This window comes from Oryza sativa, chromosome 11, assembly GCF_034140825.1.
Source record: "Oryza sativa Japonica Group chromosome 11, ASM3414082v1".
In the NCBI taxonomy this organism is placed as follows: Eukaryota; Viridiplantae; Streptophyta; class Magnoliopsida; order Poales; family Poaceae; genus Oryza; species Oryza sativa.
This window is the reverse complement of record NC_089045.1, coordinates 29,140,221-29,195,280: the sequence shown is the minus strand read 5'-3', so window position 1 is coordinate 29,195,280 and position 55,060 is coordinate 29,140,221. Positions and strand designations below refer to the sequence as shown.

The window sequence follows — 55,060 nt, the reverse complement described above, 5'->3', positions numbered from 1 at the left end:
ATCAAGTGCCAGCAAAGGGGAGAAAGAAAAAAGTAGCTGGTCACCTGTTCACTGCAGTTTGGCATAAAACAGGTAGCAGAAACAAAGCAACAATTGGAGTGTAAGAATTAGCAGCAGAACATATTCCATGAGACTGAAGGTGGTGGAGACGCTGGCCTGAGTACAGCGAGCATCGCTACCTTTGTTGCAGTTGCTTCTGCTGGTAAGCCCGCCATGGATGGATCAGGGCAAAGCTAGCACTGAGACCAGTGGTAAATTGAGGGAAGCCGGTGGAGAACTTACGGAAACAAAAATTACACAACACTGAGAAGTAAAGTAGCAATACCAGACAAAGGGAGCAACTTATTATACCTTGTATGAAGCCATGAATTGAGCTTGCAGCAGCGATGCTCCTTCTCTATTCAAATTGGCAGCTCGCCGGTTTGTTCAAAAAAAAAAAAAAGCTTGCAGCAGCGATGAGTTTCTGCTGCTACTATAGTACTATGTGCCTCGATCCTCTTGTTTCTTTTCTAGCATAAGAATATAAGTATGCTTATGTTACTTTCTGGTTGTGACGAGACAATGGCTTATTGTCCTCACACGATAGCTGCAGATATAAAAAATTAATGTAGACTCGTATACGTCACTATTGCATCCTTGTCCCTAGACTGATTATTGGAATCTTGTGTGCTGCTTCAGAAGATGGCCGTTCACTAACATCGGCCAGAAACCACATGACGATTTCCTTTCTATGATTTCAGTTAAAGTTTGACTTTTCCTAAAAAACGAGTTACAGGTCGACTATAGAACATTTTGAAAACTGAATCATCTATCTATTATATTATTAAGACACCTCGAAAAGGAGGCACCACATTCGCTGTGGAGGCTAGAAATTCCCACATTAATCGGAGAAAAAGAAAAAAAAGAAAAGAAAAGTCCAAGTAGGCATACAATCTAAAAATAGCTGAAATTCGGAATTAAAAATAAGCAATATTAAAAAAAGTTTCCATATAAGAACCCAATACGAGATTAATCGAAATTCGAAATAAAAATAAAATAAAATCCAAAATTAGAAAAGGAAAGGAGAGTCCAAATAGGAATACAATCTAAAATTAGCTAAAATTCGGAATTAAAAATAAGCAATATTGAAAGAAGTTTCCATATAAGAACCCAATACGAGATTAATCAAAATTCGAAATAAAAATAAAATAAAATCCAAAATTAGAAAAGGAAACAAGAGTCCAAGTAGGAATATAATCTAAAAATAGCTGAAATTCGGAATTAAAAATAAGCAATATTGAAAGAAGTTTCCATATAAGAACCCAATATGAGAATAATCAAAATTCGAAATAAAAATAAAATAAAATACAAAATTAGAAAAGGAAACGAGAGTCTAAGTAAGAATATGAAGAGTTCATATAAGAACCCAATATGAGATTAATTAAAATTCAGAATAAAAATAAAAATAAATCTGAAATTAGAAAAATAAAATAAAAGAAGAGTTCAAGTAGGAATACAATTTAAAATTAGCTGAAATTCGGAATTAAAAATAAGCAATATTGAAAGAAGAATCCATATAAGAACCCAATACAAATTAATTAAAATTTCGAATAAAAAATAAAATAATATCAAAATTAGAAAAATTAAAAGAGAGTTCAAGTAGGAATACAATTTTGAAACAACTGAAATTGAAAATAAAAAAATAAAAACATTAAAAGAACACAATACGGTATTAACTAATTTTTTAAAAAAAATAAATTCTGAAATTAGAAAAAGAAAAATAAGATTTCAATTAGGAATACAATTTATAAATAACTAAAGTTTGTGATAAAAATAAAGGCTATTGAAAGAAAAGACCATCTAAAACACATGACGAGATAAATTAAGTAACATACCTATAAAGGAGTAGAGTGGTGGCGGTTGATATGACATATAAAAATTGTTAATAAAACACAAAATAGAATTCTAATGACGATTAAAAGGAGGGACGCTAGGCAGGCCGTGAAGCAAACAAGTAAAGCAGATGCTGGGACTTCTAGAAAGTAAAAAAAAACCCTATTGATAATCATATTCGATTTTTAAAATCTCAATGACAATAAAAAGGAGAAGCAGCGGGCGGGGTGTATAAGAGTATAGTTGCAGAACCGCTGACGATTGACGGGACTTCTAGAAAATAAAAAATGAATTCCAACAATAGTTATGTTCGATTTTTAGAATTATAATGACAATAAAGAGTAGGCGATGGACGAACTGTAGAGAGGCATAGTGGCATCGTTTGATGGAACTTCTAAAAATTATAAAAAAAATAAAATTACAAGTCCAATTTTTAAAGGTTTGGAACTTCCAAAAAGTAAAAAAACCCAATGATAATTAGGTTCGATTTTAAAATCTCAATGACAATAAAGAAGGGAGGCAGCGGACAAGCCGTAGAGGAGTACAATGGCAAAGCCGCTGATGATTTGGTAGGACTTCTAGAAAGTAAAAATGAACCCAAACGATAATTATGTTCAACTTTTAAAATCTCAATGACAATAAAGAGAAGAAACACTGGACGGGCCATAGAGGAGTATAATGGCAACATTTGATGGGACATCTAGAAATTATAAAAACGAAACCCAACGTGACAATAAACTCTAAAACTATAAAATCCAATTTATAAAGGTTCCAAGAAGAATGAATAAAAATAGTGGTAAATCGAGCAAGCAAATAAAGAAGGAGATGACATAAAGGGTAGCAACTGGTGTGACTTTTAAAAACTATATAATCAGAAACACGAGGATAGTAAGGTTTGGTCTTTTAAAGTCTTAAAACAATGAGATAGCTATTTAATAAATTTTAAGTAAAAACATACTAAAAAATATATGATTTTGTTTGGATGCTAGCCGTGCAATTGCGCGGGCCACCCAGCTAGTTTTTAAACTGAATATAACCTTATATACCCGTTCTGAAAAGGTCAAATCAAGTTTAGAGCTACAAACTTTACATGGGGCGGCACCGCTGCTCCTCATGTTCTGGCTGTCCAGATGTACCACCAAATTTATAAATTTTATAATTTTTTTTATAAATTTTTCAAATAAGACGGATGTTCAAACGTTGTACATGGAAATCCGCAACTGCACTTAAAATGGGACGGAGCGAGTATAAAACTGAATTCTGTCATCTGAATAAATAAGTTGTGTGCAGAACAGCATAGCTTACAGAACATCGGCAAGCGTCTGACATGGGATCGTCAAGTTCAGTAAAGCATATTTTTAGAGTGCTTCTCAATCCCCAAATAGTGCTAGCCCAATCCATTGCAAAGGAGAACTAATCTGAATTTTAGTACATTTGTATATTTTAAGTCAAGGTCAGGACATAATCTGAATTTTTGAATTCTACAGACAAACAAACAAGAACAAACTGAACATTTAACAACTCAATCTTCTTGGAAACCTTTCTTCCAGTTTGGACTTTACAATCCCTCTGCAAATTTCTCAGGTTTGCACCAGGTACTGTGGTACCTTGATGATATTATCTGATCTGAATCTGTGAATGCTACAGACAAACAAATTGGAACAGACTGACGAACTCATCCTCTATCGATTGGGATGCCTCTGCAAATTCGCACTTGGTACCCGCTGAACTTGTTCGATCTGAAAGAGGAGATGGAAAGACCCTAAGCCTGCAGAAGACTCGAAGAACCTACCCCAAGTCGTCGCCGTTCCTTTCCCTTCTCGTCGCTCAGGTTAGATGAAACGCCAAACACCGTTGATTGTTTTGTGCGTCACTCATGCATGGGAAGAATAATTTGTACCCGAAAATCGAAATGGTTGAGATGAAACTAGAGCACTGAACTAGTGAACTGAAATACTGAATAAGTGAAGAGTACAAGAATGAACACTAAGCTAGATTCTAATTTAATAGTCCATGAGAGGTTGAAGATTTGGGGAGTGAACTTTTAAGCGTCAGAATTGAACGTCTATGAACATACTGTAGTGATCAAATGCCATCAGGTGAAACGTTGATAAGAGATAAGTGTGTGAAACTGGAAGTGCAATTAGAGTACTTCTGACAAGCCACACTGCTCTTCAGATACAATACAAGAGCCATATTACACCTCCATCAGCTACTCTCAACTGCTATTAATCTCTGATGGCCCTTATAATTTTACCTAGAATTATGTGTACACTGTACAGAAATCAGTTTGAGACAACAACTCGAGCTATGAATCAGGGAAGGGAAGGCATTGCTAGTAGAACAGAATACAGTGTGAAAAATTAGGAAGGTTCAAGTATCGAAGAAGAGCACTGGTTAACATCCCCTGCAGACCATATGAAGGCATCAAAATTACGGTTAATTTGAAGAATTTAGTGGGACAGCTATGAGGAAAGCTAAGGCACTGGTCATCACATCTGTCCTGAACCAATTCTGATGACTCACAAGTTGTTCTGTTCAGTGTTTAAATGTAGAATGATGAATTCAATAAAAAAACAAAGGTGGATAACGGAGGGAAAGATTTTGTTTTCTGTTTCTGAAGATATACATGCATTTCGCAGCATGGTGGGGGAGAAAGAGCCTTGCAGACAATCATTACAGATGCAAAATTCAGTCAAGATGTGCTGTATACAATCAGAGAGACTCAATATAGTCCATGACTCAATTTGCCTAACAGATACACTGTCAGTCTGGTACTCCTATCATCCCTCCATTCATTCCTGCTCCCATTACTTCACCAACTGTTTGAGCATATACAGTATCCTGTTCTACATGCAGTCAGTACCACATGTTGTGCAGTGTAGCCTCAGCTTCAAACCTACATCTACAACTGCTGAATTCCATGAGCTGAAGCCATCCAGTTTGGTTCCACTTGAGTGGTGCATGCTTGCAAGTGGCCTTTTTGTGCTTATGGCCATGGACAGAAGTAATGCAGAACGGTGGATTCATACATGATGACATGAGGCAACACACTGCTACTAGGAACCTTCGGAAGTGGACTTGTGGAATCATCTCCATGTTTTCTGCAGTTTGGGTGCAAAATTTACAGTATTGAAGCATAAAAAAAAAAATTTCACCGGGAAGGCTGAAGGAGGCCAACCGGGTATATTAAGAAGGAGTAAAAGTTACAAGAAAAAACATCAAAATACACCAAGGTGCATTGCCATACACCACGCGCTACCACCCAAGCACAAACCGCTAGGGTGAAGCCTAGCACCAAACGACCCCCGCTAAGCGTGGCCGAACGCCGCTAGGCCTACGGCAACACCACACAGACGAGGCTTTGAAAACGATGCCACCACGGTGCTCACGACATCCAAGGATACCGCCATCGCCCATCTAAAAAAGATGTGGTTTTCACTCAGAGAAGCTCGTCGAGCAAAGGAGAGGGTAACCCTCGACAACGCCCCAAGGAGGTTACAACGCCCGAAGACATAGCCGCTGCCAGCCCGGTGAACCACCGGACTAGGCTTTCGCTTGATACCCTACACCCTTGACTGCGGATCGCCGTCCACCAACTCAGAACCCCCACACAGACAGATGGCAGCACGCAGCATCCACCACACCGCACCGACGCCCCTCCGTCGGCCGACTTCATCGAACCACCACCCCTGAGAGCTGGCCTAGGACGCCTCCGTTCCACTACCCACCGGCCGCCTCGCTAGTTTTGGCCGAAGGAGAACCCAGGACTAGGTGGCATTGCTTCGGCAGCCTGAGCTTCCCCCGCTTACGAGCTGCCGCCTCAATCCAACCTAGAAACTCCCCGCAAAGAAGGGGAGGAGCTCCAGGAAGGGCGAGGGTGCCGACCGGCAACGAGGAAGATGACCCACCGCCGCCAGCTCCCTTTACACAGCCATCTGGGCTTGCACCGACGACGGTGACGCTACTGCTACTCCGGCTCTGGCGCAACCCGTCGACGCCTCCGTTGTCCAACTACCGCGCCCTGCCGCCCACCTGGTCGTGAAGGGCACCGTGGCGGCACCCCGGAAGCGAGGACTTGCAGGGCCGCCATGCGGGCATGCGGCCGCCCTGGGCTGTCGCGCTGCCGTTGCACGGGCTGCCGTGCCGAGCTGCGGGCTGCCGTGCCGCCGCCGCTCCCAGCCACCGCGCGCCGCCGTGCTAGATCCGTGCGCGGGGTGGCCAGATCCAGCCTTGGCGGCCGTCTCCCCACACCATCCCACCGTCACACCTCTGGCCGCGGTGAGGGTCTTCGTCGGCTGCGCCCCGTCCACGTCGCGCCGGGGTGGGATACGCCAAGAAGAGGGAGAGCCTCGCCGCCGCCTTCCGTGCTTGCTGCCGGCTTGCCGCCGGCAAGCTCCGACTCCGGCGAGGCAACGGAGAGGAAGTGGAGGCGCTGGCGGCTAGGGTTTTTTCGCCCCCCGAGCCGCCCGCACGAGAGCGACGCGGGGGAATCGGTCTTAAGCATAAAATTATTAACTTGCATTGACATAGGACAACACTACCCAAGTACCTACCTTGCGTCTTTCGCTGTTGCAGACAAATAGTTGTTCAGCATTTTCAGTAGGGAAGTTCATATACTGATTTACAGAAGTGGCACCCTAGTAGTTTTCTTGCTTTGACATTACAACACTGCTCCATAAATACATAGTACCACTAGTAGTTTTCTTGGAGCTAACTTCTGTCCTTACTAGTGGATGGTGCCATAGTGGCATAGGAGAAGGGACCATTTACAGGAACCAAGAATTGAAGTGAAACGGTACATGTAACATGTCCCAATAGCATCTGGGCTATGCTTTTGAAAGCCACTAAGTGAAAAGTGAAAGTAGAAGGAATTGGTTCACCATCAGTTGGTCACACATCATGAAAGTGAAAAAATAAAGAACAAGGAGTACTAATAGACATATCATCTTTCTGCCTGTGATTGTAATGAGGTTGCACAGTGCAGTAGATATCACTAATGAAAATATCTCAGTAGCTCAATTCTCAACTCTCAAACAGGGGACTGGGAGGAGAATGAATTGGTGCATGTGTTCAATTGCTTTTACTTGAAAACTGGATTGTAATGAGGTTGAGCTAAAATAGTTTAGAATCAAATTTGTCCAATAGAGCAGGCGAGCAGCAGAGTGGATGTGCCTCTAATAATTGAATATACAAATAACTTGACAAGAATGCAGCAAATTTCAAGAAAATTTTCAATGATCCACCTAGCAGCACAGCATCATTTCACTAGACAAGTATATATACAAGATTATCCCCTCCTCCTTTTCCGGGCTTGGGACCGGCTATGTCATTAAAATCACACCTCAAGTGACATAGGCGGAGTTACCTACACAGCTACAAGAAGAAGAAGAAGAAGAAGAAGAAGAAGAAGAAGAAGAAGAAGAAACACACACAAATCATAAAAAAAAATGAAATACATTTCATGAGGTAAAGCAAATGCCCCTGTTTTTTTTCTTTTTTTTTGCTAAGTTTTACCTTTTTTTGGATTTTTCTTTTTCTTTCTTTTTTTTTGGATTTCTTAAATCTTCCATAGATCGGTAACTAGGTAAAGATAACAAATAAATAAGAAAGTGCCTGCACTGCCCAAATCTTCGAGATTAGCAACCTACAAAATAAACAAGCACACACAAATTAAGCATCGCTATATATAAGCAATTTGGTACTTCAATAACTTAGTTAAGGAAAATAAAATACAAGTGTGATCAGTTTTTGCAACAATCATGTTTTCTGGAGTTAAACCTACTAGACATCAAGAAAAAAAATAGTCTAAGAAAAAGCCACATACGAACTACACATAAGCATGTAGGCAGGGCAATGTACCCTGCTTATTTTATTTGTTAGGGATATAACTAAAATATTAATCAATTGGAACAAATACAAAGGCATTTAGGCAGCTTTTTATTTTCCAAACAAACCTTAGTGGCCTAGGAGCAGATGTTGGGCGCTGCCCCTTTTGTGTTCAATGTCCTGCTGCCAACAGGCTGCAGGCCGAAAATCTGTAGAATTGGGCGTTGTATCGCTTGCAAGTCTAAATTGACCGTTGTATATGCCTAATATATTACACAGTTGAAATATTTCATGAAAAATTGACGTCTCTACTTGTTTTTACAAGATAATATGTGCTCCCTTCAATGTCTCCTATGTACATGCATAATCTCGATACAAAACACACTTGGGTCATTGAGGGCTAAATGCAAGTAAACTGTTCTGCATCTGAACTAAATGATATTTATTTCTTGGCCCATATGTCTCCTTTACTTATGCAGTTTGTGTACCAAAAGTGAAAAAATGATTCTTCCTAACTACCTCAAGTCCTTCGATTGATATCCACCATTTTATGAAAATCTTGACCACAATGAAATGGTTACATGTAGCACAAATGAAAATAAAACTAAATCATATAAATCATTAAACAATCAGTCAATGCACACAACATGAACAACTAAGGAGACTATCAAATGCTAAAATAGCTGCATATATACAAGTGAAGAGCAGAGGAGCAGCATGAATGTACAACCCAATGATTAGTTTATTCCAGTGAAAAATCCCAAGCAATTAGTGTACATACCTTGCACCATCTAAATTAATTGGGTCTCAGAGCCACTCGGTGACCTCCAGCTCATGCTCATCTCCATGGAGCTGGCGGTGTTGCTCCTGAAGCCTTGGGACCCACAGTGAAGAGATCTCCTGCATACCTTCATCCAGCCATAGCTGCTCCAAACCACCCAACTCCTCGACATGCCTCAAATTCGGGCATTCATTTACAAACAGCTCTCTCACTTGGGGAAGGTTGGAGACCCTCTCCAGTCCTTCACATCCTTCAACTTGAAGGCCACCAGAGAGGAACGGGAGGTCCTCCACCGTCTTCAAGTATCTTGTGTCTCTTATAAAGAGTTTCTTCAAGTTGGTGGCCTGCTGTCCAAGCTGTGGTGGGAGAGCCCTCAGCTTGGGGCAGCCCACGAGATCCAACTTCGTCAAACAAGGCAGCAGCCACGACGACCTTGGAGTTGGAGACGGGGCTTCCTCCCCCTTTTGCTTCGAAGCAGCAATTCCATCCTCTCCCCCTTCCTTGGCTGCTGCAGCTGCTTCCTCCTGCACTTCTTCTTCTTCAACAAAGGACCACTCCTCCCATTTGGGCATATCCTTGATGACCAACCATTCGAGCTTGGGGAAAGCAACTGCCTCTGTGGATCTGAGATTACCCTCCCAGCAGCCAACAAATTCGGGTCCAATCTTGGTGATTGCACTTGCTCCATTAATTTTTAGGTATTTCAAGTTTGGTAGCTGTCCGATTGGGGGAAGATGCACACAAGATTTGCAATCTATGAGGAGCACGTATTTCACTGAAGACAAATGGGTACTACCAAGCCAGGTGGGGAACCTTCGCCCAAAGAAATCCCCGATAACAAGATCTTCTAAGTTGTGTGGAGGTTCTAGCTTCTCAAAGATCTTCTCAACATTGCTAATGCCTTCCTCTGAATATGCTTCATCTGTCTGTTCAGTGCAGTGTAGATTCAGAACTTTGAGATGCTTTTTCTCTGATAGTAGAAATGGGTCTGTACTGCTGCAAGGAGTAGCTCTCTCCAATTTTATCATATCAAGACACCTCAACTGTGAAAGATGACCCAACTCTTCCAAATTCCATCCATCTTGTATTTTGGTATTGTCATTTCCACCACCGATAGGAAATCCTTCTAAATCATTGAGAAATTTCAGTCTTCCTATCCCTTTTGGAACCTGGTTTATTGGAGTACCAGCAAGACCAAGCCGCCTCAAATTGCATAGTTGAGTTGTTGCCAAAGGAAGTCTGCGCAAAGATTCACACCCCTGCAAATTCAATATTTGAAGGCTTTGAAGGGAGCCAATGGCCTCTGGGAGAGAACATATATTTGTCCTGTCAAGATCGAGCAACCGCAGATAAATCAAATTTCCAATCGCACCTGGGATGTCATGTACAAGTGAGTCAGACAAATCCAAAATGCGAAGACATACAAGTCTCTTGAAAAGTGAATTATCAATTCTTGCTGACTTCCCAGAGAAGTTTGTAAAACACCTCACTTTATATTGATCCTTGTCCATGCTAGGTAACACCACTATGTCCTTCTCAGTGACAACTGAAATACGCCGTACTTTGCACATAGTATTAGTCCCTAGTGACTCTGGGTCTCCAACAAAACATTCTTCTCTTGACAAATAAGAAGCAAGTTGCCTTAAGAGATCATGCATCTTGCACCTGCTGTGGTCAAAATATAAACCATCTGGTTGGAGCAAGTTCCGATGGATCAACTCATGATAATACCTCTCTGCTGTGTCTTCTAATAATTGGCCTTCTTGCTCATCTATAAAGCCTTCAGCCACCCACATCCTAGTAAGATCACCACAGAAAATGGTTGCATCTTCAGGGAAAAGTGCACAATAAAGAAAACATTGCTTCAGCTGGTGCGGCAGCACTTCATAACTCAGATATAAAGCACCATTTAATTCATCAGGAAGTTTGCTCATGGACCAGGCATTTTTCCCCAATATCTGTCTCCACTCATTCTCTGTTTGATCTTGCAGGCTTGCTAAGACTTTGGCAATAGCCCTGATTGCAAGAGGTAGGCCACCACATTTGCGGACAATCTCGATACCTGTGTCCCGTAGATTTTTCACTTGTTTCTCTTCTTTGATGTTCATGCTCCTCCAAAGTAACTCCCATCCTATATCGGCTGACATCAAATCAACTCTATGAGTGCGGTCCACCCCAATTACACGAGCAATAGTTTCATCTCGAGTAGTTACTAGAATTATTCCTGTGGCTGCCGCATTTAGTGGAGTTCTTAGTAAATCTTCCCATGCTTTATAGTGCCATACATCATCCAACACAAGGAAAAAACTCTTGTCTGCAATGCCTGCTTTGAGTTTGCTTTGAAGGTTCCCAACTGATTCATTTTTTTCATAATGAATTTTCATATTACTAAGAACTTGTGCCAAAAGGGAAACCATAGAATACTCCTTGGAGACACAAACCCAGGCACGATGGTCAAATCTCCCTTCTAATTTTTTATCATTGAATATTTTCTGAGCTAGTGTTGTCTTGCCAACTCCCCCTGTTCCAACAATAGCAAGCTTGTAAACATTCTTTGCCTTGTGTGCAAGCACCAAATCCACCACTTCTCTGCAAGCATGTACGACCTCCTTGCCCACAAGGTTAGGTTCAACTAGGCTGGAGCTTTCTATAGGTGTCCATGCTGAACCACTTCCATTATGTTGTGTGAGGCTGAGTTTTAAAAATACATCATCCTTTGAAATGTTATCTATCTTTTTGTTCAGGCTTCTAATTTTTACAGCAACTTCATGACGTATACGAATATTAGAAAAGCAGGATGAAAGTGAAAGGCCACTGCAAGCAGTAGATTTCCTTGACGATGACATAGGATAGTTAGGTAGTAGGACACTTCCTTTAAATCTAGCCAAATCAATAATATCATCAACATCATACATAACATCTCTTAGCTGGTCAAGCCATTTTTGAACTGCAGAATCTTTCATCCTCCTTGCCTCAGCATCCTGAAGAGAATATCTTATGAGATCTGTTCTTCGCTGCAGTTCTTCAAGCTCATCTTTTACCCCTAAAATGAGTATTGCCTTGTCTGTAATGATCGCTTGCAACTTATTGATGCATGATCCAACCAAAGTATCCACTATTGTTGCCATCCAGCAAACTGTTTTAGGGAATTCAACAAAAAATACCAGAAGAAAGTTAAAAATTAATGCAGTCCAGAAATGATTCCAAAAGCTGGCGTAACATTAAGATATCTATCTTATTTTATTCTATAACTACTTCGCACATGCTAGCCTAGGAGTTGTGTTAGCGCATTTAACTGTAGTAACTAACATTATGGACCCCCCCCCCCCCTCCCTTCTCCTCCTGAAAAAAAAACAATAAAATGATCACAGCTAGAAGAACAAGAGATTTGAAGTACATCCTTACATGCAAGTCTACCTTATAAAGTAGTCATCTGGCGTGAAAAGAATGGATGGTACTTTATAATTTTCAATATTACAGTAGAAATCATCTTGGAAATTCTCATTTGTATATGTTCTTGAGTTTTTCTTCTGTCTTTGAGAGTTATGCATATAACGTATAAAGTGATGATGGGAGGTGATGCAAGAAAATTTCCAAGTTATTAACAATAATAACATGGTCTGAAGATGATCAGAAGTTTACTCAGTTTCATCTTTATGTAACGCAGGAGCACGATCTCTAGCTAACAAGCTATTTTGCAATGTCTTTGGAGCAAGTAATTTAGTATACTGAAGCTGAAGAATTGGAAGAATTAATGGGGTTACCTTTCGATAGCTTCTTTGGTCAATGGGCAATGAAAAGACGAAGTAACCAGCACAGATGAGGTGTTCTCTTCATGTATACAAGGTGAACTAGCTGGACATGAAAGGCGAGGCCGAATGGAGCTGGATTGATGGGAATGGCAGCAGTGCACGCCAAGATGACGACCACTGAGCAATCCGATGTTTCAATCAGCTCATACCGCAAGGAACCAGAGCTTGTGGGCAAGCAGAGGGTTGGTGCGTGAGGAAGAAAGACTCGCCTCAGAGTGAGGCCTTAATTGGTGCGTGCAGCCGCTGACGAGGGAGATGATGATCAAGAACGTTTCCCCTGTAATCTGACGAGGGAGCTAGAGGATCGATATGAGATTGTTGCTGCTTGGAGCTTTCAGTTACTACCAGTACTACTAGTAGGAAGTAGGCAATAACTTACAGCTTGCCATGTGATGTTTTTCAGTTTGAACACTGACAACTCAGACTTTATGAGTGTGCATTTGATGGCATGTATGGACCATCATAGTCCTGTCCTCTTAGAGCAAGTTTAATCACAAAATTTGACAATTTGACCCTTTGCAAAAACTATTTTTACAAATGAACCACTGCCAAAACTTATTTTAAATCTGACCCTTTTGCTCAACGCCAAATCGTGTGGCGCTGAATTTAGACACCTCAGCGCTAAATAGCATGGCGCTGAATGTACGTTGGCACGCTGACTTAGTCTCCCATCCGCCGTGGCACGGCATTCAGCGCCAGCTGACGTGGCGCTGAGGTGTTTAATTTCAGCGCCACATGATTTGGCGTTGAGCACAAGGGTCAGATTTGAAATAAGTTTTGGCAGCGGTTCATTTGTAAAAATAGTTTTTGCAAAGGGTCAAATTGTCAAAAATTGTGAAGTTTAATAGTATAGCCAACTATTAGCTCCAATTCATCTATAGCCAATCTAATAGCCCATTCATACAATAGTTGCATACTACACTATTAATATATGGTCCCACCTGTCGTACACACACCGCGTCTTGGAGTCCGTGCTACATCTGGCTACAAATCTGTAGCCCGCTGCTTTTTCTCTCTCCTTATTTATCTTCTTAAAATATGTTTGCAGCTGGCTTATAGCCTGCTATTGTACCTGCTCTTATGAGGCCCTGTTTAGGGGCTGTTTAGTTCCCAAACAAAATTTTTCACGCTGTAACATTGAATGTCTAGACACATGCATGGAGTATTAAATATAGACAAAAAAAACAAAAAAAATAATTACACAGTTCACCAGGAAATTGCGAGACGAATCTTTTAAGCCTAATTGCGCCATGATTTGACAATGTGGTGCTACAATAAATTAAACATTCGTTAATGACGGATTAATTAGGCTTAATAAATTCGTCTCACAGTTTCCTGGCAGAATATGTAATTTGTTTTGTTAATAAATTCTTCTTTTACATGTAAAATTTGTATTGCCTCCTCAGTAATGAGCCGTTGCAACTTGTTTACGCATGATCCAATTAAAGAATCTAGTATGGTTGCCATAGAGAAACTCGTTAATGGTGATGCACCAAAATTTCCAAGTAAATCAAATGATTAGCTAGCGCCTAGTGATGTGATTATAATTAGTTTAAGTATAAAGATTATATTCCATGATGTTAAAGCAGGAGCGCACTTTGATTAAAAAAGAAAAAAGAAAGAGCCAAAGAGGTGCATACTACTTTATATGCTAGTAGTAGAGACGAACAATGATCATAGACACTCCCTTCACACGAAGAAGAAACGTCATGCTTTCTTCACCCCTCACTGTGGCCTCTCTGCAATGACGAAAGCTTTTGGGCTTTCAGATTCCAGTAGTTTCTATATGCCAAAGAGTATGAAGTCTGAACAAAAACTCGCTTTGGTTGTGATCGACAATCCTGGCCTGGAAAATAACATCTTTACCGTGGGCGCAGATGGCACACCGACGGTTTGGTTGTTTGGTTGCCCGCCTCCGCGCGGCACGCCACACCTGCGGCAGCCATGGAGAGCTTGGCCGGTGTTTGGTTCCTGCCAACATGCGCCACGCCAGATCGAGAGTGCGGCTGGTGTTTGGTTCCCGTGAAAGCTGTGGCTGCCACTACTGCTCCCAGTACAAAAACACGCCACACCTGTGGCGCTGAAAATCATCGCCTCATCTGCGGCGCTGTTGTTGTGGCAAGCACATTCAGACACAAAAAGCTTAGGCAACTGTGGCAAGCCAAGCATGGTGAGCCACAGCTACTGAGGCAAACTACGGCGGCAACCAAACAGCCATGTCTTGAGTGACATTTTAGTTTTTTTTTTATTTGAAAAAGTATCCACCTCAATAGCATATTGTAGAAAAAGTTGACAAAGTTGATGACATATTATAGAGGAAGACAATCGATGGCAAATCCTTGAATTGGAGTAAACTTAGGGAGATAGAATATATTCTCTCATTAAACAATGTAATGGGATAACAAGGAGAAAAGTTAGGGCACTCTCGTAGCTTTTTCCTGAACCAATCCTGATGACAGCGGACAGACCGTTGTTTTCAGTGTTTAAATGGATAAGATGAATTCAATGTAATAAACAAAGCTGGATTTACTTTTCTCTTCCTCAAGATATACATGGGTTCCATCCCACCTAAGCAGTGGCTGATGGGTGGAGAATGAGTCTTGGACACAATCGTTGCCCATGCCAACCATTAACATAAGTATTGATTGTCACTACAAGGAGTTACTCCCTCCATTTTAGGTTACATGACGTTTTAACTTTGGTTAAAATCAAACTACTCCTAGTTTAACTAATTTTATAGAAAAGAAAGTATTAGTATTTTTAACCCGAGACAAATATATTATGAAATTTATTCAATTATAGATTTAATGAATCTATGTTAGTGTTGTAAATATTATTACTTTTTTTATAGAATTAGTTAAATTTAAAGTAGTTTGACTTTTACTAAAGTCAAAACGTTTTATAACCTAAAATGGAGAGAGTAACAGTTAAAATTAATATGTCCTGCTAAACCGGATGATCCTGTTTTGGTATCCGAAAAGAGAGTATGTGTTCTTAACGAATTTGTCATGAATTCGACTTGTACAAGAGCTAAGCTCTGTCCACCCACCCTATAAATATGAAAGGGTCACAGCCGATTGAGGGGAACTCAGATTTACCTTGTCGAGCTACCTGATCTGAATCTTGAATGATACTGACAAACAGACAACATATACCTGACAAACTTCATTATCCTTTATCTATCGAGGATTCCTGCTTCTAGTTGATATCCCTCTGCAAATTTGAATTCCGTACCCGCTCAACTTGTCTGATCTGAAATATGAAACTGAAAGACCGGAAGCTCGCCGAAGAGTCGAAGAAACGACGGGATCCAAGTCGTCGCCGGAGTGGAGCGCCATGGCCCATGGCTGGTCGGGATGCGCCGGTGAGCTGCTGCCGGCGTGAGGCCCATATTGTATGGGCCCATCAAGCTGTTGGGATTAATTTGTGGGCCACCACATGCCAGGAGCAAATTGTGGCCCATAATGTATGGGCCGTGAGGGATGATTTGGGCCTCAATTAATGGGCCTAGGCTGTACTGCGGCGAGTTCTAGCCAACATAGGCCGGAGGCAACGTGCGGCCCCATATTCACGACGAGATTGTGGGCCTTGTCGATGGGCCTCTATCTCTGCTGACCGTCCGATCGAACACTAGCGGTCGATATTAACGTTGGCCAGTTGTTGGAGGTGATTTTTTGAACGAGTCCTTTAGCTATCAGAATTTCCATTTTTGAATCCAAAAAAGGTACATGTGCATCTTTACACCCGTTTGATCTAACACAGCCGGCTGAGATTAAAGCCACGTAAGCATCTGATGATTATTTTCGAGTAAGCCCTCAAACTATCTCGTATTATCGTTGAAAAGGGCGCGTGGGTCGCCGACGGCGGCGGCGCTCCGGCGAGTGGCGACGGTGGCGCTGGCGGCGAGGTTGATGGCGAGCGCTCCGATGAGTCAGTCAGCCAGTGAGGTAAATCCTCGAGCACGGAGCACCTGGTCCGGCCATCGAGCGAGCCCCCACCTCGGCGATGGCGCTGAAGACCGGTGGCGGAGCGCGGAGGGCAAGGTCGAGCGCTCCATTTCCCTTCTCGTCGCTCCGGTTAGATGAAATTCGCCAAACACCGTTGATTGTTTTGTGCGTCATTCATGCATGGGAAGAATAATTTGTACCCGAAAATCGAAATGGTTGAGATGAAACTAAGAACACTGAACTGAAATACTGAATAAGTGAAGAGTACAGGAATGAACACTAAGCTCGATTCCAATTTAATTGTCCATGAGAGGATGAAAATAAATCGAAAACGGACGGAAATTAGCTTTATCATATTTGTTTTCATAAATTTTTTTCGGAATTGGAATCGGAATCGAAAAGTCGGATACGGAAATGAAATCAAATATTATCGAATACAAATACGGAGCGAATACGAGACGGAACGAATACGGTAGTGAATATTTACCGGTATATAAAAGGCCCCTCAAATTGAGTTTCTTGATCGAGGAAGAGATATCACTTATTATTTTAGTTCAACATCTCCAATATTTATATCGTCAATTTTATAGACGGTCTCACAACCGTATGTGAAAATCGATTTTTATGGTTGTTCCTCTAAGAGATTCATATGCAAATATGATTATCAGTTTCTATTCTCAAGACCTTCTACTAGATGTATAACTTACTTGCCATTGTATAAATTGGAGATGTTGTTTATTTTACTTCGCATCTTCGAAACTTGCAATATTTATTTTATGCTTTAAATGCTTTCAAATACAAATGTTATAAACTACAAAGTGGTAGATCCAGTTGAGCTCTACAACTTTGATATGTAACACATCTCCATCAGATGTCGTTTGGATGGTAGATATGAGATTTTGTAAAAATTAATATGGTATATTATAATGAATATTTAGACCCTTAAATGACCTCAAATAATAAAATAGTCAATAAGAAAGTTGTAGATCTCACCGAGCTTTACAATGTTGATATAAAGTTTGTCTTCATATGATTTCGTATGAAAAAGTTATGCATATATACGTGTTTTTTTCTAAAATTTACTCAATGTCTGCGGATATCTGAAAAAAATTCCGGATAGTTTCCGACTTATTTCCGATTCCAACGGATAGTACCCTTACTGTATTCGTTTTCGTTTCTGAGAAAAAAAATCCGAATTCGTTTCCGAATCCGAGAATTTCCGGATAGTTCCGACCGAAACTATCCGAATTCGAAAAATGGTCCGGACGGACGGAAACTATCCGAACCAGTTTCATCCCTTGAGACAACAACTCGAGCTATGAATCAGGGAAGGCATTGCTAGTATAACATAATACAGTGTGAAAAATGAGTATTTTTCCTATCTTTGAGGAGGTACCAACTCAATCCATCCGTCCGTTCACAAAGGATACGATCGGAATAGCACGTCTGCGCGTGTGGTATCGTCTCTTCTCCGTCTTCTTCTTCGTCCTCTTCCCCTCCGCTCCGCATCCTTTGTTTTCACTTGCTTTGGCACCGGCGCACGTCCCTAGATGGCGCGGCCTCTCCTTTCCTCCAGGATGCCGTTGGCCACCCATCTATAGCGCCGCCTCCACCCATCTATCTCGCCGCCGACCATCGATCCACGACGTCGCTGCTTCATAAAGCCAGCCTCCCCGCTTCTTCTGCTAGCGTCTCTATCCTCCCCGCGGCAGGGTGCCCCTGCTCCCTCCCATGGCCGTCTCCGATTCTTTGTCCTTTCTGCTGCAGCCACAGGGCGCCGTTGCCTTCATCTGTCGGCTATCTCCCCCCTTGCTCTTGATCATCGTGCCCTGCCCAACTCCACACAGCACCAGAGCTCCACACTTTGACAGTCATGTCGTGTCCATAGCATGCATAGTGGTTTGTCTTGTGCTAGTATATATGCCGTGCTTCAAAGCTCGCATGAAGTATGAGTGTTCAGTATTGTGGAAGTGCCAAGTTCAGTTCCTGGAACTCTGAACCTTCTGAAACTCAAATGAAGTGGAAGTGTGGAACTCTGAACCTTCTTTGGTGTGGTACGCAGTGGTTATTTAGATCTTGTTTGTGGAATATAGGATTTGTTAGGAATTTATGTCAGACATGTATTCAGAACTTTCTGATGATGACTGTTCTTCAAGCTCCTTGTTCCTTTTTAGTTGGAGTATTGTTCTTGAAAAGGCTCTTTTGTAAACCTTTCTGTAATTAGTTGTGGTTCAGCGCATAATGATGCAATTGGCTTGCAAACAAATGCCTGGTTTGCAGGACTTCTAACTCCTTGGCACGAGGCCTCTGAAATTCGTGGATTTATATTGGCTTCTCTAGATGAGCTTCTCGAGTGAAAAGCTTTGTCTGCTTCAAGTTTCCTGGTGGCCTCGCCGTAGCCCGTAGCAGCCAATCGCCCTGGCGCGATTTGACCTTGCAGCTGCCGGCGCCCTTGCGAATTGCGATGCCCGTCCTCGCTCTGGTGGAATGGGTAGGAGGGACTAGAATGCGGCGCCGTCAGGATCGAACCGGGAGGAGGGAGGAAGCGGGAGCACTGACGGGAGGGAACCACGAAGTCGCCGGTGTTCCCTATCGGCCCACCTCCCCCGAGGTCACTGCCGCCCGGAAGACCACCGCATCGGTTGTCTCAGGCTCGTCGCCGTGTGCCCGTGTTCGCCTATACGGTTTCTGTTCGATTTGAGGAGTCGATGAGTAGACGACTGCATCGGACAGATGGTGCTCCGCTCCAACTTGATTCCTGCAAGCGAAAGTACAAAATTGCCCTCCCACCATCAACAACATTCGGTACCTGCTTTTGCGGGAGATCCTAGGCCATTAGATTGAGTGGAATGGACGGCTAGGATATGGTGCCTCCTTCACTCAAAGACTGTAAAAAGCCTCGTGAAAAATTAGGAAGGTTCAAGTATCGAAGAAGAGCACTGGTTAACATCCCCTGCAGAGCATATGAAGGCATCAAGATCACGGGTGATTTGAAGAATTTAATGGGACAGCAATGAGGAAAGCTAAGGCACTGGTCATTACATCTGTCTTGAACCAATCCTGATGACTCACAAGCTGTTCTGTTCAGTGTTTAATTGTAGAATGATGAATTCAATAAAAAAAACAAGGGTGGATAATGGAGGGAAAGATTTTCTTTTCTGTTCCTGAAGATATACATGCATTTCGCAGCATCTGGTGGGGGAGAAAGAGCCTTGCACACAATCATTGCTGATGCAAAATTCAGTCAAGATGTGCTGCATCCAATCAGAGAGACTCAATAGAGCCCATGACTCTCAATTTGCCCAACAGATACACTGCAGTCTGGTACTCCTATCATCCATCCATTCACTCATTCCTGCTCCCATTACTTCTTCAACTGTATGAGTATATGCAGTATCCTGTCCTACATGCAGTCAGTACCACATGTTCTGCAGCATAGCCTCACTGCCTCAGCACCAACCCCTACATCAACAGCTGCTGAATTCCATGAGCTGAAGCCATCCAGTTCGGTTCCAGTTGGGTGATGCATGCTTGCAAGTTGACCTTTGTGCGTATGTCCATGAACAGAAGTGATGCAGAATTGTGGATGCACATGAGGCAACAACGCCACTAAAAGCCTTGGGAAGTGGAAATGTGGAATCATCTCCATATTTTCTGCAGAGATTTGGGGAGCTACATATGCAGAATTTACATGACTAAACCCATAAAAATATCTATTCACAGTGAGTCTAATTACCTAGCTTTTCTACTGTTGCAGACAAATAGTTGCTCAGCATTTTCAGGAGGAAGATCATATACAGATATACTTACTGAAGTGGGTACCCTGGTAGTTTTCTTGCTTTGACATCACAACACTACTCCATAAATACATTGTACCACTAACTCTTGGAGCTAACTTCTGTCCTTACTAGTGGATGGTGGTGCCATAGTGGCATTGGCATAAGGGATAATGGATAGTAGAAGGGACCATTTACAGGAGCCAATACTTGAAGTGAAATGGTACATGTCCCATTAGCATCTGGACATCACACTTTCTCCCTTCTCCTAGTTGTGTCAGAGTGATGTATAACATGCTATGCTTTTGAAAGCCACTAACAGTTCACCATCAATTGGTCACACATCATGAAAGTGAAAAGGAAAAGAATAAGGACTAATAAGCATGTTGTCTTTCTGCCTGTCATTAGAATATATAGTAGTACTTTTGCCATCAGAAATAGGTTGCACAGTGTAGTGGAGAAATCACTAGGGATTAGGGAAAATAGAGTGATGCTTCTTCTTTGGAAGCATTTAGTTGCGAATAAGAATAAGTGTTTGCTCGACCTTTCATTCATCAACATTCAAGAATTCACAAAAAGAAAAGAAGCTTTAAACAGAGTGAAAAGGGATAAGCACAAGCAGACCTGCAAGAGACGTCAAGTTTTGTGCACAGATGATCTATTAACACTCAAACTTTGGTTACTCTTTTTGGTGCTATCTGAATTCTGAAATCGTATTTATCCTCTTGCTTTTAACCTTTGCAGCTGAACTACTCATCTAATCCGATTTGACAGTGACACACTCATTTCGCTCTCATTTATCAATCCATGTCAGCAAAGTTGCCAAACAATACCTCCGTACAAGGAAACCATTTTGATGAAGCTTTTCGTATCCTTTGCATTGGTCTAAACGGTAAGTAATTCTGACACGTCATTAGTTCTTCCAGCAAAGCTTGTTAAATCAACCTACTAGTCCGATTTCTTCAAGCGAAGTTATTCTCAGTTCTAATCCTCTTCTTGCTGGCGATCAAATCAGGTGCATGATAGGCGCCGCCATTAAATATATTAATTAATGACAGAATGAACTTCTTCAACATTTTGTACAACCTGATGAAATTGCATTTAAAAACATTTGTAATTCACTGGACTGTGGTTTGTATAAAGGTGTTAGGTGAAATCATGACATTTTGATCTGTACGTTGAAGTACTGAACAACTGCTTGCCGGCGAAATACGTAGTACGCCGTTCCAAGTTGGTTGCTCACTAAAACTGACCATAAAAAAGATTGGATTACCAACTGCTCAACAAGATTAACGGTGAGTGCAAGAGTCAATATATATTGTGTGAAATGAAACTTGGCAAAGTACATCGTTAAGATGCTTTCAGTAACATTTTGGGCTTGTTTGAAACGCATTCTTTGATTGATGTAGGATTTGAGCTTGTGCTTCTGCTTATGAAACATGTAGCTTTGTGCTAATGAGGCCACGTTGTTTTTATGGAAGAGTTGTTGCATGAGTACTGTGAACAGATTAGTCTGATGACATATGTGTGGAGAAATATCCTTCCATTCTGCAAGGTGGTCCTTCCAAGGCATGAATGCATCTTTACACAAATGTGATGCTAAAGGCAAGCAGGCCCTCTCTCTTTTGCTCTCATAAATCCAAAACAGAACCAAACAGAGGCTAAAAAGCAGATTATGATTAAAAGCATGCTCTCATTTACAAATAAAAGATCAAGATGACATGGTGATCACTGAGAGATATTTATAGGCCTTAATTGGAACTTATAGATTCTTGTTTGTTGTCTAGTGTGGTAATGAACTAAATCTTCTGTTTCAACATTGTTTCTATTCTAGAATAAAATCATAGACTCTTTGATTGGACGGTCCAAGATAAACCAACAAAAAAAATTCAGGTTAAAAGGGATAGAGGAAGAAAGGAGATAGGGAAAGTTGTTAGGTGCTTTTCATATGGGAAAGTTCCTCTATTTTCATCTCTACTAGATTTGAAGGTACTTGTTTTGGGAGTTAAAGCTAATGGATATGTTCAGATGTTAATCATAGCAGTAATTACCTTTGTAAATTCTAAAAGCAGTCTTTACACCAGTACAGTACAGAGCCTAGTACGTCAATACCTGCTCCAAAGTAGCCGTGCCCTGTCCTTGAAACCGCTTTACTTCTTTATCTGACTTTTGAAGCACAAATCACAAATATCCATCACCACCAACTTTCATTCAGTACAAACACCATTACTAAAAAGAAAGGGAAAAAATGATTTATTACTTCTCTCATTGTACAAACACACAGTTACATGCTCACATGCACAAGAGAATGAAAACACCACCAGCACGCAGCACACAAACTGGCAGCCACCGATTTTTTTTTAAGTTTTCTCTAGGACTAGCCAGCAGCAGTGACTGCAATTTACTACTTCTTCCATCCCAAAATAAATGCAGCCATAAATTTTCCGTGCCAACTTTGATCATCCGTTTTATTTAAAATTTTTTTACTACTAGTGTTTTTATTGTTATTAGATTATAAAACATGAATATAGTTTATACATGACTTATGTTTTTTATTTTTTTTAAAACAATTAAATAAAACAGACGATCAAAATTGAAGAAAGAAACTCATGGCACCCGAGACATTGATTGAATTTTAATTAATCTTTTCTCTGCAAACCAAATAATTTATGGAATACTGAAAACGTGCTGTAAATTTTTAATTGAAAAGCATATACTTTTCTTTGCAAACAAAAAGTATAAAAAAAAGAGAGAAAGAAATTAGCCATTTTCTTGCTCCTCTCCTCTGGGGGTTGGTTGCAACTTGCAGAGCCCCTGAGATTGTGCGGTTGGGTTTATATAAGCACGCTGCCTTCGCCATCTCCATTTCCACAAACACCTTGCAGTTGCAGAGGAGGAGTTCACTTCCACAATGCGGCGCCTCCTGCTCCTCCCGCTCCTGGTGCTCGCCGGGGCGGCGGTCGGCGGGGGCGTCGTCCCCGTCGCGGCGCGGTCGGCGTTCGCGTGCGCGGCGGGCGGGCCGGCGGCGACGCTGCCGTTCTGCAGGCGGTCGCTGCCGGCGCGGGCGCGGGCGCGCGACCTGGTGGCGCGGCTGACGCGCGCCGAGAAGGTGCGGCTGCTGGTGAACAACGCCGCCGGCGTGCCGCGGCTGGGCGTCGCCGGGTACGAGTGGTGGTCGGAGGCGCTCCACGGCGTGTCCGACACGGGGCCCGGGGTGAGGTTCGGCGGCGCGTTCCCCGGCGCCACCGCGTTCCCGCAGGTCATCGGCACCGCCGCGTCGTTCAACGCCACCCTCTGGGAGCTCATCGGGCAGGTACGTTCCACACTTAACACTGTGTCGCCGGCATTGTCGCCGTCGCCGGCGCCGTGGCGCGCGCGCGGCGCGGACACGGGACGCCGCGGCGCGCGTGCGGCGTGCGCGGCGCTTTTGCTTTTGTCGCGGTTTTGTTGTTGTGCGTGCATGTGATGCCTCTCTTCGTCATGTCTGTGCGCGCCATGGCGTCCTTGTCTGTGTCACTCGCTACTGTGCGTCGCGCTTGTCTCAGGTTCTGTCCTTCTCTATTTTTTTTCTATGGTTTATACTCTCTCTCTCTCTTCTAAAATATAAATCTTCCACGCAATCTTTAAAATACTACTTTAACCAATAAAATATTTTAAATGAAAAGTTACATATTATGATAGTTTATTTAATAGTAAATCTAATAACATCAATTTTAGATGAATGATCTTTTTGATTTTTTGCTATTAATAGTTAAAATTAAAAATATTTGACTTATCACTATTCTAGAAATGTTTTTATTTTGGAATAGAATGAGTAGTTTTTTACTTGGTAGTGCCAATGATTTTGGGTACGAATCTTAAAGCACATATCTCACGGTCCATAATACTTGGATAGAGCACTAGCATCCTTGCCACCACTTTGCTTAATAATGATGCGTGTCCACAAAATTTTCAATCTTTATAACAGAAAATGTTATTTTTTGGTGAACAAGTGTAAGATGTAGTGAACAAAACCTTTTTGTATGCATGGCAGTTCTCAAACTTCAAGCACATAATGTTTGCAAGATAAAAGTTTGTGGAAATTTTACATGAACAAGTTTTTATTCAGTTATGAGTTGGCCTAAATATCTGCATGAGCAAAGAGGGTCACTGTGACACTGGCCCAGCAATAGCATCTGCTGGATCATGGTTGGTGGAATGGATAGAGCACTGGAGTTGTATTATTATTTTTGTGTGGAGCCTACAACATGTGTGATTACAAAGAAGAAAAGGCTAATGATCCATATGCCCTTTTGGCCTTTTTGCAAGTGACTGCTTTTAACCTTTCAAGGGTACTTTGTTTCTGGTTTGTTTGATTTTACTGGCGTTTTTGGTACTAGTGGTGAACTGATTTGCTCTGCATGCATTTACTAGCTATTTTTTTTGTTAATTTAGCTTCACACAAATGGTATATGTGTGTAGTACTTATCTTTTTGTAGATAAGACATTAGAGCTTGCGTCTAGACATAATGTTAGGCACTAATTGTGAGTTAAGGCACCGTGTTTGTACATGGTCTGTCTTAGCAAAATGACAAGCAAGCAATGCACATGCTATGCTCTGCTCTACACTGAAGAATATATCTAGATCTCATGCATGTATTAGGCTAACTGTGATGTGACATTCTACCTTAATCATTGTGTTATTTTACCATTGTTAGCCCTGTAAAAGCATGCATGCATCATGCACCTTTCATAACCAAAAACTGGTGGTGAGAAATAGACTATGTCCTAATATTTGATCAAAACAATAACATGCACTTAAATTTAGTTTAGAAGTTCATTATCATCAATGGACAAAACTTTAGGACCCAAGAGTGATGCACACCTTGCTAGTGTGTCCAAGTCCAAAAAGGAAGGACATAATGGAATTCCTAGTGTCCTATATAGTGTGCTGGCCAATGGTGTGCAAGATACAGGGGTGCAGCCATGTGCAAGCCAGCCTAGCCAAATCTAAAACTTTTGAGCCCCATTCTGATATCTTATCTTAGCTAATTAAGAAAATATTTTTCAATGTGTAAATGTGTAAAGTTGGTACACCTTAATTAAAGGTGATGCCCATTCTGAAAGGTGGCCATGCAAGATGCAACCAACGGCCAAGGTGAAGTGTAGGAGGCAGCTAGCAACTATTTACATCAGAAGAGTCCATAAGGATAGAGTTATGATATGTTGCTCTTGTTATTGTAGTCATAGCATATTGCCCACCTTTATTCTCTCATTTTAGCATGTCCTTCTCTCTTCATCACTAAAATTCTGGCAAAGTTGTTTGCACTGAATTTTGTTTACCATAATCAGTGCTAAGCTTTAACTTTAGCTTTAGATCAAACCTTTTTGGCCTTTTGCCTTTTTGTTATTACATATATATTGAATTCCATTCATATCATGGCAGTGGCGAAGCTAGAAAAACTTTTTTTTAGCTCAAACAAACTTCATTATAACTATCATTTGCTATAGAAATTCTATCATCAATTTAATTATTCAACAATATTAAAAATTTAATGGAGTTTTCGTCGGCGAGCCGAGCGGCGGGCTAGCCCTCCCCGTGTCATGGTGAATTCATATAATGGCCATTTTACTCCTAATTACCCATTGGTAGGTATGGCAGTTCAACAATTCAGTGAAACCATTTGTCGATCTAGGATCTATGATCAATTGATCAGTAGTGCTCCAGTACAATGTGATCCATAGGTTGTTGACTTGTTTGTAGAGCTGCAGTTGGTAGTATACTTGCAGAACAAGATCTTCAGATGCCTCATTTATGGCTCTCTCAAGATTAGCAAGACAAGAGTACTGTATTAGGAGTAGTTGAGGCCTTCAAGGCCCAAACAGTGGTCACAAATTGGACCTTCAGGGCAAGTTGCTGGACCTGTGTCTGATCTGATCTCTGCATGTCTTGTTTCCAAAGAGATAGAGAACCTGCAGACATTTTTTTAAAAAAAAAAATCTTCTGAAATTTGCAGAGGAATTCGATCACGAGCGTGAATGTGAGCACAAGCACACGGTTGAGAATTCACGTGCGAATGCAGTGTTGCATAGTAACTTGGTTGAGTACACGATAGGGTACACGGCCATGTGATTGCAGGAGAGTCAATTATATATTTGATCCTGCCTCGTGATTCGTGCTCCACTGTGATCAAAACCATGACTCGTTGTCATCCTGCCCATGATGAACAATCCATAGAAAGATTCTTCTTTTTATATTTTAGGAGTATTTTTTTACTAGTCAGGACTATCTGGTTTTCAGGTTTCTCATCATTCTCATCCCCTCTACTATTAATTATTCAAAATAATTCAGTCAAAAAAAATATTCATAACAAAGTATTTTTTTAATAGAACTATACAATTATTTAAGCTTAAACAAAAATTAAGTAAAACTATATAATGCAACCCAGTCTTCGAAAATGCTCGTAGAGATAGGGTTTACGTAAATAGTTTATGTGCGTGCGTTCATAGGGATGGGTGTGCGTGCGTTGTAATATGTAATTCGAAAAAAAAAATTACAGGCAAAATGAAATACAACGGCACATGTTAGTACATTGCAATTTTAAGCTAACCAAATACCAAAATGTTTACTTCAGGTGACAAGAAAAAATAGTATAAATTCTTAGATGTCTGAAATCTAGCAAATTCCTTTTGTTATTAATCCATGTATGTATTTATGTGTGTGTTTTATATTAGAGTTATTAATTCATGTATTTCTTCAGCTGTATACGTATATCTGTATTCATGTACGTGTACGTATGCGCACAGGCGGTGTCCGACGAGGGTCGCGCGATGTACAACGGCGGTCAGGCGGGGCTGACGTTCTGGAGCCCCAACGTGAACATCTTCCGCGACCCGCGGTGGGGCCGCGGCCAGGAGACCCCCGGCGAGGACCCCGCCGTCGCCGCCCGCTACGCCGCCGCCTACGTCCGCGGCCTCCAGCAGCAGCAACCCTCCTCCGGCCGCCTCAAGCTCGCCGCCTGCTGCAAGCACTTCACCGCCTACGACCTCGACAACTGGTCCGGCACCGACCGCTTCCACTTCAACGCCGTCGTGACGCGCCAGGACCTCGAGGACACCTTCAATGTCCCCTTCCGCTCCTGCGTCGTCGACGGCCGCGCCGCCAGCGTCATGTGCTCCTACAACCAGGTCAACGGCGTGCCCACCTGCGCCGACGCGGCGTTCCTCCGGGGAACCATCCGCCGCCGGTGGGGGCTCGCAGGCTACATCGTCTCCGACTGCGATTCGGTTGATGTGTTCTACAGCGACCAGCACTACACGCGGACCAGGGAGGACGCCGTCGCGGCGACGCTCCGGGCGGGGCTCGACCTCGACTGCGGCCCGTTCTTGGCGCAGTACACCGAGGGCGCCGTCGCGCAGGGGAAGGTCGGCGATGGCGACATTGATGCCGCGGTGACGAACACCGTCACGGTGCAGATGCGGCTCGGGATGTTCGACGGCGACCCGGCGGCGCAGCCGTTCGGGCACCTGGGCCCGCAGCACGTGTGCACGGCGGCGCACCAGGAGCTCGCGGTGGAGGCGGCGCGGCAGGGGATCGTCCTCCTCAAGAACGACGGGCGGGCGCTGCCGCTGTCGCCGGCGACGGCGCGCCGCGCCGTCGCCGTCGTGGGCCCGCACGCCGAGGCAACGGTGGCGATGATCGGGAACTACGCCGGGAAGCCGTGCAGGTACACAACGCCGCTGCAGGGCGTCGCCCGGTACGCCGCGCGGGCCGCGCACCAGCCGGGATGCACCGACGTGGCGTGCGCGGGAAGCGGCCAGCCGATCGCGGCGGCCGTCGACGCCGCTCGCCGCGCCGACGCGACCATCGTCGTCGCCGGCCTCGACCAGAAGATCGAGGCCGAGGGGCTGGACCGCGCGAGCCTCCTCCTCCCTGGCCGGCAAGCGGAGCTCATCTCGTCGGTGGCGAAGGCGTCGAAAGGGCCGGTGATCCTGGTGCTCATGTCCGGTGGCCCCATCGACATTGGGTTCGCGCAGAACGACCCGAAGATCGCCGGAATCCTGTGGGCTGGGTACCCCGGCCAGGCCGGCGGGCAGGCCATTGCTGACGTCATCTTCGGCCACCACAACCCAGGTAGTACATAATCCAAGCAACATTTCATTTCATTTTCATTCAGAGTGCTTCAAAAATATCAAAATTTTATAATCTTTCCAACAGGGGCGGATCTAGAAAAAAATAGTAGTGGGGGCTAAATAAACTACATCAATATAAATCGAACCTCCAGTCCTCACATCCTATGGATCTATGGAAAAAAATTTAGTGGGGGCTTAGGGGGGTCTCCACTGTTCCGGGGGCGGTAGTGGGGTCTCAAGACCCCTCCGCCCCCATTGTGGATCCGCCCCTAGTTTCCAATGAAAAGGAGATTGATTGTGAAATTTGACTAATCTTTTCAAAAAGGAGATTAAAGTCTTGTTTGAATCTAACGAAGATAAAAAAATGATGGTACGTAAAATGATAAAGTCATTAACACAAGATTACTTAAGTTTTAATTTATTACAAACTTAAAAAATGTATATGTCTGATATTTTAAAACAAAAGACGCGAATATTATGGAATGATCTAATATCAAATAATTAGAAGGGTTGAGACTTCAAACCCAGATCATTTAGGCCACCACCTGCGAAGATAGAAGACCCCTAAACGTTTCTCTAATATTTTAAAATAACATCAGCATAAAAAATTCCGTACAAAATACATCGTTTAGCAATTTAAAAAGCATACTAATAGAAATCGAGAAAAAAATATGTATCTTAATCAAGTTAATTTGGAATTTGGTTTGTTGTGTGTTCCTGCAGGAGGGAAGCTGCCGGTGACATGGTACCCGCAAGATTACCTGCAGAAGGTGCCGATGACGAACATGGCGATGCGCGCCAATCCGGCCAAGGGCTACCCCGGCCGGACCTACCGCTTCTACACCGGCCCGACCATCCACCCCTTCGGCCATGGCCTCAGCTACACCTCCTTCACCCACTCCATCGCCCACGCGCCGTCGCAGCTCACCGTCCGCCTCTCCGCCCACCACGCCGCCGCCTCCGCCTCCGCCTCGCTCAACGCCACGGCTCGCCTCAGCCGCGCCGCCGCCGTGCGCGTCGCGCACGCGCGGTGCGAGGAGCTGAGGATGCCGGTGCACGTCGACGTCAGGAACGTGGGAGAACGCGACGGCGCGCACACGGTGCTCGTGTACGCCGCGGCGCCGGCGTCGTCCGCGGCGGAGGCGGCGGCGGGCCACGGCGCGCCGGTGCGGCAGCTGGTGGCGTTCGAGAAGGTGCACGTGGGCGCCGGCGGGACGGCGAGGGTGGAGATGGGCATCGACGTGTGCGACGGGCTCAGCGTCGCCGACCGGAACGGGGTCCGAAGGATCCCCGTCGGCGAGCACCGCCTCATCATCGGCGAGCTCACGCACACCGTCACCATCGCCCTCGAGCAGCTAGGGGTATAGAAAGAAAGCCACTCTCATCAATTAAAAGCATAGGATTATTCAACAAGATTTGGAATTGTATCTTTTGGGTGTTGATGATGATTTGTGGATTGTTATTGTTGGTGCCACTGCCACTGTCTCTACAAAGGTAGAGAGAGCAATTGGAAAGGCATCACATTGCTATTGGAAATTTGGAATTGATCAAGTATTCAGGTTCAAACAATTGAACTGAAGAAATACATAAGATCATTCATTACTTGTTCTTCTTCTGTTGTCCAAAATACACTCCATTTTTACAGTTGATTTTGGCAGATGGACTACCTGCATTGTAAGTACTGTGATCTGTAATGTTATCCAAAGTACTGCAGGTCTGACCTCATGTTCTACTGCGAACAGGGTCAGTTCTTTTGCTAGTGCTGTTCACTGTTTATACTTGTCGTACTCCAAATCTTGTGCAGTTCTGAATCTTTGATTTCTTCTGTTTGGTCCAAAACCGTGTGTTGCTCTTTTTTCTAGGCCCAACTGCCCACAGGTTTCTGGTAGAAATTTTTCTAAGTGACTAGTTCAGCGCAAAGTTTGGATTTTGGTTGAAATTGGAGATGATGTGACTGAAAAGTTGTGTGTGTATGACATGTTGATGTGATGGAAAAGGACTGAAGTTTGGATCCAAACACAGCCTAAAGCCCATAGCCCATAGGTTTGTTTGGTCATGACAAAACAGACAAACAAATGAGGTTCAACTGAGCAAATTCCTGCCTAATACAGTGTTCATTCAACTCATCATTTCTAAAAGGAGTTTAAAAAGGTCAAGCCTTCTGTCACATGTAACACAAGTTCTCCTACGCTGACTCCTCTCTTGGAACTTCAGACTTCAGAGAATTGCCATTGAGTAGAAATAGTACTGTACAAGTAAAGCTCTGTTTCTTTGTTGTTAATTTGTGTGGATTATGAGAATCAATCAATTAACTTAAATTGCTTCCTATAAAATTAATGAGGAAATATTATAACTTAATGCGTTCTAGATAAGCTTCCAGAACTTTCCTTGCAAGCAAGCACTAGTACTCCATTGACTAGTCTTTCATTTCACACTCTGTGCTTAAGTTGAGTTCAATTTCATTTCCAATCACACAGATTTGCTCTCTTCTTCTTCTTCCTCCATTCAATCTCTCGGAATCCGAACCCTAGCCTGGTAGGGTGGGGGCACGATGGGGTGGGCGGCGCGGTTCCTCACGGCAGTGTCCTTCCTCGCCGCCGGCGTGCTCTTCGCGCCGGACGCTCTCCTCGGTGGCTCCGGCCGCTCCGGCGCCGGGGTCGCGGCGGCGAGGCTGGCGCACGTCCTCTGCTTCGCCACCGCCTGGGGCGCCGCGCTCTGGGTCACCTTCATCGGCGGCATCGTCATGTTCAAGTAAAGAGCTCTCTAATCGCTTCCCTATCTATCAGCTCCATTTTAGTGGAATTTTGGGTTTTCACGTCGATTATTGTTGCTGTTAGATTTTTCGTAAGTGTTACTATGTTGTAAACAGTATCAGATTTTGTCAAATTTAAGCGGAGAGCTTGCATAGTCTTGCTGTCTTGGCCATGCTCAAAATGCTAATTTGGTTGTTCCTAGGCTCCTAGCAGTTTGGGTTTGACCCTAGAATAGTATCCTTGCCCAAACGTTCATCCAGTTTTTTACTTTTGGTTCTAGGATTTCATTTTAGTAAAGATTGCGTGTTTATATGCTTGTAAGCACAGAATCCCAATTTACAACCTATAGGATGGAACACTAATTTCTAACTTGGAATTACTGTATATTTGGTTATTTGGATAATGGAGAGATTTGAGATGTTAAATTCTCTTATTAAAACTTTAAACCTGCTGTGACTGTCATGCTTGAGCTCACCATTTTGGCATTTGGCCTGGAGAACTTTTCAGAACTCTTTCATGGTTTCACCAATGTTCATGGTGCCTTTTGCAAGCAAGTTGGATTATTGTGTAAGCTGCATGTTTCAGAGTAATACGTAGTGTGCATTTCAGAAAGCACTGTCATCTGTTCAGTTGTTCAAATGCGCCTTCAGTGTTGTATTATTATACCCACATAGTACATGCTGCTTTGTGATTTTGCAGAAAAAATATCACCTAAAACCAGAAATGCAGCATCTATTTTGGTTATTGATCCACCAAGTGCAAGTTGTTTACTCCAAAATATTTCAGAATAAGGCTACTGACATTGCTTTGATGTATTCTTTAAGGTATTTGCCAAGGCACCAGTTTGGGAGTCTACAAGGGAAAATGTTCCCAGCCTACTTCATGTTGATATCAGTATGCTCGGCTATATCAGTGGCAGCTTTTGCGTATCTACATCCTTGGAAGACGGCATCTACCATTGAGCGCTATCAGCTTGGATTCTTGATCTCCGCCCTTGGTTTTGACCTTTCCAACCTTCTGGTTTTCACGCCCATGACCACTGAGGTAAATCTTTTTTACCATTTTTCTGCTTTCTTTATGTTACGATTTTTGCTTTTCACCTAACTCTACTTGCATTGCATGAAATTTAAGCTTGATAAGTAAATGTCCATGTAATGTAATGTAATGTAGATTTTTTTTTGAAGGCGATAAAGTATAGGTGGATCAATTCATGTTGATTAAAAAGTCCGACTGAAGTGCGACAGTGAGGCCTAAGGAATAAATGACTTTTTGTTGCATTTTATTTTCAGGAATGAACATATGTAGTAACCTGGTAGTGGTTTCCATAGGTAGCACGCACTAGCACCGGCTAAATAACATGCAACTATGCAAGTGCTTGACACAGGGGCACTTGCTCTTATCTTAGTTTCCAATCAGCTTAGCAATATAGCTTTGGGAATTGGGAAAGTAAGTAAACCTTTATAGTTCTAACATAGAAAAGTTTCTGGCTTAATGTAGTCAAACACCATGTTTTTGGTCTTACGGTTGCATAGTCTTGAATCATTTGTGTGAGCCGGCAGTTTGCAGGGTGTTACTGCAGAACAGTAAGAGATATACCTTTATTCTTCAATTGAATTTGAGTTTGGATTGCTCCTACCTTGTGAGCCATCATTCAGTGCTCAACATTCGTCTTCTGTTATGCTCTTGACAAGTTGCAGCGAATGATGATTGCTGAAAACAAACATCCTGTAGCCCCAACATTGCTTCACTTCAGGGTGCTCTTTTGTAGTACCTATCAATATACAGTTTTGAGTTTTGACTTAGGCTTCTTTCTACAGATGATGATGAGGCGGCACAAGATCGAGAAAGACCTCGGCATCGGCAGCGAGGTCGGGTTTTCGAAGAACGCGGAGGTGGCGAGGACGAACCCAACGCTGGCGGCCATGAACAAGAAGTTCGGGATGATCCATGGCCTGTCGTCTCTGGCCAACATCATGGCGTTCGGTAGCCTTGCAATGCACTCCTGGTACCTCGCCAGCAAGCTCCAGATCTGACGGCATCATCACCACTGCTTCTCCCATGTCTCCATGTTCTGTGCCTCTGAGTTCTGAAGCTTGTTGCCGTAAGCTGCTGATCAAAAGTTGTATACTAGGTTTATGTAACAGATAAACTGATGAAGGAACTTGTGATAGAAACTTTGCAATAATTTGGAGAAATGATGTACAGATCGCTGGGTGTTTGTTTTGATTTGTTTCAATGCATTACAAATACTACGAGGGAGATACCTTTCTCGCTGATAAATTGAGCCGGCATTTTGGAGAAGAAAATGGCTTGGAAGAAGGCCGAACTGTCCACTTATTATATGGGCCGCACTTACCACATTCGCTTTCCGGCCCACATATAATACGGCCCGCATGCTCACCTCAACCCGTACCGGCCCAACTGGATGGGCCGCACTGAGCTCACAACACTTACAAGCCCATATATAATGGGCCGCAACGAGCTCGTAATTTTGTTACGGCCCACATATATAGGCCGCACAGAGCATGCAAATTCCTTTCCGGCCCATTAGAAATTTCGTAAGTGGTCCACTTCGAATTGGAACATCACGGGGTTGCACGAATCACGGAGCGAAACGTGGCCGCGCGGTTCAGACCTCCGCCGCGCGCCGCCGATGGCCGGCGACGGCGAGCCGCCGGCGCTGTCCGCCGCGGTGACGACGCCGGACGGGTGGCACCCGCGCACGGCGGAGCGGCGCCTCCTCCACCTCCTGCACCACTCCCCTCCCGCGCGGCGGCGGCCGCTCGAGCTCCTCGCCTTCGCCGTCCGACACTGCCTCCCGTCGTCGCCGCCGTCCCCGCACCACCACTCCCTCGCCGCGCTGCTGCTCCTCTCCTCCCCGCCGCCGCCGGCTCTCCCGCTCCTCCGCCTCGTCCCGCCTCACGCGCCGCCTCCGCTGCCTCTCCTCAACGCCGCCATCAAGGCCCTCTCGGCCTCCTCGCCGCCGCTCGCGTTCCGGCTCCTCTCCTCTCTCCGCCGCCTCCACGCGCCCGACCGCCTCTCGTTCCTGCCCCTCCTAGGTTGCGTATCGTCCCTTTCTCTCCTCTCCGCAGTCCACGCGCTTCTTCTCCGCCTCGGTTTCCTTTCACATCACGCCATCTCTCTCGCGCTCCTCAAGCCATATCCTCTCCACTACGCCCGCGTCCTGTTTGACGAAATGACGCAGAGGAACAAGTGCACCGTCGCCTACAACACACTCATCACGGCCTGTTTCCGAGCTGATGATCTTGGTGCCGCACGCCACCTGTTCGACGAAATGCAGAGATACAGGCGCTCCAGGAGGAGCGTGGTTTCTTGGAATGTTATGATCGCGGGGTGTGCTTGGTGCAAGAAGGATGACATTGCGGTCTTGTGCTTTGAGAGGATGGTCAGGGAGGGGGAGGTGGCACCGGATGATGGGACCCTTGCTGCTGTGCTGCCGGTCTGTGGGAGGTTGGGGAATGTCGGGGTGGGGAGATGGGCACATGAGCATGCACGTAAGAGTGGGTTGCTAGACAGGAAAGTACATGTTGCAAATGCAGTGATGGATATGTATTGCAAGTGTGGTGATGTTCATAGTGCAAGGGAGGTATTCAAGGGAATGCGACAGCGGAGTGTGGTGAGCTGGAACACCATGATTTCAGGATTTTCATTGAATGGCCATGGGATTGAGGGCATTGAGCTTTACCGAGAGATGAGGACACACGGTGAGATGCCCAATGAAGTGACATTTCTGGGGGTGCTTGGCTGCTGTGCGCATGCTGGGGCTGTGGATGTTGGGAGGGACATCTTCCAGAGCATGCAGCTAGAGCATGGTATTGAGCCAGTAATTGAGCATTATGGTTGTATGGTAGATTTATTTGGAAGATCTGGCCTTCTTGAGGAGGCATATGCATTGATTCAAGGGATGCCAATGAGACCTAATGCTGCGATATGGGGTGCACTGCTAAGCGCATGCCATGCTCATTCTGGGATTAGCATAGCTGAGGTGGCACTGAAAGAACTTATTAACCTTGAACCATGGAACTCAGGGAACTATGTCCTGTTGGCCAATCTTTATGCGGAAACAGGACGATGGGAGGAGGCAGGGGATGCGAGGAGACTGATGAGGAGGATGAGTGTGCAAAAGGCTCCAGGGCAGAGCTTAATCGAAGAAACCGAGTTTCAGTTCACAAATACATGATATAATTGTCAGTGAACTGTGTGGAACTGCGGAAGTACACAACCCCAGAGGGCCAAAATGTGGAAGTCTACAAAGGCTGGTCATTTCAGGTAACAGTTCCTGGTCTTTATGCATTTTGTATTCCCTTAACATTTATTTTAGAATGGTGAACTGAATAGGAAGCTTTACTCAATAATCTTTACTAAGGACTTAATGCCCAGTAATGGATATAATTCATGATTAATTTGGGAGCTATGGCCTATGGATGCACTAGATACCTTAATGGATATAATTCATGATTAATTTGGGAGCTATGGCCTATGGATGCACTAGATACCTTAATAGTTACAGTAGTTGAAATAACAAGATGTAATGTTCAACTTCTACTATAGTCAATATAGGTTATTTAATGTTTCATGGGTCTATGGAGGTCCTACTCATTACACTATTAACTGACAACAAAGTTAACAAGATAGTTGTGACAAAAAATATTTTTCTGGGAAGTCCTATTGCTAGTGGTCATCCTGAAAGTTACAGTGAAGTTTTCAAACTTCCAATGGAAAATTGGATATGAGAGTCATGAATTCTGCATTCTTTGGACCGATTTAACGATTTTACTCCTTTGTTTTATAATGCACCACAAGGAACAGCACACTAATAAGAATTAAGTACTAAGTACATGCATATTTGAGCACCTCTAGCCCTCAGAACAACGAAGTGTGTGCATACATTAGTAAAGTTTATTATTACTCTAACTATGAACAGATATGTATTCGTTTCTTATGTATATGTCAAATGTCAATTCCCACATGATAATATGACATACGGGAAAGCTAACCTTTTCTGCAATTAAAATTCAGCTATAGCATGATTGCTATAAATTTTGCGATAGTTCTGGTTATTAGTTCCGCACACGCGATTCATATTCCTCGATTAGTTCAGATATTGTAAACTTCCAACAAAGCTTAATTGTCACCTATATTTGTTGGTAGGATCACTTCTGAACTACACTCAATAGTCTAGCTGAAACTGAAACTGAAAATGAGCTGAAAAGCTTACTTATGTTAGCACAATAGCTATATTTATAGTACATGGATAGGTCGGTTGCTGAACCGACAATACTGCTGCTGCTATGTTCCAGCTAGAGGTAAAATCAAAATTGACTACTACCACTAATAGCAGCTGTCTGACAACCGAGTAACAGCTGCAGCCTATAGCTTACTGCCTAAGGAAACCAAATAACTAACTAGAACAAGGATTATACTAACAATATTATCTATATAATCTATGCATGTGGGTGATATATCTAGTAATAGAAGTGTTTTTAGAACATTTCTCTCTAATGTAGCAGATATCTTCCTTGCAGAATTTACGTTATTACATGTTAGTAGAGGCTTGGCACATTTAGTTCCTGACATCTTGTATATGCATTATTATAAATGAATACTTACTTTTTATCTAAAATTAAAAATACTTATAGTCATAATATCTATAAATAGTAGCATATCCGTTACTCATTTTCTTTTAACACAAGTTATAACTATTGCTCTGCCAAGTGCCAACAGTTAGTTTTACTACAGCTAAGGAATTGAAAAATAAAACATTGTCTAAAGATCAGAGACTTCTGACATTTCGAGAGTAGGGAACTTTCATAGTTCTGAATTTACAGTTTATGGTTGTCTATGCAGACAGCAGGCTGTTCACTCTTTTAGCATTATTACTTGGGCTGGGCACAAAAAGGGGTACTGAAAGGAACTAGACTACTAGAGAGAGGCTATAGCATGCTGTCGTCATATAAAAGGTAATCCGACGCTGTAACACGTACAGAATGCTAGCAAACATACGGAAACAAAATTTAACACAGGGACCTATACTCATATTGGCCCCGGCACCAACCTTGGCATATTCCTTTTGTGGGCTCCTCTAAAAATGGTGTAACTAGCTTCCCAAGAAAAAAGAAAACAAATAAAAAGGATGCTGCCTAGAAGCATGAGAAATTTCCGTGTTGGGCCTTGTGATTTTTGTCCTGTCTTCATTTTTTACTGCTCCTTGTAAGTTGTTGCCCCACTCTCATCTTAAAAACCGCAAAAAGGCATGGAAGATGCAAAAGGGAAAGGAACCATTTTGATCTTTATCCTTCCATCCAAAGCTCTTGCATTTAGCTAGTATATATTTATGCATTTATTTTGACAAACCTGATATCTTATGATTGCATTGTGCATATTTATGCATTGGTTTTGCTGACATATGGATCTATGTCTAACTTGAATCCCATACAATTGTGTGTTCTTGAGGTAAGATGTTCTAGTTAGATTTATAATTCTCTCTAATTAAAATAAGCAACAGAAAGATCTGTCAGGATATTCTATACTTATCAAGCTGACTTGAACTTGCTTCAAGAGTTGAGCCTCAGTTACTTCAATCTAGAAAGATCAATTCTTTGTAATGCTAATACGACGGACAGTAATAGCATGTTTGCTGATTTTCTTGTGGGATACTAAGGAGGGACTTAGTATCAATGTATTTAAGAGAGAGGGAAGGTGAGGAACCAGGGATCGAACCCAGGCCGTTAAGCTACTCCACGTTTGCTTAGTTTCTTGCTGGGAATGAAATCAGATAGAACAGCATGCAAGGCTTGGTTGGGCACATATTAGAAAATTTTGAATTCTTCTTTTAAAATGTCTTATATGTTTCTGCATGAGATAATTTATCCAATGATCTTGCTTCTGCAAAAATTTGGCATCACCAGATAATAGATGCAAAAGAATGCATGAATATTCCTGTACAGATTAGTGTCAATGAGCCAATGACCCATGTGTTATCCTTCCTAATTTCTTCCAACGGGGAGATAAAGAGATACTCTTGTTTTCTTTAGATGTATAATAAGTGATACTCTTTGTTTGCACAATCACATTCACATGCAGCCCACCTTTGGATTCTCTCTAATCTGCTCTCATTTTGATGCATTCAGGTCCCCACAAACATGTAAGGGGAAGGCACTGGCATTTCTTGTTTTATCTACTGCCCATGAGGCCCCTCAAGTTGCTAACAACTTTTTTATTCTCAGGAACTCTATGGCCCCCGTGTTGCCACACACTGAAGGGGCCACATTGGCTTCTCCGTCTGGGGATCGACGCGCCGGTTGCGCGGTGTAGGCCGGCGGTGACACCGGTGGGAGGCGCAACAGCAGTTGACCCCGCTGCTAAATGCCAGTGGTCCAGGGGAGCAAGCATAATCCCCAAGCAATATGGTCTTTCAACAGCGGCCATATAGTGAATCCAGCAGAAGATATGCATGCTGCTGTATCCTAAACCGGTGCATATTTTCGTCCCACTTCGATTCTTAATTTCTCGCAAGTATTATAAGGTCGATTAAACTAGGAACAATCATTCAATGTAACTTATAATTCTTATGTGCTTCTAAAAGAGGGGAATGAAATGTTTAGTGATGTGGCGCTCCAATGATGAAGTACTACCGGCATTTTCTATTCATGGTTATTTCAGTGTCCTGGCGACCTTATTGCATCTCGGCGCACGAGTGTCTTTGCTATTGGAGGTCAGCAAAGCTTTTCTTTGCAAGCTTTATCCATAAGAATCTTAAAGGCTTTATGGATTCCTTATTTTAGTGTGATCGTGATGATAGGCATTTACGCTTTCCCTGAATCTTTTTTTTGCAGTGCTGTGAGCCTGTGATGTGCGAAACAGCTGCATATCTGTGCGACTCTGGAAAATAAATATCAGGGAGGAAAGGTTGCTGGCAAGTACTCCTACCTCAGACCAAGTTTGATTTAAGGTATCTGGAGATGCCATCCATCATTATATGTGAGAGTATGAAAATGAACTTCCTTTTCTAGTCAAAGCCTCAAAGTCCACACGGTTAGTGAAAGTCTTAAGTCTCTGCAGGTTAGAATGGGCCTGGCTCCGTTCTTTTCTATATAGAAATTATTTTAAAATATTATATAAATCTATTTTTAAGTTTATAATAATTAAAACCTAATTAATTATATATTAATGGTTTTCTTGTTTTCCGTACCCCAACTTCATCTTCATCTTCGATAGAAATGAACACCATCTAAGAATTAAAGAATATAATCAGTGATGTCTCTTTTTCTAGTTACCTTTAAAAATAATTTCATTTATGATCGTAATATTTCTACAAGTGATCAAACAATCAATTTCCAGATCCATGTCGACTGTCAGAGTTACTATAGTCATTACTACATTCTTAAATTCTTCCAACTACTGTACAAAACTCTATTTTCATCCCTTTCAAAGCTGGCATTTTGATGGCCCTACCCCTGCATGAACCAGGACATACTATGCTCCCAGCGAAAGAACACAGCAAGGCATGGCGCCTTTCGTTTCATCCCTGCATCGGACTATATTTATTGTGGTTTGCCTTGAGGTACGGTGACATGCTTGCTTCGGAAAGGAACACACATGGATGGGAGGCTGGTATTGTCACATCCACATGCCTGAATTCTCACTTCGTAATCTTTTTCCCCTTCAGCTTTCCTTGTGCTGGAGAGTGCAGTTGCTGCGTGTTGCTGGTGACTGTCCGGATGAAGTTGCCATGCAACTGTGACCTTTATCATGTTGTCAACTCAACTTCAAAGTGGTATGGTTGCTTCCTCTCCCAAAAATCTTTCCCTTTCTCTCTTTTTCGTTGAAATGGATTGAAATACTGGTAGGAGTATGATAGTACTAGAATGAAGAATCAACACAGTACAGATGGTTATTAGTCGGTTAATCTGTTACTAAGAGTAAAGAAATGCACCATTGTTGCGTTGGGTTTGACAGATCTTGACACGAAGCGTGTGACTTTTTGCAGCACACGCATGCAGCGCTGAACAACTTATGGTACAAGCATCCAAAGTGCATGCTTCCAACAAAAAGTGAAAGAGGTGACTTATCTTGGTTAGGCCTAACAAGTTAAGGTAAAACAAACTTGATAAAAATTTTGTTTCTGTTTGGAATTTGCTCCTGGTGCTATTAGCTTGGTTGCAGTGTTGTACTGATGTTTAGACTTGTAGCTAGTGACTTACTAGTAACTGTGACTTTGTGAGTTCCTTTTGTTATTGCTAGTACTAAAAGAATAGGGTCTCGATTAGGGACAAGTCGCGCCAGGACGGTGAAAGGCCGTTTATTCGGTTACCTTGGTTAGGTAAATAATCACCGCAAAGTAAACAGTAGTTTAGCATAGATTAACACAGCTCGTTGTTCTGTCCGTGATAAAATTACTGAGCCCGAGGCACAAAAGATAAACGACATGTCATCTGTCACGTGAGATGTACTTGAGCCTGTCGTCCCAGCTCGAATGCATGACATAATAATCGAGAATAAAAGATGATGTTACCCCCACTGTTAAGCAAAACCAGCGGAAGAGAATAATCCAGCCCTTTTTTTCTTAGTAGTTTTGATTCTGTTTGAGCAATAATTTTGATGTAAAAATCTCTTAATAACATGAGAAAAGCTGTTCTTGATCTCTGTACTGTTTGGTTTGGTTTTCAGAGTCGACATCTTACCCCTAGAAACTCACCTTTGTTAGCTTTATTGGTTCCTACAAAAAGAACTCATTTGATACTACAAAAGGCTTTGGAGAAGATTGTGATGGAAGCCAAAGATCTGTGAAGGATAATTTTACAGTGAACAAAGGGAGATTGTTACTAGCAATAGTTATTACTACTACTATTGCAAACGCAGACATTTTGTTCGGAGATCTAGCTCTGTCCGGACACCAACAGTTAGAAATGAACAAACTAAGGATAAGATGATCAGTCGATTTCCAGTTAATACAAGTATAGTTCTGAAGTACTGTAGTAAAAGAACACATTTTTTGCCATTGTTAAGGGAGTGGTCATCACCATCACCAGATGAACAAGCTTTGTTTACATCACCAAAATCCATACAAGAAACTAGTATTAAGGCAAAAGCAAACTTCTAATACTAGCTACTACTATTTTCTATGCAATTTTTGCAGGTTTTTCCACACTGCATTTGCCACTACACAGACGAGCAAGCAGAGCAGCATGCATCCGAGCTCCAAGAACGGCATCAATGGCGGGAGCAGCCATGGAGGTCACGAGTCATGACCGCGATGAGACGGCGGCGGCGGCGTTGAGCCCCCGCGCGAGGCCGTGGACGGCGCCGTAGCCGCGGGAGCCGAGGCCGATGCAGCCGAAGAGGAGGAGCCCCTGCCGGTACGGCAGGTACGTCCGCCGCCGCATCTCCTCCGCCTCCGCCCTCCTCGCCTCGTACAGCCTCTCGTGCGCCGATCTCCTCCTGCTCCTCCTCCCCGTTGCTGCCCCTCTCCCTCCTCTCGCGCTCGCCGCCGCCGGAGCCGGAGACGGAGACGGGGACGGGGACGGGCTCCTCTTTGGCGGAGGAGGCGGTGGCGCGGTGTCGTGGTGGTGGTTCTTGCCGCCGTCCGACTTGCTCCGGTGGAGGAGATCCTTCAAGAACGCCCACCGGCGGGAGCCTCGTGAGGAGGTGGACGAAGCGGAGGAAGCCGTCGACGAGGACGACGACGAGCGAGACGCCGCCGGCGTGGCGACTGCCTCGACCTCCTCGGCGGTCTCCGGCGCGGGAGAAGGCGCCCTCCAGCGCGTGCGGAACGGGGACATCGACCGCGCCTTCCGTCGAACCGACCGGCTGCGGATGCGGCCACGCTCGTCGGCCTCCGCACCATCCTCCTCCACCGCCGCCGCATCCTCCTCCGCCAGATGCGACGCGTGGCCGTCGCCGTCGACGAGCGGAGCCAGAGGCTGAGGCTGGAGGAGCATCGCGGAGAGACGGACAGCGCGGATCTGGCCGTTGTGGAAGAGCTCATCCGCTGACGACATCGCCGCCGCGGAGGGAGACGGGAACCGCGACGAGAAGTCGAAGTCGAAGTCACCGAGGCACCCGCCGCCGCCGCCGCCGCGGGTGGGGCTCGCCGGCGCGCTGAAGAAGCACGGCGCGCCGTGGGGAGAAGCGAAGTGGTGCTCCCGCTCCCGCTCCCGCGTCGGGCTGGACGGCGCGCTGACGAACGGGGTGGAGCAGGCGCTGTCGGCGAGAGGGTCGCCGGGGATGGCAATGGCGGTGGCTGCGTGGTCGGCGGCGGCCGCCATGGCTGGCTGGGGGTGGTGGTTTGGTGCGGCGAGCGAAGTGGTGGGAGTGAGGAGGAGTGGGACGGTGGGAGTTTTTAACTGCTCGGGTTTTTTTCGATTCAGCCCCTTGGTTTTACATAAATTTTGGGGTTTCAGTGTGTTAGTGGAGTTGAGGGGTTCTAAGGTGATTAGGGGTGAGTTTCGGGGGGTGAGGTGGTAATGTAATTGTCCCGGTGATCAGATCTGAACCCTCTTGGATTGCGTAATTGTAGGATCGTCCTCTTTTGTGGTGTACTACTGGAAAAGCCGTGTTATTCGATCCCTCTGACAGGTGGGACCGGGTCGCATCGTCCTATCTGGAGGAAATCTCTAGTATTGCCGTATTGATTTTACACAACAGGAAATTCTCTACACTGTACTCCTGCTATTTTATAACCCATTTTTTCCTTGAAATCCTGTGAAAACCTGTAAATGATTTTTCCTATCTTTTTATTTAATAACCTGTTCTGTCCTGTTTGGTAGAGCTCCAACTCCAAAATTTAGCTTCAGGAGTTGGGTCTGAAGTGGAGTCGTGGAGCAGCCAAAACCCAGCTCTACATCTCTAGTTTATTTCGTGAGAACGCTCCACCCAGCTTCGCTTTCATTTTAAGTGAATCTGAAACTGTTTGGCTGAGCTCCATTTGCACATTTGCAGGAGAGGTAGATTGAGCTGCGCCAAACAGGTCCTAGGGGTATGTTTGAGCAGTGATTCACAGAGGTAGATTGAGCCTTGTTGCAGGAGTGGCAATAATAGGAAATGGGACGGTTTGGGCTCATGTCAAGCATCCAAATTCCAAACCTGAAGTGGAGCAGTTTAGCCACCACCACCAGTGCGCGCTTTCGCCGAGTCCGAAGTCCGAATCCGGCGGAGCAGGGAGCGGAACAGGAACCACCGGTGTGCCCGACACGGGAGGCAAACTCCGCGGTTGAGGCGACATTGGCTTTCTTCTCTCTGCAGTATGTGCAATGCAAGTGTGCATCCCTCTCTCTCTCTGTGTATCCGTCCAGATCAGTGTCCACCTGTCTATCATTCCATCCATTTCAAGACGTGAGCTGGTGCTGCTTGTCTGCGTGTATCGCGTTTATTCCTCTCCTTGCCGAGCCGTTGCTAGTCACATCCATGGTCAGATCATCATCATATACACTGCTCTCTTCGTTTTGGAGATGGCAGGAGCAGTGCAGTGGTGTGTGCTTCCCAATTCTTCTCCTCTCCTGTCGTCGTCAGCCGAGCATCAGAAGAGGAGATATGTTGTGTGTACTACTCACTGACGACACTAGCAGCATTGTTTGCAGAAGCTCACCCATCGTCTTAATTAACACTTTAACAGCACGTTTATTCGATGGTGGGATGTGATTAGAGTCGTCATTAATGGCGGATCTGTACTGTAGCAGGCCAAATTAAGGAGCTGGACAGCGGGAGTAGATGTGATCCATCCACGTGTCCTGCTCAGCTGAGACTGATGAGGTAAAGCTCCGTGAGTGCACAGTTGTTAGCACAGGGGCGGTGTTGCCGTCTATGACAGGTGGGGCCCCCGTGAAGGTCCGCCACCGACAGGTGGGTCCCAACCGATCGGTGGGCCCCGCAGACAGGGGACCGTGGGTGGGATCGGACGGGTGATGCGGCGCACAGTATACTACCTCCGTCCCAAAATAAGTGCAGCCGTGGATATCCGTACCCAACGTTTGATCGTCTGTCTTATTTGAAAAATTTATAAAAAAATTGAAAATATTTAGTCACACATAAAATATTATTTATATTTTATTATCTAATAGCAATAAAAATACTAATCATAAAAAAATTTTAAATAAGATGAATGGTCAAACATTGAATATGAATAGTGCAAAACTGCACTTATCATGGGACGGAGGAAGTAATAAAGAGGAGCGTGTGGGTGTGGCTAAACTGAGCTACGAGTAGAGTAGAGGAGCAGTGCGTGAATTGTGTCAGGAGGAGGAAGAGTTGCGCTTTGCGTTGCGTTGCCCTGCGCTGCACGGCGCCACCCTCTGCTCTGGCAGCTCTGCTATGTGCATCTGTAGCTGCTGCTCGACCTCGTTTCCATGCATGAGGGATGCGATGCGCCGCCCCCGCCCGGCCATCCATCTCAGGGTGTGTTTAGGGTGTGTTTTCCCAAAAAAAAAAAAATTGGAAGTTTGAAGAAAGTTGGGAGTTTTAAAAAAAAGTTGAAAATTTATGTGTGTATGAAAGTTTTTATGTTATATAATGTGATGGAAAGTTGGGAATAGAGGGAGAACTAACCACGGCCTTAGTTCACACTAAGATTGAAAGTTTGGTTGAAATTGAAACAATGTGATAGAAAAATTAAAAGTTTATGTGTGTAATAAAGTTTTGATGTGATAGAAAAGTTGAAAGTTTGAGGAAGAAATTTGGAACTAAACTCGGCCTTAGAAACATATCATATCCTTTAAAATACATACGAAGATCCCCTTTGAATTGGAGGGTAAATGAAGGAAAAATAAAAAAAATAAAATCCTACACTATTTATGTCTTTGATTCATAAGAATGAGAAAAGGAAAAACGTAAAAAATTTTCCTATTCCTACAATTCTAGAGAAAAAACAAATAAAATTTAACATCCACTCTGACCTCTTGGAAAACTTCCCTTGAGTCTATCTTTTATGTGTTTAAACTTTCCTATTCCTACAATTCTAGAGGAAAAACGAAGAAAATTTAACATCCACTCTAACCTCTTGGAAAACTTTCCTTGAGTCTATCTCTCATGTGTTTTTTCTATGTTTTATAATTCTCTATTTTACAATTGCATTCCTATCAGAATCATGTGTTTTTTTTCTGTTCCTCTGTATTCTCGGTCCTATGATTCAAAGGGCCCGAATGGGTAATCCTAGAGGAAAGTTAGCAAGAGGTTCAACCTCTTGAAAAATTACTTTGAGTCTATTTCTCTCGTCCGATTCCTATGTTTTTTCTGTAGTCCAATCAAACAGTCATTTACGTATTTTTCCAATCCATTGTTTTACACTTGTAAGACCCTTTTGATTTGGAGGAAAAACATAGGAATTATGGAGGATTTTAATCCTATAGAAAAATTTCCTACGAAGCCCTTTGAAACAAAGGATTAAATCTTATCCAATCCTTTGAAATTCCTATGGAATGGACAATTCTATATAGATTTTGGAGAATATTTAGTAAGAGTTTCAACCTCTTGGTAACTTTTCTTTGAGTCTATCTCTCTCATCCAATTCTTACGTTTTTCATGCTGTTCAATCAAATGGACATTCATGTTTTTTTCTGCGTTCTTCCCGCGGTTCAATCAAATGAACATTCAGTTTTTTCCTGCGTTTTGCAATCATCTATTTTACACTTACTTTTCTATCAAGATCCTATATTTTTTTCTATTTCGACACCCGTATTCTTGTCAGAATCCTATTTTTTTTATTTCTCTGTTTTTACATTCATATAATTTAAAGGGACCTTTATAAGATGGATTTTTAGGGACGGGGGAGTAGGGGAGAGTGAATTGAATAGATACAGATATACAGTACTCCGTAGTATTGTATTCTACGTACTGGTAGAATACCTGTATAGGTGAGTAAAGTCGCCTGCCAGTAGTACACCGGCCATGCTCCTCCTACTCTCCCATCCCAGCCTACTAGAGCTAGAGCGTGCACGTACGCTGTCTGTGTGGCTATGTACAGCAGTACAGGTACGTACTCCATAGAGTAGGCTATAACTTTCCATGGGGTCATCATCATCGTGGCTGCGCGCTTACTATACATCTCCCATAAGGGCAAGTATAATAGTGAGCTATAAACCTACTATAAACTTATGTAGAGGAGAGAGGTAAACAAAATATAATAGTGTTGGCTCTCATGCAAGAGCTAGCTTAACACAAACTCCAAGACAAATACATTAAATGTATAAGTGAGAGATAGAGATAGAAGAAGAAAATTATAGCTAACCTTATAGCTAATCTATTATATGTGTTAACTTTAGTATAAGCTAAGAGCACCCGCAATGGTAAAGTAAGGTGCTATCTATAAAACATGTACATCTCAGCAATAGACTAGATTAATAGTAAACCACCTCAATAGTATGTCTACATGGGTATCTATAGCTCTCTCATACATTGCCTCGTTTTTCTCTATAGACTATCTCTAAGTTAGTAGATAGCTTTGCTCTCCCTCTTCATTTAATATCTTCCATATAGGAAAATATACTGACATGGATCTCTTGTAGAGAGTCTATAGATAACCATTGTGGGTGCACTAATAGTATGAAGTGGGCTATATTATTATCGTTGCTCTAATGTTGCGTGGCATTCGGGCAGTACTCAAAAGGAAAAATAAAAGTCTAAAATATCCTCCATTAATAAGAAAATTGTGTGCTAGCCGGGCACTAACCCTGTTCCAAAATAAGTTAATTTATTATGACATACTTCCTCCATTAAAAGAAAACAATCTATTATTGAATGTGCTATTTTATAATATAATGAATCTTGATAAAAGAGAGTCTATTCGTTGTACTAGAAAATATCTCATTCAATATTAGATTGGTTTTTTTTTGGGGATAGAGGGAATATGATATAGTATCATCCCAGATTCATACAATATTAATTTGTTTTCGGATGGAGGGAGTAGTTGAGAGATATTGAGTGAATAAAATTCATGATTTATGGACCGATGGTAAGCAAGAGGATAAAAGTTGGTTTATTTCAAATAAAATTTAATCTTTACAAGTTAGGGGGTGTTTAGATCCACCGGCAATTTTTTTTGCCCCGTCACATCAAACGTTTTAACACATGTACGGAGTATTAAATATAGATAAAAAAAAGTAATTACACAGTTTGCATGTAAATTGCGAGACAAATCTTTTAAACCTAATTGCGCCATGATCTGACAATGTGGTGCTATAATAAACATTTGATAATGATGGATTAATTAGGCTTAATAAATTCGTCTAGCAGTTTACATGTGAATTATGTAATTTGTTTTGTTATTAATCCATGTTTAATATTTTAAATGTATGTCCGTATATCCGATGTGACACGCTAAAAATTTTCACCCATCGATCTAAACATAGGCCACTTTTAGTTACAAACTTTTTCTTCAAACTTATAACTTTTCCATCGCATCAAAGCTTTCCTACGCACACAAACTTTCAACTTTCCATCACATCATTCCAATTTCAACCAAACTTTTAATTTTAGCGTGAACTAAACACACCCATAGCCTTAATTTATTTTGGAATACAGGATACAAGTACTCTAGTTAAAAGATACTATCTCTACTCTACGCCTACCACTCGATGGTACGCGCATCAATAATCTATGGGACAGTAGGACGGCACGAAGGCATGGCCACGTCAGCGCCCTCGTTAAAACAGTATTGGAACGGTCGAATAGTATGTTTGCTTCCTCCTTCCCTTTGCTGCAACCGTGCGTGCATCTGCATCTCGTACGCACGGAACGTGTGGAGTCGTGCGTGGCCGTATTTGCTCCCCCCCCCCCCCCTCGCCGCGATCACAATTGCACTCAGCCCATCTCGATCACTGTTGCCAGCCCCATCATTTCGCTTATTCGTGGAATAAACCAAACGGTATATTTACAAAAAAAAATAATTTATGAATAAAATTTTTATATACGTGTTCTCAACGATTTAAAAGTAAAGACTGAAAAATAAACTTTGATGAGAAAACCCTAAAATCAGCTCCAAATTTAAGGTCAAAAATTTAAATTTTGGCATATAAATATAAGCATAAGCATCACAAACCTCTGTTAGTGCGACCACACAAATATGATACTCCCTCCGTTCCATAATATAAGAGATTTTGGGTAGATGTGGCACATCCTAGTACAATGAATCTGTACATATGGTTTGTCCAGATTCATTGTACTAGGATGTGTCACATCCATCTAAAATCCTTACTCTAGTATCAATAATCCGGTATCCAGAATCGCCATTATCCCGCGAGAAGCATCGTAGAAAGAGATAATGGCTCTATTTAGAAGAATTCAAACATAGCTTCTTCTAACATCTCCGACTCACTTCAAATCGTATAAATTTTCATCTAAATTATAAGAATATGTAGCTATAAAATCTAAAAAAATAAACTATAAACTAAAAACTATAAAACCTATATTTTTCAGAAGTATCAAAACAATTGTTTCAATGTTAAACTCTGCCTAACAGACCAACAATAATAACAATTACTATGTCTGTATGTTATTGCTGGCAACAAGCAAATAAAACTACATTGTGCTTGCCCTTAGCGGTTTAGCCTTGATTCCTCGAATGCTTGTTAGGGTTCACATAACCGTTCACCTATTGAAAACCGTCGATAAACTTGTAAATTTCAAATTTCATTGAAATTCAAAAATTTACTTTGATTTATTTCAAATCTGGTTTACCTCGTAGTTTGTCAGCTAAGTAGGCTGGTAACCACGAAAATTCGTAAGAATTGAACATTTTTCATGAGTTTTGTGAATCCTACTCGCACAACTTCCATGGTTTTACTCAATCAAACGGACAGATCAAAGTGTACCCATTCAAGTAGCTATCTAAACCTTACATGCACCCTGCGTACTTTGATTTGCACACAATCAAATGTACAGTAGTACATGTAGTATAAATCATGTTTACTCTTGTACCCTGTTTGATGCAATTACTCCAACTTTACTACCAAATGGTTTATTACGAGTACTAGCTTGCAGCTTCTTTATAATAGTGCAACATTGCACTGTACTTAATAAAATCAAACGTCACAGTTCCGTACTTTTCAGTCTGGCGACAGTTTTTTTCATCCTTTTTTATTCTTGTGCATAAGCCTAAAATAACTAGTTATATTTGGGGTTGTTCAGATTGATATTATTTCAAATCATAACATTTTTTTTTGGTAAAATTACTAAAGATATGCATACATTTATTTATTTTTACCAAACTTTGATAAATACATAAGAAATCATGTCAAAACTTATCAATATTATAAATTTTTACGAAAATTTGATAAAGTTTATTTTGGTTACCATATAAACAGCCCCTTGAAATCAAGTAAATACCTTTTTTCAGGTTTCCAGTGGTTGGGCCGTCTCTAGGGCCATAGTTTTACTGTTGGGCTTTTGCTGTGCAGATACTGGACCGAGTGTCATGTTGGGCCAAATCTTATTTCAGCCCAAATTTCGGCCCAAGAGAGTTCCACGGCCCACGAGATCCACAACTCCCGGCGCCAAAAAGCTCAGAAGCGGAGGCGCGCGCCACCACCGCGACAGTTTCCCGCGCTTTTTTTTTGCCCCTCTCTCCGGCGACCGGCGCTAGGGTTTCCTCCATTCGGCGGGGCGGAGGTGGGGCGCGCTCGCCGGAGATGGCGGGGTACGAGAGGGAGAAGAAGCGGCTGCTCGACCTGGCCGCTGACTCCGGCTTCGAGCGCGACCTCGCCGCCGACTGCCTCGACAGGATCGTCCGCCTCTACGGTAACCGCCGCTCGACCTCGTTCCCCTCCTCCTCTAGCCTCCGCTGCCGACGGTTTCCTCTACCGATAATGCAGGAGGATTTCTCGGTAGTTAATTGGGGTTTTGAGTTGGGGATTGTTTTAGTTTTGGGATCCCTCGAAGGCTCGAAATGCTATGGATCTTCTTTTGACTGAAAAAATGCAACAAATTTTAGCCATTAGTTTGTCAGGCTAATTCAGTAATTTTAAATTCCAGCTGCTCCCATCACTATTCAGTAATTTTATGTTTTTTACCTTTAGAGTAAAGGTCACAAGACATCACTATATTTTTCATCCATTGCATCGTTGCCACCTACTCAGGCTTCTGCCACCACTAAACCAAATCCAGTTTCTTCTTCCCTCTAATGGTTGTTATAAAAGAGAATGACTTTTCAGAATCGTTTTCTTGTAATCTATTTGTGCGAAAGGAGGAGACATTCAATCCTGCTTTATTTCATAGTCATCAGTAAACACAGCATAGCATTTAGGTGCAATTCAGTAATTTTCATTTCTAGCTGCTGCTCCCATTACTGTTTTTCACATCCATTGCATCGCTGCATCCTACAGAGCCTTCTGCCACCACTGAATCAAATCCACTTTCTTCTTCCCTCTGATGGTTGTTATAAAAAAAATGACATTTCAGAATCATTCTCTTGTAATCCATTTGTGCGAAAGGAAGAGATATTTTAATCCTGCTTTATTTCAGAATCATCAGTAAACGCCATGACAGTCAATCGCGTTGTTCTGGTATTATATGTTCTTTATTAGCCAGTTACATAGCATTTAGGTACAATTACATTTCTTGCAAATTTATATTTAGCAAGTCATGTTGTATAACTAAACCAATTTGATGAGTTGCCTACTTGTAAATGGGAATCTTAGTGTAGGTATGTGGGGACAACTATTGGTAAATTACATAGTTTTATCATCAGTTACATGGTGTGCAATTATTGATCAATTACCAAGTTTTATCGTCCTTTACACAGTTTAGGATAATTGATCAATTATATAGTTTTTTTCAATATGTACGATCGGTCTTCCCTTTCCACCTCCAAATGCATGATTCTTCCCTGGCAGAGCATGCCGGTGGCTCACTTCCTTGTCTCTAATGGCTCACTCCATCTGGCACCAGCCCTAGCTTCTATTCATGAGCTGCTGAAACTTAAAATTATATGACACTATGTTCTGCTATCAATCACAGATACCATATAATCGAAATTGGGAACTTCATAATAGGTCCGGCTGCCACCCACCATAGAGAACTGCCCCATGATCCGAAGCAGCAAATTCATCGAGAAGAACTGAACTAACTTTACTGATTTGTCTTTAGCATCTAATATGATACCATGGACAAAATTTCCTATCTAACCTTTCAGCCAACCTCTAAGCTAAAATTTCGCCTACCTTTTTAGGTAACTTTTCATAGGTACCTTGTGCTAACCATTAGATTTTAATTGATCAACGGTTGTCTTAATTTCCAAGTACTGGAGAAAGTCTCTTGTTACATATATCTGTGCTAAATTTTGGTGGGTTTTAGTTCCGTTTCTTAACTTTATAGGGGACCTCTTACAACCTTTAAAGTATGCACTATCTATGGAGTTATGATATTCTTTTATATCATATTATAGTATCCATAGTCCACATCAAGCGCTTGCTTTTGCTGCAATGTAATTTTGCTTTTCAGTCTATAAAAATTTTGGTGCTTAGCTGACTTTTCAGATTGTTTGATATTATCTAGAAAGGTAAGATTGTTTGGTCACTAGATTATAATTGAATGTTCTGGTACAGGAGAGGGCGGACAAGGTTTTATTACCGTGGAGAACTGTGGAGACGATTTCCTTGGCGCATTGGCTGATGCAACAAACAATAATGATGATTGGGATGATCTCAATGCTATAGAGAATGAAGCTTGTGGCAATTTGAATGGCATGATGAAGCACGGTGTAATTGATGATAAAGAAGTTGAGGTGAGAACTCCTTTGTTCAGACAGGCAGAATCCTCTGCTCGACAGACTCGCATCAATCTGGACTCCTTCGGGTTCTCCTCAGATGATGACTTTGAAACGTTGGAGTCCCATTGTGATCGTTCAGTCAGTACCCAGAAGAAGGTATGATCTCGAAACGCTAAACTGCACAATAGAATCTCGAATTAATCTATAAGCTACCTACCCTGATTTACCAATATTGGACTTCCATGCTTTTCCACTTTCAAATATGTGCTTTTCTGCTGCTAATCTCATATTCATTGATCTTTATGTTTCAAACTCCATATTTTCTTTTGAAGGTGAACAGAGGAAACAATAGATGTGAGTCATCCACTTCAACTTCAAACAGAGAAACTCTAAGTTATCAGCAGCTGTATAGCCTAGATGACATCAATTTTGCAAACGTTGTCATCTTTGGCAACAAAAGCTTTAGGCCCCTGCAGTATGAGGCCTGTAGGGCTGCAGTAAGCAACATGGACACCTTTGTGCTTATGCCAACAGGTGGTGGGAAGAGCTTGTGTTATCAGGTCCGTAAATTCTGCATTTTCATCTAGAGTTGACCTTTCAGTACGCATGAGTCGAGACTTAGAAACTCCACCTGGAATTACTTGTCTTGCAGCTACCTGCAACACTGCACCCAGGTGTTACGGTTGTTGTATGCCCTCTACTGTCACTTATTGAGGATCAAATTGTGGCATTAAACTTCAAGTTTGCTATACCAGCAGCATTTTTGAACTCTCAGCAGACACCTTCACAGTCATCTGCAGTAATCCAAGAGCTTAGGTAAACATTTGATTAGATCTCTAGCATATCTAATAGAATTTTGTGTTGTAACTTGCATAATGCTTCTTAAACATATCACATTACTTTAGCTTCTCATCCCATATTCTCATCTCATTGCAGAAGTGGTAAACCGTCATTCAAACTCCTCTACGTCACTCCTGAAAGAATGGCTGGAAACAGCTCATTTATTGGGATCCTCATAGGTTTACACCAGAGGGTACAAATCTCATATTACATTTTTTTAATTGTTACTTTGTTTTTTTAATTTAACCTTTATTTTATCCGAGGAAGTGTTGTTAAACTGCATTTTTCAATAGGGTTTACTGGCGAGATTTGTGATTGATGAAGCCCATTGTGTAAGGTAATGTTTAAACTCCACGTTTGTGATAGTTGTATAAGAAGCAGCTTTTTTTCCTGACAATGGTACCGATTTCCATGTTAAACCAGTCAATGGGGACATGACTTCCGCCCAGATTACCGAGGCCTGGGATGCCTCAAACAGAACTTCCCTCGAGTACCAATTATGGCTTTAACAGCTACAGCGACTGCATCTGTCTGCAAGGTTCTAGTCACACTGATCCTGTTCCTGCACTACTACTTGGATGGAAATTAGTAGCTATAATTTGGATGTACTCTGCAGGACATACTAAGTACCTTGAGGATCCCTAATGCAACGGTACTCAAGAGGAGCTTTGACAGAACAAACCTGAATTATGAGGTGATTGGCAAGACAAAAACTCCACAGAAGCAGCTGGGTGATCTCCTAAAAGAGCGTTTCATGAACATGTCTGGTATCGTGTACTGTCTGTCCAAAAATGAATGTGCTGACACTGCCAAGTTCTTGAGGGAGAAGTACAAGATAAAATGCGCACATTACCACGCTGGCTTGGCTGCTCGTCAACGATCCAATGTACAAGGAAAATGGCACAGCGGAGAGGTCAAAGTCATTTGTGCGACCATAGCATTTGGCATGGGAATAGACAAACCTGATGTGGTATGTATTTCAGTCAATGTTGGGATATAATTCCATTCTTTTGCTGGTAGGTGCAAAGCTTTGATTTGGATATTTCATCATGCAGCGCTTTGTTATCCACAACACCATGTCAAAATCGATAGAAAGCTACTATCAGGAGTCAGGGAGAGCAGGAAGAGACAATCTTCCGGCACATTGCATTGTGTTATATCAGAAAAAGGACCTCGGTCGAATTGTATGCATGCTGAGGAATTCAGGGAACTTCAAGAGTGAGAGCTTCAAGGTTGCAATGGAGCAAGCAAAGAAAATGCAAACATATTGCGAGCTGAAGGTAACTCTATGATTTAATTCTTCCAACTAATGTTATTGTATGATTCAAAATGCTGCATCGCAACGACTTGATGAATGAATTTCCCTGCAGACAGAATGCCGGAGGCAAACTCTTCTTGGCCACTTCGGTGAGCAGTATGACAGGCAAAGGTGCAAACATGGTTGTAGCCCTTGCGACAACTGCATAAAGATTCCCTCTTGAGAGAACCTCTTCCAAACCTACTGCTGTGTGCTGACATCTATGGTCTTGGTAGAAGGTCACTTCCTGAGAGCCATTCTTACTTATGATTTGGCCTTAGCACCGGAAGTACTGCCTGAATGAAAGCAAATGCTGTCCTTGTTGTAAGATGCTTGACATTTTTATCCTGCAGACATTGCGCACGAGAGAAATCATTACTATTTGCATGAGAAGTCTTCATTACATTGCATTTTCTTGCTTCTTGTGTTCATGCCTTATTCTGTTGTTTCTGAAGAGATCAAGGAAATGTCAAGGTTCATCAAGTCCATAATTTGAGGTACCTTCCTATTCTACTCACGGGGTGTTTAGATCCATGGGTGTAAAGTTTTGGCGTGTCACATCGGATATACGGATACATATTCGAAGTATTAAACGTAGATTAATAACAAAACAAATTACAGAATCTATCTGTAAACTGCGATACGAATTTATTAAGCCTAATTAATCCGTCGTTAGCAAATATTTACTGTAGCACTATATTGTTAAATCATGGAGCAATTAGGCTTAAAAAAATCGTCTCGTAATTTACACGCAATTTGTATAATTAGTTATTTTTTTATATTTAATACTCCATGCATGTGTCCAAACATTCGATGTGACAGGGTGAAAAATTTTGCCAATGTATCTAAACAGGCCTCAGTGCCTATTTTGAGAATGGATAAAATTTCAATGTATAGTGTGGATTGAGTATTTAGCTTCAACTGCAATCAAATATTGAACTCTATAATTTATTAAGCTGCAAATAGCGTCTGAGATCTTGCAGAGCCATTGCATCACATAATTCGGCTCAGGTTGGAAATATTTGTCTTCCAACCTGAGTAGGGCCATCCATGCACTCTAGGAGCTTCCAGTCTTGATAATAATATATTGCATGGAACCTTTGATTCTCACTGTAACAAAAATTTAGGAGAAAGCATTCAAAAGTACAGTATAAGAAGAGCATGAAGCAAAGTACAGTATAAGAAGAGCCTTTGAGATGTTGGATCTGAGAGTCTTCCACTTAAAAAAGAGTAAAACGGACTACTTTTATAGGAGAAAAGGAGATTTAAAGTACTCCAGTACTCCTAATTACAGAACTATCCATGAAACATTCTCTTAAGTTCTT

At 42.7% G+C, this 55,060-nt stretch overlaps 6 protein-coding genes and 1 long non-coding RNA gene across 7 annotated transcripts; 5 read left to right on the top strand and 2 right to left on the bottom strand.

Moving 5' to 3' along the window:
• Positions 1 to 6,942: 6,942 nt before the first annotated feature.
• Positions 6,943 to 12,483, bottom strand: LOC9266964 (putative disease resistance protein RGA4). Its single transcript, XM_015762194.3, has 3 exons — positions 12,247 to 12,483; positions 8,483 to 11,618; positions 6,943 to 7,519 (listed from the first exon to the last, which is right to left on the bottom strand). The coding sequence occupies exon 2, from the start codon at positions 11,608 to 11,610 to the stop codon at positions 8,509 to 8,511; it is 3,102 nt and encodes a 1,033-aa protein (XP_015617680.1). The 5' UTR covers positions 11,611 to 11,618; positions 12,247 to 12,483; the 3' UTR covers positions 6,943 to 7,519; positions 8,483 to 8,508.
• Positions 12,484 to 13,977: 1,494 nt separating this feature from the next.
• On the top strand, positions 13,978 to 14,564 carry LOC136353924 (uncharacterized). The gene is made up of 2 exons (XR_010737441.1): positions 13,978 to 14,090; positions 14,172 to 14,564. It is a non-coding gene; the product is annotated as an uncharacterized lncRNA (long non-coding RNA).
• A 7,691-nt stretch (positions 14,565 to 22,255) lies between these two features.
• LOC4351103 (probable beta-D-xylosidase 2) lies at positions 22,256 to 29,903 on the top strand. Its single transcript, XM_015761719.3, has 3 exons — positions 22,256 to 23,330; positions 26,804 to 28,130; positions 28,853 to 29,903. The coding sequence occupies exons 1-3, from the start codon at positions 22,929 to 22,931 to the stop codon at positions 29,494 to 29,496; spliced, it is 2,373 nt and encodes a 790-aa protein (XP_015617205.1). The 5' UTR covers positions 22,256 to 22,928; the 3' UTR covers positions 29,497 to 29,903.
• Positions 29,904 to 30,600: 697 nt separating this feature from the next.
• LOC4351102 (uncharacterized) lies at positions 30,601 to 33,106 on the top strand. Its single transcript, XM_015761726.3, has 3 exons — positions 30,601 to 30,880; positions 31,707 to 31,926; positions 32,700 to 33,106. The coding sequence occupies exons 1-3, from the start codon at positions 30,681 to 30,683 to the stop codon at positions 32,913 to 32,915; spliced, it is 636 nt and encodes a 211-aa protein (XP_015617212.1). The 5' UTR covers positions 30,601 to 30,680; the 3' UTR covers positions 32,916 to 33,106.
• A 317-nt stretch (positions 33,107 to 33,423) lies between these two features.
• LOC4351099 (pentatricopeptide repeat-containing protein At1g09190) lies at positions 33,424 to 41,602 on the top strand. Its single transcript, XM_066305955.1, has 7 exons — positions 33,424 to 35,172; positions 38,130 to 38,617; positions 38,739 to 38,854; positions 39,373 to 39,466; positions 39,572 to 39,679; positions 39,893 to 39,998; positions 41,042 to 41,602. The coding sequence occupies exon 1, from the start codon at positions 33,536 to 33,538 to the stop codon at positions 35,081 to 35,083; it is 1,548 nt and encodes a 515-aa protein (XP_066162052.1). The 5' UTR covers positions 33,424 to 33,535; the 3' UTR covers positions 35,084 to 35,172; positions 38,130 to 38,617; positions 38,739 to 38,854; positions 39,373 to 39,466; positions 39,572 to 39,679; positions 39,893 to 39,998; positions 41,042 to 41,602.
• Positions 40,874 to 42,218, bottom strand: LOC4351100 (uncharacterized). The gene has a single exon (XM_015761725.3). The coding sequence runs from the start codon at positions 42,168 to 42,170 to the stop codon at positions 41,148 to 41,150; it is 1,023 nt and encodes a 340-aa protein (XP_015617211.1). The 5' UTR covers positions 42,171 to 42,218; the 3' UTR covers positions 40,874 to 41,147.
• Positions 42,219 to 49,415: 7,197 nt separating this feature from the next.
• On the top strand, positions 49,416 to 54,145 carry LOC4351098 (ATP-dependent DNA helicase Q-like 1). Its single transcript, XM_015761101.3, has 10 exons — positions 49,416 to 49,629; positions 51,435 to 51,754; positions 51,931 to 52,158; positions 52,251 to 52,414; positions 52,535 to 52,631; positions 52,732 to 52,775; positions 52,862 to 52,976; positions 53,055 to 53,408; positions 53,494 to 53,718; positions 53,809 to 54,145. Exons 1-10 carry the CDS (start codon positions 49,521 to 49,523, stop codon positions 53,917 to 53,919), a joined length of 1,767 nt encoding a protein of 588 aa, XP_015616587.1. The 5' UTR covers positions 49,416 to 49,520; the 3' UTR covers positions 53,920 to 54,145.
• The last annotated feature ends 915 nt before the right edge of the window (positions 54,146 to 55,060 follow it).

Bases quoted from the DNA above. Each gene is read 5' to 3' on its own strand.
- LOC4351100 (XM_015761725.3), bottom strand. From the start codon at position 42,170: ATGGCGGCCGCCGCCGACCACGCAGCCACCGCCATTGCCATCCCCGGC.
- LOC4351098 (XM_015761101.3), top strand. From the start codon at position 49,521: ATGGCGGGGTACGAGAGGGAGAAGAAGCGGCTGCTCGACCTGGCCGCT. The intron at 49,630-51,434 runs GTAACCGCCGCT...GTTCTGGTACAG, and splicing joins CAGGATCGTCCGCCTCTACG to GAGAGGGCGGACAAGGTTTT. The intron at 52,415-52,534 runs GTAAACATTTGA...ATCTCATTGCAG, and splicing joins GCAGTAATCCAAGAGCTTAG to AAGTGGTAAACCGTCATTCA.
- LOC4351103 (XM_015761719.3), top strand. From the start codon at position 22,929: ATGCGGCGCCTCCTGCTCCTCCCGCTCCTGGTGCTCGCCGGGGCGGCG. The intron at 23,331-26,803 runs GTACGTTCCACA...GTATGCGCACAG, and splicing joins TCTGGGAGCTCATCGGGCAG to GCGGTGTCCGACGAGGGTCG. The intron at 28,131-28,852 runs GTAGTACATAAT...GTGTTCCTGCAG, and splicing joins CTTCGGCCACCACAACCCAG to GAGGGAAGCTGCCGGTGACA.
- LOC9266964 (XM_015762194.3), bottom strand. From the start codon at position 11,610: ATGGCAACAATAGTGGATACTTTGGTTGGATCATGCATCAATAAGTTG.
- LOC4351099 (XM_066305955.1), top strand. From the start codon at position 33,536: ATGGCCGGCGACGGCGAGCCGCCGGCGCTGTCCGCCGCGGTGACGACG.
- LOC4351102 (XM_015761726.3), top strand. From the start codon at position 30,681: ATGGGGTGGGCGGCGCGGTTCCTCACGGCAGTGTCCTTCCTCGCCGCC. The intron at 30,881-31,706 runs GTAAAGAGCTCT...GTATTCTTTAAG, and splicing joins GGCGGCATCGTCATGTTCAA to GTATTTGCCAAGGCACCAGT. The intron at 31,927-32,699 runs GTAAATCTTTTT...TTCTTTCTACAG, and splicing joins TCACGCCCATGACCACTGAG to ATGATGATGAGGCGGCACAA.